We start from the raw sequence: 69,535 nt of genomic DNA on the forward strand, positions 1-69,535 counted from the left end.
TCTCTATGATCTTTTTTATTCTGACATACAATTCCGTCAAGTGAACACATGAAGTGTGTCACATTTGGTACACATAAAGTATGGATCCTTCCGCGACAATCAGACCAAGTAATACATGCATGCTTCAGCCGAGGATGAAGTTTGTCTCAACCGTTCAAGACAGGAAGGTGTTTCCAGTTGGTCCGATGAGCCTGAGTTGATGCACCGTACCTGTACGCGTTTAGAGAACGGAGGCCTGATATTGATACTTCTTGTCAGCAAGGGTGCAGAGGTCACGAACGGCCAACAGCAACCAGGGAAGCCGCTTCTTCTGGTCGAGGTTTACATAGTTTCATCTGAGTGTCCCGAGCTTGGTGAATAAGCTGAGTACAGAGTTAGTTGGTAGTCTGCCTCGTGGACCATCGTTGCACTCTCGGCGCATTAGGTTCGGTGACCAAAAACGGTTGGTCTTGGGTGATACCTGATAGTCGATCTAGGGAACAAGCGCCTCATCGGACTGCATGTCCTCCTGGTTTCAGAGCGATGTGAGGTTGTCCTAGCAGCCGGTAAGCGGCGTAGGGTTTCTCGCTGGTGAGGGGGGGTCATCTTCGAAGATTGTAACTGGAAGCATCTGCCATCAGTGGAGACTTCCATTTGAAACCCGAACCCTCGATTGTGTTCATCGCATGGTCTTCGTACTGAGCCGTGCATGGGACTCGGCAGACGGGTTGCAGCCGTTTCCTTTGGCCCAGCAGAAGCTCTGTCACCCGGAACATGATTATTATCGCCGTGTTGGACTGTGAGTAAGGGGCCAGGCTTCCTGGGGTCTGGCCAGCCCAGTATTTTGGACGCTATTTTTCGCCGGTCTCTGCCGGTTAAAATTAGGGGATCATTGGGAGAAGGCAGTAGGGCATTGCTAGATCTCTGTGATCTTAAAGTCACCGCAAGCTGAGCAACTCTCTCGCCGAGTCGCACTGCAGAGGAGATGGGGCCAGATTGGGATGTCGTTCAGCTGCCTCCCGGTGGTTGAGGTGAGTTCGAGAAGGGCCAGAAGTAAATGGTGTCTAACGACCGGTACGATCGAGGCTTGCTGGGGTATGGCGAACAACCAAGACGGAGGACACTGGACAGTGAGGTGGGAATCTAGAGAGCGGCGAAACTGAGTCGGATGAGGAGACAGTGGCTGCTGAGGCAGATGGCGTCGCAGCGTCTTGACACTGATAGTACTTACTTGGTTGAGAGGGTCTTCTCTCTGGGTTGTGCGGGTAATCTAGCGACCAACTCCAGGATGACACTGCCAGGTTCCACCGGGTAGGGGCCTACGATCATCGATATCACCCACTTCGCGCGATGTTGGTATGTAGTTTTGTTTATGCCGTTCCTACTCCAACAAAAGGCATTTCGAGCGGATTGTGACCAGCCTCAAAATGTCGCCACCAAAGGTTCTAATAGACTATGGCTGCGAGATTATCGTGGCCAATCTCCTCCACTTGGGCAAGTTTTGCTTCCAGTTCTATTTTGTGAGACCATGCCCCGTTGCAAGCGATGGCTGGTCTGCCTCGCCATCTGCCCACTGCCGCGTTCTCTCCAGCGGGACGCCGATTTCCCCGCCGGGCTTCCGGCCCCTCGCGCCTCCCCCTCGTCCCGGTCAGGGGCCCGGCATGGGAGCACAGGAGGATGCTGGTTGCTGTATGGGTGTTGTGGTGGTGCTTTCGGCCAGCTCGGCGGGTGCAGCCGATCACTCGTCTGTGGTCAGGAGCCGGCAGCGATGGCGCGATCCCAGGAGGCCGATCGCACCACCCCTCTGTCCCGATGGCGTGCTCCCCAGGGACCCATCGCCATACAAATACCCCCCAAGCCGCGCCCGAAAGCCTCCATCCCTCGCCGAACACCCCCACCGTGCCCGGATGTGCAGGTCAGCAGCAGCCAGCCCATGTCCATCCTCTGCAGCAACTGACCGATTCGAGCACAGACTGCTCATCTTCAAGGGCGAGCCCATCGGCCTGTCCCACCTCATCACCAAGCCCTCCCAGTCAGCCCCACATCCCTCCAGAGCCTCTCCGCCACACTGCTCATTGCCCTTTCTCTGCCTGTTGCAGCTCGATTATCAACCAGGCCTTCGACTGCCGTCTGCGCTTAGGTCAGCCGCCCCGCGGTCCCCCTCATGGACATCCACCCCGCTGACCCCCCTGTTTGCTATAGATGCGAGACCGGTCAACGCCGACGGATTCGGCGTAGGTCCGCCCGTCTTTCTCCCTCCGCATCCAGCCAGCAGCTGATCGTCGGCGCCCTTGTCCAGGCTGGTACGACGCCGAGCGCGCCGACGCCGTGCCTTGCGTCTTCCAAGCCATCACCCCCGCCTGGTGTCCGTCCCCCACAATCCCTCCTCTCACCCCGCAAAACACTCACGTCTGTGTGGCTTTTTTTTTGGGGGGGGACAGCGAACCGAAATCTGCATCGGCTGGCCGAGAAGATCCGCTCTCCGCTCGTCTTGTGGGTCTTCTCATACATATGCTCCAACAAAGGCTTGATTGCCGGATGCTGAGATCTTGTCGGGTTGCCTCAGTGCCCATGTCCGGGCCAGCACGACGGGAGCGCTGAGCGAAGAGAACTGCCATCCATGGGTAAGCGTATCCGTCCCACTGTTGATGATCGCGGGCGCGGAGAGACGGCGCTGATCGTCCACTCCCCAGACCTACGGCTCCTTGCTCTGGATGCACAACGGTGAACACACTCTCCCTCCTCCGCCCGCCCCCCCAGCACCCCTCATGCTGATCACGCGGCTCGTGCGCTCTTCCACAGGCAATATCTCCGGCTTCGCTAAGATCAAACGCCAGCTGCAGAACGAACTCTCCGAAGAATTCTTCCATTTCCCCCAAGGTCAGTCATGAGCGACCGCGAGCAGGGCGCGGAACGAGCTGCACTAAATCGCGGCGTGCTTTTGTCTTGTGGGGAGGGCAGGGAGCACGGACTCGGAGTGGGCGTTTGCGCTGTTCCTGAACGAGCTGAGCAAGGCATGTCCTTGGACCTTAGTTAAGACGCAGCGGGAGCTGATGACTTGAGGGGTGTGGGGGGTCGCAGATCGCGGATCCGAAGGCGGCCAGGTTTGGCTGCGAGCAGCTGAAAGCAACGATGCTCTTGACGCTGGCGAAGCTCAAGAGATGGTGGATGGAGGCGGGGGAGGCCGAGCCGAGCCGGATGAACTTCGCCCTCACCGACGGCCACACCGTCGTCGCCACCAGGTACGTCACCAGTCTCGTCGAGGACGCCGCCAGCCTCTTCTTCGCCACCGGCTCCGCCTTCCAGCCCGCCTATAAGCCGCCCCGCCGCCCCGCCACCCCCTCTCCCCCCGCCTTTCTCGCAGACGCACATCTCCCAAGACCCGCCGAACAGTATCGCATGGTCCGTTTTCTCCCATATTGCTGTATATATGCCCATGCTCATCACAGCCTCTGCTCGGCTCGTTCGGGCAGCAAAAGACCGACAGGAGAGAGAAGATCGTCCTGATCGCCTCCGAGCCGCTGACGTTCGAGAAGACGGACTGGCTGGAGATCCCGTGCCAGACGCTGGTCCTCGTCACGCCCAAGGTGCGTCCCCCGCGATCTCGCCCGGAGAGCTGGCTCATGCGGGGATGGGCTGTACATATAGGCTGACGGCTCGAGCGGCTCTGTGCGGCTCGCTTTCGAGACAGATGAACGTCCTGCAGTTCCCGATCATCGACGAGTTCGTCAACAACGTGTACAAGACTGTCGGCCGCTCGCGCTCCTCTTGACCGTCCCTCTCTGATCCCCGGCGCTTCATCTCCACGCCTGTGTGCCCCCTCCTCTCACCCGCATTCGCACGCGCTTTTCTGGCGTATCTTGCTTGATTCGCGCTGCGTTCCCCTCGGTCGGGCTTTCGCCCCAGACCGACCATGTTGTATCCGGACACTCATAGTTGAATATAATCTTCGTGGCTTGTCAAAATTACCCTCGGAGAAAAGGATGCGAGAAGGGGGGGGGGCTATCCTGAAGAGACCAAGGATTGGACCAAGGAGCATAGAGACAGCGGTGGGCAGATACGTTACCCATCTGGGTAACGCTGCCCGTAACGTAACTAATTACGTTACGTTATCGCCTAGTTACAGATAACTGGGGGAGCGAGTACGTTACCCAATTCAAATATGGGGGTAACGCAGGACCAGTTACGATAACGGGTATCGTAACTGTACTACTTATTCGTTATCCAGTGCCTTGAACAATGTGATATACACAGTGAACAAACAGCTGACGTTTCACATGTTACGTCACCTGGACGTTTCAAAAGAGGCTCACTTGACGTTTCAAAAGAGGCTCACTTGACGTTTCAAAAGAGGCTCACTTGACGTTTCAAATGAGGCCCATTTGACGTTCACATAGATTTTCTCCCCCGGTCAGATCCCCCGATAACCCCCATACATACCCCCGAAGGTCCTGATAACCCCCGATGTGCTCCCAGAAACCCCCGTAAAGCCCCGAAGCACCGGATTCTGCCCCCCGGCCTTCTTTCTGCAACCCGCACCTCTGCATTGAATCTTTCCATCTTTTATTCGTGAAAACAGAGACACAACAATTACGCATGCGTTATCATAAGAATCAACAAAAAAGATACATGCAACAAGCGCAAGATATCAGCTTGAAATGTGAGCGCATCCGGCGAAATGTCGGGCTTATAAGTTATGTGCGCGTTTAACAGTAGATATATATTTATTGCATAGGAAATAAAAAGCTTGGACCCGAGCGCTTTTTGAAATTTTGGCTTCCCCAAGAGGTGGTTTTAGAATCCAATTTTGAATTCGCCCAAAATTCAAACTCAGCTTGGAAAGTTCATGAAACGTCAGAGGAATAAGAGCAATTCTGATTTCTAATAATTATTGAGTTGGGGTATCACACTCTGAGATGATCTGATTGGCCCGGTCGTGAACAGCTCGAGCAATGAATTCCTTGGCCTTGGCTAAGTTCTGGAACGCCGTCCGTCTGTTCTATCGCCCGCCACAGTCCTGTCAGTTCTCGCGATGGGTCATGCCGAGGGTGATTTCTATGTACTGCTGGTTAACAAGGCTCTGGATCACGCAGGCCGTGCCGGGCTCGAAGCGGCGCTGCTCGTCCGTCTGCAGCCACAGGTTCATCTTCTCCTCCAGCGCATCCAGCTTCTCCGGCGGCGTCTTCCAGCCGAACTGCACCGTCGCATTCTCGAACTGGTTCGAGCTCCGGCGCAGGTTGATGATGAACTTCTGGCCCAGCAGCGAGTTCGGCGCAAACCACTCAGCAGGCCCATCCACTTCACCACCAGCACCTTGTCCATGATCACCCGGTCCCCCGTGTCGTAGGGATGGGTGCAGAAGACCATGATGATCGCATCAAACACGTTGCCCGCAGTCTCCTTGAAGATAAACGCCGCCGCGATGCCCACGGTGTACACTGAGGCGAGCGCCTTGGAGTAGTCGATCCCGACGATCGACAGTGCAATGAACACGAACACGATCCCCGCCATGGCCATCATGATCCGGTCCAGTCGGCCGATCGCATGGCCGACGTCCTGGAGCGAGTTGGCCAGTGCCCGGCGCTCCTTGTAGGCCCGGAAGATCTCGTTCTTCACCTCCATCCGACTGATGTTCCCGCTCCCGGCCGAGTCGAAGATCGAGAAGGCCTCCTTGGCAAGCTCGTGCGTCGGGAAGGCCGGGTAGAAGTCCGAGGGCACCAGGTAGGTCCGGGCCGAGTCCGGCTTGAAGCCGAAGTAGATCTTCCAGGCCAGTTTCCGGGCCTCCGCGGGGTTGTTGACGTCCAGATTGAGCCCGGACTTCTTGCCGACGACCCACACCGGATCCTTCATCGCCGCGCGGGCGATCTTGGCTGCCGAGGCGCGGCCAGCGCGGCAAGCGTTGTCTGCGAGTTGCGGCGCATCAGGCGTGAGGATCGCTTGTTTTGCTGGTGGTGGAAGGGCAGATCCTTCTGGTACTCGGTATTGAACCGGTCCGTCTCGTGCATCTGGGCTTCGTAATCCACCTTCTCCTTGTCGCCCATCTGCTGCTAGGGCTCCCGGTTGCGTGACTACCATCTGCTCTTCTTGGCCATCGCCGGCTCTTGGGCCGCCTTCTTGCCCGCGAGCCCTTTCATCGTCAGGATCGCCCCAGACGGCCGGCGACTGTTGGGTGCCAGCGGGAAAGATTTGCGCTTCGGACGGCAATCTTTCAAGGCATCGATCACTGCGAAGGTTCGGGTGATTTTCTGAATCCGATCCGCGTAGGCCACTTGATGGAAATTCATACTCTGTGAAAGTACATCAGTTGCACAGCGTATGTTTGTGTGTTCGTGTTTGGAAGCTTACGATGGTTAGCAGCAGTAGTTTTTCCAGGGACAGGATGAGCATGAAGAAGAACAGCAGTTCGACGATGATGTGGATAGTTTCGGTGTATGGGGCGCGGTAGTGGCCGGTCTCGGTGAGGGCGTAGAGGTGATAGATGCCATTGAAGATGACTTCCCAGGAGCCCCAGCTGGAAACCAAGGTGATTTGGGATGAGATGATGATAGTCTGCTGGACAGGTGGGGGGGGGGGGGGGGGGGGGGGGGGTTGTTGCTTACCACATGGCCGAGTAAAAGATCACTTTGATCCACGGCTTGGCGGTCGACGCGGGCCTTGATCGTCTTGTTCACCTCTCCCCACACCACGCCAACCAACAGAACGATTGCCTACAAGCAGACATGTAACAGGATGAGTGCGCTGGGCTATCAAGGGAGACGGGAGGCCTGGGGGACGTACGCGGGGGATGAGCTCGGTGAGGAAGTTGAGGACCCAGCTGGCGAGGATGTTGTAGGCTGCCCAGAACAGGCAGGTAGATGAAGCGCGTGTTGTGCGCTTCTGGGCTGTCCCCGGACTGGTAGTACCCCTTGAACCTATGGGAAAACCGGTTAGTGGTGGGTTGTTCTGCTATGGATGATGGTGGAGACTGACCTGTGACAAGGGGCGGGATGATGCAGAGCAGGCTCAAGAGGATGTTTCCGATAAACGTGGTGATCAAGACTATATGAGCAGATTTCAGTGTCTTGTATATACAAGTGTGTGTGTTTTTGTTGAGTGACTGACGCTTGACGATGCTGTAGGGAGAGAGTCGGCGGGAGAGGGTGCGGCGCGAGGCTCTCTGGTGAAGATGAGAGGCTGCTATTGGTGAGAGTCGAATTGACAGATTGCTTTGTCTGTTCTCATCGTCGGAGATGTCGTGAAGCTCCTGCGGAGATGTTCTTGCTGGGCCATTGCTCAACCCCAAACGCAGGGTGTCGCAGGCTCTGCTATGTCAATCGAAGAATACACACTCCTCGAGTTCTGCAATCTCATTCCCAGCTTCCAACGGTGGGCATCTCAACTCTACGTATTTACTCATTAAGTTTGACTCTTGGTTGCAACAATAAAAAACAAGTGTTTATTTATGTCTGTACCGCTCCTGATTCCTGACATTGCCCATTGAAATTGGGAAAAATCACCCGTTTGTTTTTGTATGAGTGAACGGGCAAAGAAGGATGGTGTTTTTGTGATTCGATCTTAAAATCACATATCAGGGTGATATAACATAGACGATAGCCTCGCTTTGGAGCAAGAAGAAGGGGAAAAATCTATCCCATTTACGTTCTTCATCCGAGTGGTGAATGCCGAGATACAATCGGTAGCCACGAGGAACATAATCTTGCTAGACAAAACATTTATGTATGCTTTTGTTCCCGGTCATCATGAGGTGTTGACTCCCCTAGATGACCGGGACAGTCTCAGACCGGCCGAAAAGAGGTGAGACTCCTCGATGACCGCTACAGATTCACTGTATGGCACAAGCGCCCTGTAGTGCTCAACTGTATCCCTGCACGACCCCTGCCATGCCTGCTCAAAGGGGATACAGGACCGATCCAGCTCTCCTGTTACACTTTCCCCCCTGCCCAAACGAATCCTTGTGAAACTGATTATTCATCTCATCCACGTTGACAACTCATCGTCTCTTCATTCATCTCATCCCTCATCGCATCTTCAATCGACTCATTCCAACTTTTCCAATCATGATCAACCCCAAATTGCCCATGACCACTGAACCATCCTCCCCCACATATGCAGCTGTACTTGTTTCTGGAAATCCAACCAGAACAACCATCTCCCATCCGAACACAGCTGCCAACCAATCGCTCAGAAAACCCGCAGCTAAAGATGTAACACCTGCGCAGACAAGCGATTTATCTTCTGCTCAGTCAACACCTTCGTTGATGCCTGCAAAACCAATGGGAACTCCAGCCATCATTTCAGCTGGTCAAAAGAAAGGTTGTCACCCTGATCCGCCACCAGGTCAGTCAACCCACCGTCTTGCCAAGCCTCTGGGCAACCAATCAGCTGTTTGTTATCTGGCTGATCCCCAATTCTTTCGCACCTTTTCTATTGACCAACAAAGGATCTGGCAGTAGATTGGACTATTCCGCTGTAGTTAAGGGTGGTAAACAAAACAAATGTCACCCTTCCCATCTTGCATCGGGTCAGTTGACCCCTCATTTCACCGGGCCTCTGGGCAAACAATCAGCTGTTTTTCATCTGGCTCATCTCCAATCCCCCTTTAGCACCTTTGCCATTGACCAACAAAGGGTCCGGTGTGGAACTCCTAAAAGATCAGGAAAGAGCTGTGAGGGGAAATAGTCAACTACACTACTAATAACGTAGAATAGGCTACAGGTGCTGGTGAGGCTGCCCTCTTGACTAATGCTGATGGAGAGAGGGTTACACTAAGAAAAAGAAAAGGGTGTGGCTGATGATTCTCTTTGACTTAGATGACTTTAACACTTTATGAGTTTGAGGTTATCAATCCTACTGAGTGAGAGAGGAGAAGTGAGATGGGGAAAAAAGCAGAAGCTCTTGGGGAATCACTCTGAGATGGGTAATGAGGTATATGCTGGGGGATATATTTCTATGGTGATGAAAGTGTATCTAAGTGTGATGAAAAGGGTGCTACAGAGGGGATTTAGTAGAAAGTGCATATAAGGGTGATGTTTAAAAGGTGCTACAGAGGGGATGTAGTAGAAAGTGCATGATGGGGATACAACATCTAGAGGGGTGTTTATATATGTGAGAAGTACTACAGGGGGGTGATACATGATGAGCACATAGTAACAAATATCTGAAGATGAGCAGTAATGATGAAGGCGCAATGACCAAAGAGTGTACATGAAAGGTAACTATGTAGAAGATGAAATAATGATGAGCATTTGATAATAACTACAAGAGCTATGAAGGAATGTACTGCTGATATCATATGAAGAGAAAAATGAGTAATGAAGTTATGTAAGATCTGCAGTCCTATGTAGCTATGATACTAATGAATGATGTATGTAATAATGCTAAGGATATGTATGAAGAAAATACCTGCCAAAACTATACATGCCAATAACTGCTGATCCATTTGGAAATCCTAGGTGAAATGAGTGGGTGACTAGGGGTAAAATGGGGTGTAGAATCTGAATATGAAGTAATAATGAGGTATTTATGAAGGGTTTAGGTGATATGAGGGTGATAGTATGAACAGGAACAGGGTTACCACACCGGGAGTCAATTAGACTTGGGTGTGGTTAATTATTATAACACATCAGCAGGTGATCTTTCAAACTTGTGCTCATACTGTGTAGCTTCTGACCTATTAACTGACTTAGTACTTTGGATTGCTTTGATCTAGACACCCCTGATGTCACTCTGCGACGCTCTTCTCGTCTTGCTGCCATGGCCTTGCGGAACGTACATGATATCCGGACTCCTCCGACAAGTACTCGCGCAGATGGACATGAGTCTGATACACCCAGCTCAGATGGAGAAACATCCTACCAATCATCGTCTCTGTCAAACTCCCCCGGTGGTGTCACAGACAATCAAGTCCCTCTGGCCGAGCCAGCTAAGCAAATCAAAAAGCGAAAGGGCAAAAAACCTACGTTTGTGCCATGTTCGGTTTCTGATATCTTTCTGATTAGTTGACACGCACAACCTGACATGTTTGCGCATTCTTTCCCTCCAAACCTAAATTCTGTCTACTTTGGTGCTCATTCCATTTCTATTGCTTTGGGAATCACAATTACTATTCCTTCACATTCAACTTGAGCAAATGAACTCGCTCATATTGAACATGATTGTATGTGTAGTTTGAATGCCCATCAGCGACAGAAAAGGAATAAGTATCTTTGTAACCGAAGGAAGGCTAAGCGGTGTGGTGCTCCATTCCAAACCATAAGTAGTATTTTATTGCTTTCTTTTACATATATTCATCATTACATTGAACATTTCCCCATAAACCTTCACAAATACCTCTTTATTATTGCATATTCAGATTCTACATCAAATTTCACATATAGTCCCTCACACATAGTATACCCTTATCTTCAATGGTTCAATAGTTATAGAGGATATAAGACTTACAGATAATCTACAGTCTTCATTAGTTACAATACTCAATTCATTAGTAACTTACTGGAATCATTACAGTACATCCCTTTTACATAATTACTTTCACATACTAAACCTTTTACATACATTCTTCATTATGTACTATGGCTATTGTACACATTACATCATTAGATCTATGCTTACCTCTTTCAGTAGTGCTCATCATTACAAGTAGTTACTATGTTCTCATCACTTTTCCCCATTAGTACATTCTTTTATTCCCATAACCAGCATTCCCTTTTCAGCATTGCTCATCATTACATACTGTTACTATGTTCACATCACTCTTCCTCATTTGTACAACCTTCATTCTCATAGCCAGAACTCTTCATTGTCTGTGCTCATCCCTCCTTACTATAAGAATTGTCTTCCCCCCCCTCACTTGTACCTCATGCAGAGAAATATATACAGAATTTATAGATAATTTTGGATACAGAAATTATAAGTTCCCCACTCTCATCAATCCTCCATCTCTCTTACCCTCAGTAGTCAGTAGTTAAAGCTCATAGTACTAGCTCCTAAGATCAAGCAGAAATCAGCCACACCTTTTCTTCTTTTTTCTTAGTGTTACTCTCATCCCCTCAGCATTAGTCAGGAAGGCAGCCTCATCAGCACCCTTGCATAGCTTACATTAGTACTAGTGTTGCTATCCATTTACCTTCCAAGCTCTATTCTCCCCTTTGAGTAGTTCCACAAGTGGTGTCCCAACAGTGGCCTTTCTATACTTCAGATATCTTCAGCTCTAGTAACACTTTTACCATCAGCTACATACTACTTCACCTACACTCCTCATACTCCTCTCTTTACAAATCAACTCCCTGCTTTTAGAATCAACTTCAACCAACAGTAACACTATCAGCACCTTCATTATCAATCTTCAGATTCAGATTCAACTTACCTGTTTCAATCATGTCTGCCCAAGGATCTCCCAACGCCAATGTTGCCCCCAGTCTTTACCCTCCAGTGGATCCTTCCAGTAATGCTACAGTTCAGGACTCCACCACTTCCAACACTGGTCAGACTCAGGTTCCTCTCAATGGTCCAGGTCACCAATCTTCTTCTACTGGTCCAGGTCCTCAGGCTCCTTCCAATGCTCCAGATCCACAGGGTTCTTCTATTCCACAGGCCAACTCCAGTTCTTGCAGACCTCCTCCTAGACCTCAGACTTCCAGTGCTCCTAGATTCACAGGATACAGGGATACCAATCAGCCATCAGATGATTCAGAGGATTTAAATGTTCCACCACCCCGCTTTTCCAGATTCCAGTGCCAAAGGGATCATTCAACTCACTCTACCAGGTCCAACACCCACTTCTTGAACAGAGAACCAGCCATGCCAAGGTACCAGGATCCAGTCAGCAGAGGAGTTAAGATCAAACCCATGGACAAAGAGCTCTTCTTTGATGGAACCAACATGCCTGTGGAGAAATTCATTAGAAGGTATGAAAGTGCTGGAAGAGATGATGGTGCTAACTCTAAGGAACTGGCTGGACAAATCATTGCTTTTATCAAAGGATTGGACCTAAAGGATGAAGTGGAAGACATGTCAGGCCATGAAAACTTGGATTGGGAAACCCTGAAGAAACAGCTACTCACCAGGTTTGGAACTTCTCAGCCATTGGTCAGATATACCAGGGAGGATCTCAGGAAACTAGTCTACAAATCAGCTCAGGATGGAGGAATCAGCACTTTGGAAACCTTCAACACATTCAGGAACAAGTTTGAAACCATCACTCACTATTTGGTAAGAATGGGGTACAGTACTAGCCTGGAGGAATTCAGACACCTTCTTTTGGAAACTCTTCACAAGGACCTGGATCAAAGAGTTACTAGGAGCTTGATGAGGGACAATCAAATGCTAGCCTCAAAGGATGGAGGTGATATCTTGCCAGACAATGAAACTCTTCTTACCTATATTCACCAGGAAGTTTACTCAAGATCAGTGGTCAACAGAAGGACTGAATGGAGGGCAGAAGAGAAATTCACTTTGGACAACTCACCTAGGACCTCCAAACCTACACCTGCTACTCAGGGAACTGCTCCTACTGCTTCCATTTCTCTGGACAAACAAGTGGAACTCCTTACCAAACAACTTGCATCTCTCACTGCTGGCAAAGGACTACCTCCCCACATGGACAAACCTGCTAGGACCTGGCCATTCAAATGCTATTATTGTCATCAGGAAACCCATGGAACCAACAGCTGCTCTCAACTTGCCCAGGACATGTCTAGTGGTGCTGTTATCAAGGACGGAAGAGATTACAGACTTCCAGACAAATCAGTTATTCCCTGGATTCCAAGCAGACCAATCAGAACCCCAGTGGAAGAGTACTCTAAAACTAAGCTCACATCTTCTTTTGGCCAACTAGAGGAGGACCCAGTCTATTATCAAGCCCATAGTTATGAAGCAGACCTTGGAAAGAGGACTAGAAACAACTCTAAGGATCAGGATGAAGAGGAATCAGCCAAGGCAGACAAAAGGATCAGGAAGGAGAAACAGGACCTAATGGACATGGATACAGAGGACTTACTTCACATGAAACAGCCCCCTACTCCTAGTGCTTCCAAATCCCCTACTTCAAAAGGCTCCCCTCAAGTCAGATTCCAGGATAAGGACAAGGATTCAACTACTGCACCTAAGGACAAACCAATTAAGAAAACCTATTTGGAGAAGACTTTGGCCAAGGAGTACCCAGGAATTGAAGAGGAAGTGGCTAGTAGGATGTTGACTGCAGGAAAGATGGAGTTGGCTTTTGGAGAAATCTTTGCTATATCACCAGGAGTTACTGACTGTATTAGGAAGAAGATAACCAACAGAAGGGTCCCATTGGATGGTGTCAAATCAGCAAACTTCACAGACATGGAGGATGGAGAAGAACCAGCACAGGAGCAACCCACTACTCACTACTCCTGCCCCCTTGGATACATCACCATCACTATTGGAGGAGAGAAACATCAAGCACTCTTGGATACTGGTTCTATGGTCAACATTATTCCTGAAACTCTTGCACATAAACTTGGATTGGTACTCACTGCTAAATCTATGAAGCTCAAAGGAATTGGAGGCCACCTTACTGATATACCTGGAATTGCTGAAGATGTGGAGGTAACCATTGGGAAAGTAGTTAGGACAGTTCATTTCTGGGTAGCCAAAGGACCAGTTCAGATGATTATTGGAAAGCCTTTCTTGATGGATGTCTCAGCTAACATCAACTACAATGGAGCCAGAGGAGAAGCACTTTCAATCATGGATTCAGCTGGTCAGACTTTTTTGGTTCCAATCATACTCCCCAGTAATCAGAAGTGGGAAACCAGCATACCTTCCAATTCTGGACTGTTAAATTTTTTAGATTGAGACCAGGTTTCCAGTTCCCCTCTCTTACAACTGCAACCCTGGAAAACAACCAAAAGCAACAAACTGTAGTCACTCATTCAGCAAAATATAAATCAACTCTAAAAAAAATAAAACCAGTAAACCAACCAATGCCATTATCTCTCAATCCCCCATTGTCAAGGCCACCACTCTCAAGAGATCCTTACCTCACTCCTTTAAGCCCTTTTCCTCCACCATTCACTCCTACCTCCAAGATTACTCAAGAAAGGCTGGACCTCATCAATTTTGGACCTCCTGGATGGCTTTCTCCTCAAGAATATCTCCTGCTGGTATGGGTAATTGTGATTAGACAAGGTGCTTTGGCTTTTGTAGAAACAGAAAGAGGCCTTCTTAAACACACCTATGGACAGCCTTATATTATTCCAGTCATTCCTCATGAACCTTGGCAACAGAAACCAATTCCAATCCCTGCACCCATCAAAGACCAGGTTATAGAATTGGTAAGGGAAAGACTCAGCACTGGCCTCTATGAACAATCCTTTTCCAGTTATTCCAGCCCTATATTTTGTGTAAAGAAGCAGGATGGTAAGCTCAGAATTGTACATGACCTTCAGAAACTCAACAAAGTCACCATTAAGGACGCTGGACTACCACCAAAGACAGAGGAACTCATTGAATCATTCACTGGAAGGGCTTGCTATGGACTAGGTGATATTATGGGAGGATATGATGAAAGAGAATTAGCTCCAGAATCCAGACCTTTGACCACCTTTGAAACACCCCTTGGAAGATTTCAACTTACCAGATTACCCCAAGGAGCCACCAATTCAGTTGCAGTTTACCAGGCCCAAATGATGTGGATACTCCAGGATGAATTACCTCAACATATGGGAATCTTTGTGGATGATGGAGGTATAAAAGGACCAACCTCTGACTACAATGAAGAAACTCTAAAGGACAACCCCCAGATCAGAAGATTTATCTATGAATATGCCATTACTCTGGAAAGGATTCTTTTCAGGATTGAAGAAGCTGGACTCACCATCTCTGGGAAGAAATTTGCTTGCTGTGTACCTGCTCTGGATCTGGTAGGCCATGTGGTTTGTAAGGAAGGCAGAAGGATATCCATCAAGAAGCTCAACAAAATTGAAACCTGGCCAACTCCCACCACTCCTTCAGATGTCAGAGGATTCCTAGGTATCTGTGTATATGTTAGAATGTTCATTAAAAATTACTCAACCATTACTGCTCCACTCAGAAGACTCACCAGGAAGGACTCCTCTTGGGATTGGACTGAAGATTGCCAGGATGCCTTTGAGGACCTTAAAAGGATTGTTGGAACTGATATCACCCTGAAGAAATTGGACTATGGACCTAATGCTGGCTTAATCAAACTCTCAGTGGACTCCAGTGTTATTGCTGCAGGTGCTGTTCTTACTCAACAGGATTCTGATGGATTGGATAGGCCTGTGTTATATGAGTCAGTAGTCTTTTCAACCAGGGAATCAAAATACTCACAATCCAAATTAGAACTCTGTGGTGTTGCCAAGATCCTCAAGAAACTTAAAACCAAACTGTGGGGCCAACATTTTCAACTCAGAGTGGATGCCCAGTGCCTTATTGGAATGATCAACAACCCTTCACTTCCCAATGCCCCTATGAACAGATGGATTGGATTTATTCAGTTATTCTCCTATGACCTTGTTCACACTCCTGGAAAAACTTTCACCTTACCTGATGGACTTTCAAGAAGACCCCCTGATTCTGATGAAGATGACTGTCCTAGCTTTGATGAAGATGAAACCTGGATCAAACCTCACCCTGGATTTGGAACTAAACATTCTACTTTTGGCCTGCTTCTGGGGACATCAGCTAAGTTGGGGGAGGGGGTAAGTAACTTGCAGCAAGGAATTTGGAAGCACCTCCAGGAATACCTTTCAACCATGAACAAACCTCCAGGATGCAGCAGCCTGGAATTCAAGAAAATTTTGCACAAATCAGCCAACTTCTTCCTTTCCAATGGAGTCTTGCACAGGATCAACAAACCATTCTCCCAGATAGTAGTCACCTCCTCTTCAGCTCAGAATTCCATCCTCAATTCCCTTCATGAATCCTTAGGCCACAGAGGTATTGCTGAAACCTACAGAAGAATTAAACTCAGATTTTGGTGGCCAGGTCTCAAGAGAGGTGTTACCAAGTGGGTCCAGTCTTGTGAAGCTTGCCAGAAGAGGAGTTCAAAATTGCCAATGGAACCCAAGAAACCTACAGGAGCAGCAACCATCTTTGGAAGAGTCAGTTTGGACACAGTTCACATCAAAGCTGGCAAATGGAAATACCTGGTAATTGCAAGAGATGACCTTTCTGGATGGGTAGAAGCAGTTGGACTAGAAAAGATTCAAGCAAAGAAAATCTCCCAGTGGTTCTTGGACAACTGGATCTACAGATATGGAGCCCCTTGGTCAGTCACAGTGGATGGAGGCTCTGAATTTGGACAACAATTTCAAAAATCCCTTCTGGAATCTGGAATCAAAATCAAAGTCACCACCCCTTATTATCCTGAAGCAAATGGTATGGTAGAAAGAGGACATCAGGCAATTAAGGATACCTTGGTCAAGCTCTGTGGAAAGGAAGGCAAGAAATGGAGGAATTATTTACCTTTGGTTTTATTTGCAGACAGAATTTCCACCAAAAGATCAACTGGATACTCACCTTATGAACTAGTTCTTGGACAGCCCCCCATCTTACCCATTGACCTAGAATTGGAAACCTTCTTTGGAGTGGATTGGTCAAAGGTAGAATCAACTCAGGATCTTCTATTGGCTAGGACTCAGCAGCTTGAAAACAGGGATACCATCTTGCAGCAAGCACACCAGCAGCTTATGGATTCCAGGAAGAACTCTGTGGACTATTGGAACAAGAAGAAAACATCAAGGCAGCCACTAAAGAAAGGTCAATTAGTAGTAGTGTATAATAAATCTTTGGACTCTCAGTTTGGCAAGCTCTTTGAAAATAAATGGAATGGCCCTTACAGAATCAAAGCTCAAAACCCAGGAGGATCTTACATCTTGGAAGAATTGGATGGCACAGAATTAGCCAGAAGGTTTGCTGCAACTCATGTCAAGGAATACCACTCCAGGTAAAAACAAATAAGGAATAATCAATTCATTTCTTTCCTCTTTTCTCTTTCTCATCTTCTTACACAATAACATAATAACAAAATAAAATCAAATCTATAAAACAAATCAGAAATAAATCAATATAAATCAGTCTCAAAACACTCTCAAATAAAATAACTAAATATAAAAATCAAAAGCTCACCTCTTCTTCTTTTATCACTACATCACCCTCTTCCATTTCACTTTCCTCCTTCTCCTTCTCTTTTCCCTTCTCCTTATCTAAAAAAAATAAAAAATAAAAATAAAAAGACATCAAAAGAAAATTAAAGCATAACATTAGTAAAAATCCTCAATAAAGAATAAAAATAGAACTTACCCTCAGCTCTTATCCTCTCCATTTCTGCTTCTACCCTCCAACCATCTTCCTCCTCTTCCACTTGGTCCCTCATCCTTAATAATTCCAGGGCATTCCTCTCCTCAGTTTCCTCTATCATGGCATCTATTATGGAATGAGTATCCATCTAAAAATCAAAATAGAAACAGGGAAAAATATCAGTATTATAATCAATCTTCTTTCTTTTCAAATTCTTATTCATATACATACGAAATCCATTCGACATACGTGTGTAAAAGCGTCGTGGAACCGGCTATACAATTTAAGGCGTGCGTTTCGTGCGGCAACCGGGTTGTCGAGGTCTTCACGAGCAAAGGCGAGGAGTCCTTGTTGGATATAGTGACGCAAGGCATCGACTTCTTCAGGTTTAAAAGAATCTCTCATACCGGCGTTGTACGCGTGAATGTTGTCGACGAACGAGTGCGCTCTACGAATAGAAAAGGGTATTTCGTAAGAGGGGCTAATGACGGCCTCTTCGTCAAGCTGCAAAGATGATATGGACGTGTTTGAAGAATAATCTAATGAGTTATCGAGGTTTTCTTTCGGCGAAGAAGGCGTGGAAGTGGCGCTGGAGGCAAACATTACGGATATTGAATGCGATAACGGAACTTTTCCGTTGGCCGACGACCAGGGGCCTTATAGATACTCATTTTTTCTTCATTTTATGACGTCACTATGGACGCCTTCACCGCTCAGAATCGTGTGGCGCGGATTCTCTTTCATTTTCTTAATGTTGACTCTGGTGTTCGACCCAGTTTAATTAAATTCTTGGAACGCTTTCACGTCATTCTTTTCGCCTATAACTTTTTTCAATCGATTGGCCAGCTTCAGGAGTCTAATTGGACAGCTCCTTGGCGTTACCTTAAGAGTATTTCATCATGTATTCATCTCCCTTCAACTCCTATACGATGGAAACCGCGGAAAATCATGATAAAGCTTTAATCGGTCGGCCGGCTTCAAATTTAATTGATCATTACAGTCTTCATAAATGCGATCTTGCCTTTCATTTGAACTCGGTTCTGGACGATTCTATCGAGCCGTTTAGAAGTTATAACCCCTCAAAGTTTCCCTAGGATTTACGCGGCCCTGCGGGTGCCATTCATTAAACGTTTACGGCGACCTATCGGCCGAAAGGAATCTCAATATCAATCTATTCTAGTTTCATCTCCTCCTTCTTGCCTTTCAAATGATCTCGTAATTAGAAAATTTCATCGACGGGTTTTTGAGTTATATCTGGAGGAAGTGGTCTCTTAATCTGCACGGCTTTACTACTACGCGCGCCCGCGGGTCTTGCTTGGATCTTTAACCGGCCCTACACAATCGATACTCAACCCTTAAAAATAACCAGTATATACCATTTTAATCTGCAGAATCGCCTCTTTCGAATGAACTTGGTTTCAAGAATTTTCATCGAGCCGTTCCGGAGATACAGGTCGATCAATTTCTATTTTTCTTTTCGTCATTCCGCACGCGCGCCTCCCGCTTGGAGCCCCCGCTCAGACAACTGGACCCCTCTTTCGACAGCACGCGCGCATGGACACATGTTCAATTCCTCATCTGTACAAAATTTAACGCTTTTTTCGTGGTGGACATGGGGAAATTAAAAGGAGTGAAGTACTCAAGAATAATTCAGGGAGAGAGGGGGGAGAAGAAAACGATCATCATGGAAAAGGAATTCATTCTGGAATCATCACTCATTTTTATCCATCCATCAATCCATCCATCCATCAATATTCCTTACCATCTAATATCAATTATGGATCATCAATCAATTCAATCATCCATCAATCAATCCATCCATCCATCATTATTCCTTACCATCCCATAGCAATTACTGGACATCCAACCACCACAATATTGGAACTTCATCATCTTCACCCTGTATTCTAGGAATTATTCAATCAGCAATCCAATCACTCATTCATTCATCATTATAATCAATTTCTTCCAACACATTGCAGCTCAGAAACCACCCAACTTGAGCAAGAATATTCTTTGGACAGCTTATCAACCTCTCTGGACTTCAAATTCTCTTCACTGAACTTTACATTATATACTCAGAAACTCAGAAATCCAGTCATTCAATTCCAAATCATTCACACCCTTCAGAAATTACAATTATCAACCCCATCAATCAATCAATCATCATCAATCATTGCATTCTTCCTTAGCCTCAGTTAGGCGGGAAAATTATTCTTCAGAGTGAAATTTAGTCTAATATGTGTCTGTCTCAAGGATATTGCCTTCAGCAGAGTTAGATCTTCTTAAACATTCAACCCTCATTGATAATTGGACCTTCTTTTGGATACTGGACTCTTTGGATTGGATACTGGACTATGGATACTCTGGATACATAGGACTATTGGACTTTGGATTGGACTTGCATACCTTGGACGCAGATATACTGGATTTGGTTTATACTTGGATTCTAATTGGCTTTGGACACTGGACTCTGGATTTGGACTGCTACTCAGGACTTTGGATTTCACCTTTTGGAGGAAGAACACTGGACTTTGGACTTTGGACTCTTGGACTCAACATTCTTCAACTCTTTCTGGATCACTCTTCTCTTTGGTGCATTGCCTGGGGACAGACAATAAGTTGGGGGAGGATGTGGTGCTCCATTCCAAACCATAAGTAGTATTTTATTGCTTTCTTTTACATATATTCATCATTACATTGAACATTTCCCCATAAACCTTCACAAATACCTTATTATTATTGCATATTCAGATTCTACATCAAATTTCACATATAGTCCCTCACACATAGTATACCCTTATCTTCAATGGTTCAATAGTTATAGAGGATATAAGACTTACAGATAATCTACAGTCTTCATTAGTTACAATACTCAATTCATTAGTAACTTACTGGAATCATTACAGTACATCCCTTTTACATAATTACTTTCACATACTAAACCTTTTACATACATTCTTCATTATGTACTATGGCTATTGTACACATTACATCATTAGATCTGTGCTTACCTCTTTCAGTAGTGCTCATCATTACAAGTAGTTACTATGTTCTCATCACTTTTCCCCATTAGTACATTCTTTTATTCCCATAACCAGCATTCCCTTTTCAGCATTGCTCATCATTACATACTGTTACTATGTTCACATCACTCTTCCTCATTTGTACAACCTTCATTCTCATAGCCAGAACTCTTCATTGTCTGTGCTCATCCCTCCTTACTATAAGAATTGTCTTCCCCCCCCTCACTTGTACCTCATGCAGAGAAATATATACAGAATTTATAGATAATTTTGGATACAGAAATTATAAGTTCCCCACTCTCATCAATCCTCCATCTCTCTTACCCTCAGTAGTCAGTAGTTAAAGCTCATAGTACTAGCTCCTAAGATCAAGCAGAAATCAGCCACACCTTTTCTTCTTTTTTCTTAGTGTTACTCTCATCCCCTCAGCATTAGTCAGGAAGGCAGCCTCATCAGCACCCTTGCATAGCTTACATTAGTACTAGTGTTGCTATCCATTTACCTTCCAAGCTCTATTCTCCCCTTTGAGTAGTTCCACAGCGGGTGAAGAATAGTTTGGATTTCTTTACATCAGCTGCACCTCCGCCAGGCTCCCAGATTATCACCAGGAAGATGAGGCCTATCGATCTTTTTCCTGCTGTAACCAAAGATTTCCGTCAGAGATTCGCTGAATACAAGCTTCTCATGGATGAATATAAAGCGGACCCAGAGAATAATCCAAAACCACCACAGGTCTTTGCGCGTAATCCTACCAAAGAGGAAAACAAATCAGCGTTGGAAATTGTCGAAAAAACTCTCTATACAATCGATTCGAATTATAATAAAATATACGATGAAGGAGACAATCAAATGGTTGCTCTAGTCGAGTTCATTCCATTAAGCGATTTATCACCATCCGAATGGGACGACTACGATTTCCTATGCCTCTTTCTACATCAGTGCAAGGAATTCATCTCACCCGTCGCCTCCAAATCACAAAAATGTCAAGGTATAATGTGGGCGCTTGGCTGGCGCAAGGGCTATGATGGCTTGGAGATCCTGGGTATATACCGTCATCAAGCAGCAATCAATAAAAATCCCGATGGATTCCGGAATCTCATGCAGGAAGGATCGGCTCGAGATGGGCAAATACTCTGGAAAACTTTCCACAGTTTTGGAGACGTGGCCGTGGAGAAGAATCAAGCTTACATGAAGCGCTTCAACATACCTTCAATAGCTGATAACAACTTTCCAGAAAATCCAGAAGACAAATCCCCCTTTGGATTTGCCTCGAATCTAGCTTTCTCTTTGCATGGATTTTACAATCACCACCATACGGATGATGAGGATTTATCGGATCTTCCCCTCGCCTTTGCTCTAATTATCCCAACTTCAAGAATCACCGTTAGAATTGCAACGGCAGCTCAAGGCTACGATGTGGAAAATGGCCAGTTTATCTTTAGGGATATCCAGCTAGCTCTCAAATTCAAGCCCGATTATATTTGTAGGTTGATTTTTTGAGCACAGGAATATGTTCATGGCACTTTATGTCCACTTGAACCTAGTTATTTTACAAAGTTAGGTATGTCTGCACAAGTTGCAACAAAAACTAGTAATGCCTGTAAAAACTATCTCAATGGTATCTATGATGACGATACAGATAAATATTTTGGTGGTCTTGAAGACCTTTTAAGTTCTTAACATCAGTAGGATTAGTTCAATTTTGTAGTTACTTTCCAATCCTTTTCTGTTTACCAACAAATGCAAATCTTTACCCCTGTCTCACACAAATTTCTCTGAAAACGTTGTTGTTTACCAGGGTCTAGAGGTACTTTGACTTGCAACTGTAATTTCTGACACTGCAAATAGGTGGGTACCGTTGCATATATATATTGGGGAGAGGAAGTAACAGAAAAATCATAAAACACAGAAGTCAATGCCGATATTTCTTCAGTACCACAGATAAGGGAGAAGGAGTGTGCATATAGGTGTGCCAACCGATTTAAAGAGCAAGAAACAGGATAAGAAAAAAAAAATGGGAGGATTCATAATAATACAAATTCAGTGGGCTCTTAGCAAGAAAAAGTGGGCGGTTTTGTAAGTCATAATCCTTCTACAAAATCAGCATCCATCTCTTCATCGTCCTCAGGGTTAGAATATTCATCATCATCAATGAAAGTCTCATCGTATAAGTCGCCTGATTCCCCCTCCAGCAAGAATTCCTCCTCAGATATGTCGGGGCTGGCATCGGCAAGATCGATTCCCTCCTCATCATCTTCCTCGCCACCATAAAGCTCAGAATCGCCTCCAACCATGTCATTTTCCAGGTTGTTGTCCATGAGACCATAGGATGCAAGGACACCATCAAGGTACTTGCGGGTGAAAGATCGATCGGTAAGTTTCTCATCAGGGAACTGACTTTTCTTCGGGAGGAGGGATAGGCTGGCATCAGGTAGAAAGGCCACACTCTCAAGATTTGGAATTAGTTGTTGCTGTGATGGGGTGAGTTCTTCAAACCAATGTGGGCAGTAGAAGTCGATGGGAAATCCTTTCGGCGGGGCAGAATAGCGGGAAGGGCAGGGCTCTTTGGGGAGCAGTCTGACACGGCGACGGGAAGCTGAAGATCTTGGGTCATTCTGGGCCGCCTTGATCATAACTTGATCCAAGCGTCGGATGAATCTGCTGCATTCTTAGATCGGTAGGGGAGAGTCTTGATGACAAATATGTTCTTTGTCTTGTGCCGTTCATCATCGCTATGTGCTTTGATCTCTTTCAGGACTTTCTGGTAGCGCTCAGGGTATTGGTTGGCTACTGCAAATTCGTATCGCGCTTTGCACAACTACGGTACCAATACATTAGAAATGTGCCTTGTGAGCTCAATGAAAAATTACAACTTACACGGCTTCGATTTTGCTGGATGACTTTCATCGAGGCATCCAACTTGTTTTTTCCAGCAGATTGAATTTCCTTCTTGTATTGGTTGGCAGAGTGAAAAAACACAAAATGATCGAATGCCTTGATGAGGCACCTGACATTGTCGATTTCGGCTAGGTTGATGTTCATATAGTTGTATGCTCCTGCAGCGGCAATTTGGCGGAAAGTAGCAATGGCACTGATTCGGCAGGCTGAGTTGTACAAGGAATCGGAATTTTCTTCAAGATTTGGACTCCACACTCGCAGGCCAAAATGAACCAAGGCACTTTTGATATAGCAGACATAGGAATCACTCAAGTGGCCGACCGATTTTGCCGCTTTGCTTTGACCCAAGCGGATGCCACGTCCAAACTGGATGTCGCGGCGAGGAATTAGATCAGGAGGTGAGCTGGCTTGTGCCACCGTTTCAATTTCTTCAACCGTGCTGAAGGCAGAGTAGAATTCGGTGAGAAGTTCGGAAGAAGGCCCTTTGGGCACGGAATCTTGCTCAAGCAGGCCCCAAAGGATTTTGATATGGACGTAGAGGGCAGCCTGAATACAAAAATTAAATTCAAATCAGCAATTGGAGAATTGAATTAGCAGTAGACCCTTGGCGTACTTTGACAGTGGCAAAGGTCTTTGGGTAATCTGTGCTTTGCATCTGGCTAGGATTTTGCTTGGGAGTGGGGGTTGAAGTTGAAGCAGGTTGTGCAGGAGCTGATTTGGCGCAAGAGGTACGTTTATTTTTGTTCATTTTGTTGGAAGATCTAACAGATTTGTTGGACGGGTTTCTGGAGGTAGCTACGGATGGAAGACCTGCAGAAGGGAAATGAAGGGTGGGGTTATTGAGCCGAGTACTTTCAATCTGGAGTTCTAAGTTTTCTATGGTAGCGTTTAACTGGGCAATAAGAGCTTGGTTTTGTTGATTCTGCCTGTGTACAATACTGTGGAAATGTTGAGAAAGCCCGTCGCCAATAGTTAAGCCAATGTTGGTTGGAACTTGTGCTTTGTCTTGATTCTCTTGGTTATATAAAACAAGAGATTGAGGAACTTGGGAATCTGATAACGGATTCATAGTAGATACGAGCTAGGAATCACAGGACTTGTGTTTGGCAGAGAGAACTCACAGAGATCAGGTCAGGCAGCTATGTAAAGAAGGTCTTGTTTGAGGGCAATTGTTGCGCTCAGTAGGAGAGGTTTTATTGACAAACCTCATGATCTCATTTCCAAGTTCCTCCCCTTGCCTTTGCTGCACTGTGACACCAAACTCAAGGATTCAATTAGGATCAGGCAGGTCACAGGAACATTTCTCATGCTTTCTCTTTTCTTTTCTACGGCTAAAATAAGAATGAGGATGATTAATAAATAAGTAAGAATGACAGACATGCATATGAATACGACGAGAGGCCCAGCATTTCAGTTTAGTTTTTGTACATAAAAAAGGAGCACCACTGCCGTTTCTCATGCTTGCGCTTTTCTATTCCTATAAAAATAGAAGGTAGAACAAGAACTCCACACTGGTTTGATACAAGGGGCATTAACACATTGTGTATCTCCTTCCTTGGCAGAAAAATATGAAATGCTTTGTTGTTCATTGAGCGTTCAAGTTTCATTTCTGTACATAAAAAAGGAGCACCACTGCCGTTTCTCATGCTTGCACTTTTCTAGTCCTATCAAAATAGAGGGTAGAACAAGAACACTGCACTGCTTTGATATTAGGGGTGTACACATAAGGTGTATTTCAAAAATGTTCTTCAAACATTACTATGAGCTCATAAGAATGACCAACATACATCGGTAGAAATAGAAAAGATCAAGCATGAGAAATGAAAGCGGTGCTCCTTCCTTTGTGGAAAAATGTGAAATGCTTTGCTGTTGATTGAGCGTGGCCTACTAATCATGGGAAGTGTACTTGTAGCTTGCACACTCGATTTTGGTGATGATGTATGTGTTAAAATGTGAGAGAGGATGAGAAATAGGTATGGTGTGATGAGAGAGAGAATTAGAAATAGTTACGGTGTGATGAGAGATAGAATGAGAAATAGGTACGGTGTGACTCAAATCTAGTGCTATCTATCAAAACTCCCTCTTTGTACTTACCCCAAACCTGAAATCTTCAGTAAAATAACATGTATAACCGAGCTGAAGATCAAAACCTCACCTTTTCCAAGATGCACCAGGCAATCAGGGAAGATGACCTCTGGTTGGCTGCTTGGCTGATGCAAAAAATTGTCCAGAAACCGTACAAACTTACCAAAGATCAAACCAAATTGCTTGAAGCGGAACAGATCCACCGATTCAACCTAGCCCATACAGCATTTCTAGCATTGATATCAACCGCACAAAATGATGCCCAAGAAGACTTCAACAACTGGTTCCAAAAAGGATCAACTTTTGAATCCATCGAACAAGCCAGTTGGAAAAAACACTCAGACGGGCCAGAGATCTTGAAGCTACGCAAGGCAATCAAAGCGTATGCTCGCGCCGCAGGCTACCTCACCAAAATCATATCAATGTCAAACCAACCTACTATGAAAGCAACTGAAGCAATAGAAATGGAGGAAAACGAAGCGATTGAAATGGAGGCCATGGGGTCAGCTCCAAGTGCCAAAACTATGGAATGGTTAGTTGTTTGTATCATAATGTATTGTTTTGATAAGTTTCCACACACTGACTTCTGGCACCTCTGATCGAAGTGCCAAGTTGGAAGATGAAGAGTGGATCATCATCCGACAAGAGGAGGCACAAAAGGGTGGTTATTATGGCTTACAGTGGTCGACTGTCAAATAGAAATACTTTATCAGTTATGGCCTTGATTCCTTCCCCCATCACCCCCTTTTGCGACTCAACATGCTGCTTTTGGTAGTTCTCTGCATTCCTTGCTGGCTAGTTGGCCCAGTTCATCCCCATTATGACATCTTGTTATTCTACCTGAACCCAGTCAATCATTCTGGCACCTGTTGTAATCTGAAAAGGGGAAAGCAACAAAAGGGCAGATATTTAGAAAAAGTGTTACAGTTGAGGCAAAAGACCACCAGCCATTGGTGGTTGGTTGAGTGTTTTAAGGCTGTGTGGCAGTCTGAGTTTTACAGGATATTCTCTCTAATCTTGATTGTTTCCCAATTGAAAAGCAATGACTCCTGCACGACCCCTGCCACCCCTGCTTCAAAGGGGATTGTATTGGACCGATCTGGCCATCCTGTTACACTTTCCCCCCACATATGCAGTTGTATTTGTTTCTGGAAATCCAAACAGAGTAACCATCTCCCATGCGAACACTGCCAACCAATCGCTCAGAAAACCCTCAGCTAAAGATCTAACACCTGCGCAGACCAGCGATTTATCTTCTGCTCAGTCAACACATTCGTTGATGCCTGAAAAACCAATGGCGACTCCAGAAATCATTTCATCCGGTCGACAGAAGCATGGTCAGTTCACCCTTAATATCCAACATCAGCCCCTCATCTTGGGCGACCAATCAGCTGTTTCAATTCTCTTTAGCACCTTTGCTGTTGACCAACAAAGGATCTGGGAGGTGATTTTTTAAACTTGCGGCAAACTTTGTACTATATGACCTATTAACTGACTCATTACTCCCGTGAATTGCTTTGATATACCCATCAATTCTAATCAAGTGACTATTCCTCATACGGTGGAGCACCAATATTCTTTAGCCCCTTTGCAATCATGGAAGGATCCCAGCCCCTCCCCCCAGATCCATCTCCAGCAGGCCATGCAGGCCGAGCTCGTCGACGGAGCCGGAAGGGCCGTCAAGCTCAAGGAGCTCATCGACCGGGACTTCAAGACCCTCATCATCTTCATCCGCCACTTCCAGTCAGTCTTGCCCCCCCCCCCCCCCTCTACCACCCCCATAGACCATCTCTTGACCTCTCTCTGCGTAAGACAGGTCGGGCTATTCGCAGCGCTACATCGAGCGGCTCTCCAAGATCGCCAACGGCGAGCTTGTGCCCGCACCCGCCCACAGACAGAACCCGCAGGATGTGTCGAGCCTCTCGAAGCGCTCGGCCTTGGCCGACGGCCAGGACGAGCGGCAGGCCGGCCATTGGATCCGGGCCAACGGGGTCAAGGTGGTCGTGATTGGGAACGGGAACTACCAGCTGATTGACAGCTACCGCAGTGGGTCTCTCCCCTCAGCCGCCCCCATCAATGCCCAAGACTGATGGTGTTCAATCATAGCCATCTTGAACTGCCCCTTCCCGATCTACACCGACCTGTCCAAAGACCAGAAAGTGTACAAGCTGCTGGGCATGCAGAAGCTCAAAGACGTCAAGCTGCTCCAGCAGGCCCCGCAGCAGCAGCACCCGCCGGCCAGCTTCCATATCCATCCGCTCGCCTATCCCGCCCTGCCCGGCGGCGCGAAGATAGCCAGCATGTGGTATTGCCTCAAAGAATGTATGTACATTAAATCAAGGAGTGCGCTGGCAGGGTCATGAGTTTGATACACCCAGATTGATGCAGAAACATCCTACTGATCATCGTATCTCTTAAGATTTGGTGATGTCACAGATAATCTAATCCCTCTGGCCAAGCCACTAAGCAAATCAAAAAGTAAAAGCGCAAAAAACTTACGTTTGTGCTGTATTCTGTTTCCGATATCTTTCTGATTATTTGATAAACACATCCTGACATGTTCACGTATTCTTTCCCTCCAAACCTAAATTCCGTCTACTTTGGTCCAGGATCATTCCATTTCTGTTGCTCTGGGAAATGCAATTACTATTCCTTCACATTCAACTTGAGCAAATCACCTCGCTCATATTGAATGTGATTGTATGTGTAGTTTGAATGACCATCAGCAACAGAAATGGAATAACGATCAGAGTAACTGAAGTAAGGCTAGGGGGATGAAGAATAGTTTGGATTTCTCTACATTGGCTGCACATTCAGCAGGCTCCATTTCAGGTCAATTTGGATTTTAATTTGATTTGTGCTTTTTTATTGATTCTAACTAAAGTTCATCACCGCTGATATCAAGAATAGGAGTGCGTAATACATGTGTAAGAATGATACCATTTGAAGGAATGTTAAATGTATGTGGGCTAAGTTTCCTATATGCTGCTAAACATTGAATGCTGCTACTTTGAACCAGATGAAGCACATTTGGCTGTATTCTCCCAACAACAGCCTTGTGAAGATACAAATAATGCCGGAAAACACGGTTGAGGGAATCTGTTTGCTTGGGGAAAGTATTCACAATATTCTCCAGAAGCACAGCGGTCCGGTTATCTCCTTTGGGATGCTGGTAAGCAAATATCTCCTTAACCAACCCATAGCAAGTCTTGTTTTTGACCTTGTACATCACGCAGTTGTTTGGAGGCTTGACAGAAATACTGAGATCATCGTTACAATCCAGTGTGAACATGGGTGTAGAATTCTGATGAAGAATCAGCAAGTTTGGTGGATGAGGTAGTTCATGTTGATGGCGGATATTTGTATTATCTTTTTTCAACAATTCCAAGAGCCGTTTGTAGTTTTTGCTGCTCAAGTCCACACGGTGTGGTCTTGCTTTTTTTGGAACCGTAGTGTCATTCAGTAGCTCTTCCATTTCCTTGCACATCATCAGTTGTTGCATCTGAATGCCCCGTCTCATCATGGTTCCTCCAATTTTGACTGCACATAAGTTAAACATCAGAATTGAAAACTATGATTTGATCATCCTTGTTATTCAACTCACCTATATTGTTATTCGTGTTGATCTTCTGAAGATAACCAATCAATCTCTCACCAGAAAACTCGGATATACCAATGAGAGGCCCCCACCTCATCATCTGCTGAGGGATATGTAGCGCATAATGGTGATTTGGCAACACCTTTAAACCAGGAAATATTGTGCGAGACGTAGAGGAGTACTTTTGGTAGTTTTTTTCAAAACGAGAACAGTGGTGTTGCTTGAAGCTGCTTGAGCTCACTATGTGAGTACATTGGACTAACAGACCAGAGTTATGAATGACTTTGGCCCGATTTGATTCTGGATCTAGGTTGTTGACATCGTCAACAAACACATCCATTAAGACTAATGGAACCACAAAAGCAAACAGAGTGTACCACTGGGATGCCTTCAATCGACCAGCCTTTGCTTCTCCTAAGTTTGTTGGTAAGGCATCAATGACAGATGGTAGGACTATGTCGTTTGCATACTTTCGGAAAAGATTCATGTCTTCATGGCTGAATAAGTGCCCTTCCGGTCCATTCCCAAAATCAATATCTTCATCATCCTCTCCATCACTAGGTTCTGCTTCCGTATAACTATAACCATGGTTTGAAGACTTGCCAGTTGTTGAATAATCCAATCGCCGAACAACTGATCGTGATTGACTAGACCGTGCCTTGCGCTTCTTGGTATCGTTTGAAGGACACCACTTGAAACCCCACCTGAACCGAAAATGGTGTTGAAGGACACCCTCAAGCCAATTGTGCATGACACCAAGTACCACACCATTAGCAGGATGTCTATATGTCAGGCGGTTTAATTCTGACCATCTGGCACCGTTTTTTTGGAGTAAGTCTTTTTGCTGGCTGGCTGATTTTGCATTCTTGTAAAGCTCTGCAGACCGTAAGATATGTTCTTTGCTGTTGGCAGCTCCGATTGCTAGTTCGTCTATGTCTGAAATTTTGGCATCACACCAGATGCAAAAGCGAGTCGCATTATGGCTTGCAAATCCACATACTTTATCATTGGCTGGGACATCGCCAGTTACAGCCAAGAGTTTAACTTTTACAAGGCGGCCTTCCGGGAACTGGTGGGTTGAAATTTCAATTCCATCTTCCAAGTCAAGGAGTTTGTCAACCAGAGGCTTCAGAATGTGGTTGATTGTGTCGATATCAGGAGATTCAGGGCCTGGAGTAATTCCAGCAAGAAATATGTGGCTTTTCTTGATTCAAAGAGTTGGTGGTAAGTTCAGGCACGAAAGAGTAATTATTCCCAACGATTTCATTGATCCAGCCTTCTTGTTACCAGCAGGATTGAACCAATCGGTAAAGGATGAAAGTACTAGATTGAGCTGATTAGAATGTGGACGCTCCTTCCATTCAAGATTTTTCCAAGCGCTGCCTTGCTGGACATCTGAGATTCAATCATTTTCCAATTGAATCCTCTGGGCCCAGTCGTTAATAGATGTTTCAAAAGATGAAGTTTTTAGGATCCATTCAAGCCATGATTTCAATGACTGTGTAATATACAAGCAATGTGGTATTGCAACTGTCTGAAGAGGCAAACTTGATTTTATTCGTCGGGATTGGCCAGGAATGTCCGGTCGCATTAGCTTGTTGATAAACAAGGGGTTGTCGCAGGCATCTGAAGTTCGGAACTGCTGGTAACTACAATTTGCTGGTACATCGGATGTTGGATACAAGCTGAAACATTCTTGGCAGCAAACTGTCTTGATGAGATTGACTTCACAACCAGCGGCTTTGATTAATGTTCGTGGGTCAATAGGAATATCATCAACGGTTTTCTGTGCATCAGGTGTTTGAAGAGCTTGCTGGATAATAGCCAGGAGCATTTGATGTGCAATCCGACACTTATTTAGACTAAGATTGCAAAAGATGTTGAGCCACGAGGTAAAAAGAAGTATGAAAACTGTAGTGAAAAACAATCACTGGTCAGTTCAGATCTTCAAAAAATGATCCAAATCAAAAAGAGTGATAAACAGGAACAACATACTCAGAAGCTTCTGATTACTTTCCACTTCTTCAACTTCTGAAAGCTCTGAAGGGGAAGGGATAGCTTCAGCGGACAATGGAGTACAAGGTTGAGGCAAAGGTTCAAGAGTTAAAAGCGACAATCTCCTTTGCGACTCAGCCATCCGATGCTTGAGGTGATTACGAGACGATATATATTTTCCGTTTTCTGGGTTTTCAGTTATACATACTGAACATTTACAGACCTCCATGATGGGATTAATGCTTGGTTCTGTGTTCTGTATGCAGTGGCAGTCCGTTGATGGCGATTTGGCTCACTTGGTCCATGTAGAGACAGTGTCAGAATAAACATCCCCCCGGCTGAGGGCTGGTCAGATAAGTATGTAACCAGAGCAATTACCTAACAATGAAACATTTTGACGCGAGCCCACAGTTGTGGGAAAACATATCCTATAGTATTCTCAATGGACTTCACCTTTCCAAAGGCAAAACGTTGGCAGTGTCCTCTGTAAAGTTTGCAATTGGTTTTGTGAGCACCCCAAGCGCCCTTCCTGATTCTGATGATACAGGTGGAAGAAACAAGAATTGAAGGAAGGGCTGTGATAACAGGAATGCACCGCGACTGCAGACGCAGGGCACAACAGGCATCCTCGACTGTGAGAACTTAGCCAAGGCCAAGGAATTCATTGCTTGAACTGTTCACGACCGGGCCGATCGGATCATCTTTCCTGATTAACAAATTGACTCAGAGTGTGACACCCCAACTCAATGATTATTAGAAATTAGAATTGCTCTTATTCCAGCTATGAGAAAACACAAGATGAAGAAACAAAAAAAAATGCCAAAGTAAACCAGAAACATATTGGGCAAGTGTAATCATTGGTCCAGGTGATGTTGCAGTTACATGAAAGAATGATACATGAGCACCAAGGATTACAATATGAAGGCGCAACATTCCGCGGGGATGGGGAGGCAGATCGGCTGGTGCGTCGGTCTGCCGCGCTCACTACTCCACCCAGCCACCGTGGCAATGACCCGGACCACATTCTGCGCCGTCATTCCACTCAAGGAAGCTCTTGCTGTTAGGTTCACCGCTGCCCAGACGGAACACTTCTTTGAGGCGCAGAGTGACTAGTAAATGGCTTGGAGAGCAATGGTTCTGGCTGAAGGTTGATACCGTTTCCTTTGAGGATGCAGAACTGGGTGGACCAACAGCAGTCAATATGGCATTTTGGCGGAGGTAGAAGGCAGGAAACACGCCAAAAGGACTGACCATCAAATTCATCTGATGTTTCATGAACTTTGCGAGCTGAGTTTGGATTTTGGGCAAATTCAAAGTTGGATTCTAAAACCACCTCTTGGGGAAGCCAAATTGGGTCCAAGCTTTTTATTTCCTATACAATAAATATTTATCTACTGTCAAACGCGCACATAAGCCCGACGATTCGCCGGATGCGCTCACATTTCAAGCTGATATCTTGTGCTTGTTGCATGTATCTTTTTCGTTGATTCTTATGATAACGCATGTGTAATTGTTGTGTCTCTGTTTTCACGAATAAAAGATGGAAAGATTCAATGCAGAGGTGCGGGTTGCAGAAAGGAGACCGCCGGGCAGAATCCGGTGCTTCGGGGCTTTACGGGGGTTTCTGGGAGCACATCGGGGGTCATCAGGACCTTCGGGGGTATGTATGGGGGTTATCGGGGGATCTGACCGGGGGAGAAAATCTATGTGAACGTCAAATGGGCCTCATTTGAAACGTCAAGTGAGCCTCTTTTGAAGCGTCAAGTGAGCCTCTTTTGAAACGTCCAGGTGACGTAACATGTGAAACGTCAGCTGTTTGTTCACTGTGATAGTCGAGTCAGCAGGGGTCAGTCTGGTGCCTGCTGCCTCTGCTGCGCTCCGCGCGTTCCATTCCCCGCTTTGTCGCTCATTAATCAAGGTTTTTTGGACCCCGGTTCCCACCAGGACCATAAAAGCGCTCTATTTTAAGTTACGGGTATCGTAACGCGCCAAATTTAAGTTACGGGTGCAGTAATCACCACACCGGTACGTGATTGGGGCTGTGAAAACTGGCATAGGAAATTTAGTTACAGTACGTTACTTTACTTGCATAGTGGGGTTACGTTATCCAAAACGAAGCAAATTGGATATTCAAAAAAGTTACGGTATCCAAAATGACCACCGTGACGTATCTGCCCACCGCTGATAGAGACAACTAGAGAGCCCCCTTGCAAGATCCAAAGGGGGCCTAGATTGAATGAAAGTAGACAGGAAGGAGACGGACAGTACACATCACACTTGTAATGGAGAAGACACATCCCACTTGAGATGGAAAGATATCCCACTTGGGATGGAAAGCCATCTCACTTGAGATGGAACATAAAATAGACATCACACAGAGTGATGTAAGGTTTTTAAACAGAGATGAGAGACTGTGAGCGGACAAGAGGCTCAGAATTCTGACATGGATGTCCCTATCAGGTGTCCTTGTGCCGGCAGAGAACGTCGCCCATTGATCTCCGGCTCGGGGCTTTAGTTTGCTGTGATGTAAATCATTGTCGTGTAAAACTTGGCAATTAGGAAGAAGAAAACAAGTGAGGAATTCTCCAGCAACATTCCTATCCAACAAATGTATTTCTGTAGAAGAATATTGTTCGAGAAGAGAAAGGCTAAGAGGAGAAGGGTGAAAATGGCAAGGTTCTGGTAAGGACAGTGAGATAAACAATAAATATAGAAGATCAAGACAGATTAGTGATAGGTATGTTTGGAAGTTTTTGCATCGTAATTTTCTGCTAAGCTTATACAATGGAAGGGCTAGGGCGTAAACGTGTAACTTTGCGATAGTTGTAGCGAGGCATGGGAAGTGGTAAATGAAACGGGACCCCATTGGGCATCGAAAGGTTTCCACCGTACGGCAAGGAGTCGCCAGTTAGGGCGGAAAGGCTTTCCAGGCTTGCGGAGCTTATGCTATCATTGAAGCTGTCGTCCATATCCAAGTCTTCGTAGATTCGAAGATCAACTTGCTCTATGAGCTTTTGAAGTTCCGTGGAAGCCTCCGCCGGACTCATCTTGCAGGATCTTGGCTCGGGAGGGGAGCGTATCGCTCCTGTGCCATAGGGGCTGAATCGCAGCGGCGCAGAATGGGGGGCCATGGCGGCTCTCGGAGGAAGCAGATTCCCGGTGAGGAGCACCCTAGGTACAAATGTCAGGTGCTCTGGACAGCTGGGGATTCGATCAACTAGACATTTTGATAGTGATTCAAGTTCAGCCTCAGGTCTAATGAGCAATCAAGAAACGATTTAATATGATAAAACTAACGTTGTGCTCCACCCCATGTGGGGGGGCTTGCATAGCCTCCCTTGACAGAAACGTTAACCTCGTCGTGATATCTGTGGACTGATTTTGGGTCGTGGGTAGGCGATAAAACGGGCAGCCCAAAGTCGAATTCTTCACAAAAGGCCGAATGAGGAGTTGTACCAATCGTATAGCCACTGTTTGTTGGGCTTGATAGTTCAATTTTCTGGAGTGGGATGCTCTTCTCCGGAGAGGAGATCTCCTTTGGCATAGGTGAATCGGAGACATGCGGTAGAGAAAGTGTTCCGGCACGACCTGGATTCAGAAGTTCAACAAATGGAAGTGTTAATCTTTGCAATTGTTGCAGCGGCAACCAGCAGCTTGTTGATAATAGAAATTAACATACGCCGGGTTCTCTTTTTGTGACAGGTCCAAATGGATATTCCCGTCAAAATTGAAATGCAGATGATAGCTGCGGCGATAGCAATGAGTGTCATTTGAGGAAGAGCGCGGGTAGCGCCCGTCTCTTGCTGGTATTTTTGGGGGTAGGTGGCATCCTGCATCGTGTCCATATTTTGGTTGGTACCCATTTTCTGGGTGGGAATTGTGATAGTAACAACGTCGCTGTAAATCAAGGAAGAATTTGTCAATAAGGAGATGGATTTCAATTGATTCAGTTATATGACGATGAGACCGACTGGATGATGTCCACTTTAGACAGTGGGTTGAGTGCCATCGATGATGGAGTGACGGTCTGCTCAATCTTGCCGACAGGAATCACTATCGGCTGCGGTGCAGTCGTAGGTTGAGGCGCCGGGGCATTGGTGCTATACGTTTGCTGCACATAGCTGACCGGTGAGCTAATGGCTGAAGATGATGCCTGCGGTGCAACCGATGCCGAAACGGGGGAAGGGGTAGCTGGAGAGGTAGTGACAGTTGCATCTGGATGGTCAGATACTGGCTGGACGGAGCTGACGCTTTTCGGAACTGGAGTAGCAGCTGGAGCAAGGGGGGTTTTTGAACTATCCATGAATGCTGATTTCCGGATGAATAAAAGGAATTAAACGCGGCTGTGGATGATAAGGATTGATGATAATTGATGGTAAGGATTGATTATAAGGAGTGATGATAAGGAGTGATGTGACGGATTGATGAGAAGGAGTGATGATAAGGAGTGATAATGAGAATAGTGATGGTAAGGAGTGATGGAAAGAAAGTGTGTATTAAAATCCTAGGAAGCGTTTCAAGGTCACAGAAGAGTAGTGCTTTGGTTGGATGATAGCAAGCAAGAGAGGCAGGACAATTGTTAATGACTCAAAACGGATGAGGACAAGGATAGAGAAGGGCAAATCTGGTCATGGATGGCTCGATATTTATAGCCAAAAGAGCCAAGAGGCCAATCAGCAGGCTGGATTCCGTTACACTCAAAGTGGGCTGGTGGCCCTGATGAGAGTCAATGCAGCACATGGATGGCTGTCTGGTGGGCAGGTTTTGCCAGCCTTCCCCCGGTGCGAGATGACCAGCATGGTCTGGATAAAACCACTCTTGCCTGGTCTCTATCACAATCCTCCCTCAACAAATATACCCGCCTCCTCAGTCGGTCCCTTGGGCCTCTCCGATGTGGGCAGGTCGATGCGAAAGATTGACGACCTTCCACCGCGGGTGAAATTTTCATTATGCGCGTTGTCGATGTCAAAGGATATCGTCCGGACGGCTGTAGTATGTTTTGGGTGGCAGCTGTCGATGGTGCTATCCAAAAAGCATCATTGATGCGATGTAAACATCATGTCGATTGTAGGATTCACTGGATGGCACAGTACAGTCACTGGTCGACAGCAGCATTACTTGTGTTGAGTGATTAGCGACTGCAAACGTTCAAGGGGGCATGCCCAGTACAGCTTCCGGTTCTAATGAGCTTCGCGAAACCAACGCCGCTTCCCTGAGAGCAATCTTTCGCAATGTGCTTGATGGCGATGGTTTTTGTCGACATGGTAACGATTTGGAATCTCATCAGCGATGATGATGGGATTTGAGACATGAGATTTTGTTCGAAGGCACGTTTTCAAAACCCTGAAAAACATGGCAGATCATACTATGATGTCCTGGGCCATGGAAGGCTGCCGCAGACCGCGCGCTCTGGCGCATGCTTTTGATTTCGATACAACTGCACCATTTATAAAGGAGAATGATCAGTGAAACATTCAACCACTTGGGATCTTCAAAACAAGATTGCGCAGAGTCATGATGCTTAACACTCGGAAATATCCTGCCAACAGATAGGTTGGAAAGAATAAGCATATCCAAAAATCTCTAAGCCCTCCCTCAGAAAAATTCAAGAGATCAGGTGTCAAGGGGTCCCATCATCTCCCATGCTAGCAAATTTTGGTGACCTCAATACCACACACCACCACCATGGCAGAAGATGAACTTCAGATTAGCATCATGATATCTGTTTTTCACTACATACTTCAATTTCTAGTAACCACAAAACGTGGGATTAACAGCAATAAATTCAAGTCCTCAATCAGCCAGCTACTAGATGGAGTGGCTGGGGATGGGTGATATCAATGGTGGGCTGATGTGATGTGTTACAGTATTTGGGCCCAAACAAGTAACACAATTGTTCAAAATATGTTTTCATATATGAAAAACAAAACTCCTGGCTTGGTAGATATACCGGGGTTATGAAAGCGCATTAATTCAATGAATCCTTTTTCTGTTTTCATCACTTGAAATATCTATAGATGTGTGGGAAAAATTTCACATATTGGGTAATTATATATTTTGTACTTATTGATGCTGTAAGCATCACATCCTTTGATGTAAAATGTGATTTTATTTTGAAATGAGCTGGTTTCACTCACTAGCTATCTCCTTGATGTTATTTTCTCATTACAGGATGAATAATTGCTAACTCACCTACCATAACCAACCTGAGATCAGGCAGGTTGCAGAAAACTGGGTGATGCAAATGTTTTGGGGAACTTTTGGATTTTTTTCACAAGAGAGTTGGAAGTTGGGGAAAAGTTTGGGGAATCCCAGATTATTCAGGGGTTTTGCATCACTTCAGACAATAGCTTTTTAAAGATTTCACCTGATATCCTGGTGTTACATGGGCACTCGGCTGTGTGGTGATATATGTGTCAAATGTACACGCATGTGATGGTGTGACACATTCTTGCAGCTAGCCCCTCACAGAATGCCCACCCAAGTCAAACCAGATTAAAATCATGATTTAAGAAAAATTGGTATCTTGTTGGCAAGGCTAAGATCCCCATATTATACCTTGTCCCAAGGGTTAGGGGAACAAGTTGTGGGGGCAGTGGTGAGTACTCTCTTGAGTAACACACTTCTTTTTTACTTCTGTGCACCCTAAAAAGAAAACACAAATAAGAAGGTTTCAGATGGTTTCAGATTAAACTACAGGGTATGGGTTTAAACAGAAGTCAGAAATTATAATGCTCAAAACATTTTGATCTTTGGTGAGAATTGGGGATCAAGTAAACCTTATCACCAAGTTTGCCTTTGTTTCAGCATAGGTATGGCATGCATATACATATACATTCCACAATAAATTGGGTATGATTCCAGTTAAGATCAGGTTTGAGTATGGCTTAAAGTACAGTTGTATTATAACACATCAGCCAAATTTCAAACCAACATCTTACAAGGGTCTAATCAAACCTCTGCATGAGTTGAAAGATGTCACTTGTAAGCCCGTGCTGAGAAAACTCCTGTGGTAATATTGTGTTTTGTAGAATGCTTGGACGGATGGTCCTGTTGCTGTGCACAAATCAGGACATTCCGTAATTCCATTTTTTGTTTTTGCCTTGCATTGTGAAATAAATATCATCATGATCTATTTCACTTTGGTACAGGCGGGCTCCGTATGGCAAAATGATGGAGATTAAACTGGGGCTGTGCCAGACAACCCCATAACTATAGCACTCAACTTCACTCTTGAAGTCCACCATTAAGCAAAACACAATATGTAAAAAACCTCCTCAACAAGTGAGTGAGAGGGATTGTGAAAAAGTGCCCACCAAATTCCTTAATTCTCTCAGCCCACAGGGTCCACACACATAGCCCATAAGTCCCTCCCTCCATTTGGCGCAATGCAAATTGTTTTATCACTCCAAGGGTAGGAGGGAGGTAAATGTTAAGTTAGCAATTTCCTGGTATTTAATTTTGAAAATTGCTCTGCTATAATTGTATTTGTCTTGATCAGAACAAAACAGCTATTGGTCACTGAAACTGATCAATTTGGATTGAACCAGAGGAATTCCCCTCTGCTTGATTTAGAAGGCCACTCTAAATCATGTTTGCTGGTGAAAACTTGACCTCAATCAACTTTGACCACCAATGTGCACCGGAGAACTTCCTGTTGGCTAAAATGCTTGATCTGGAGGGAAAGGCTAAACCTCATTCAGTAAGATACTGGCTGGTGAAAATCAATTGAGATGGGGCTTTTACCAGCAAAAATGGCTTAGCGGCTCCATCTAAATCAAGCCTGTCAGGCGAGGCAAATGTAGAAGATGATTAAGTACATCTGTTTTTTCGAAGAGGCCATGAAGCTTGCGGTCCCGCAGTTATGTACTTCTTGGGTCGGCAGGAAGGTTGTATGAAGTTGGTCGGCAGGTGGTCCTGTGTCCGTCACCGTCTTGAGTTTGAGTTTTGTTTCCCCATCGATCGATCTGGATCCGATCAATGATCGGCAAAGCGGAGAATTCCCAGTGGGACAAAGTCAAACGCGTGTAAATATGGATTTATCTCCAGCCAGAACTCGCCGTGTATGTCCATACTTAGCAGCCAAGCCTCTCTTGTCGTCATCGGTCTGCTCCGTTCTTTCACGTGCCCCTCTCCTTCCCGCTGCCCTCCAGTACAACAGCAACTCACCATCGAGCTACAATAGTCTGCCTTAACCCTCGGTCTGTCCAGCTATCTGTTCCCGTAACTGTTTAAGAGTCCATCTCAACCAACACTATATCCAAAAATGGTGCGTGCATCCTTGCTTGAAGCTTCAACGCTATGTGGCTGTTAACAGGATCCTTTTTGATCTTGTAGCCCGGTTTGAAAGTCGCAGTCTTGGGTGCAGCCGGTGGTTAGTGTCTTGGCTGGCTACTGACTTGCCCATGTATGCTCCAAGCTTAAATTCTCTTCAACCGCGAATACTGCTCACAGGCATCGGTCAGCCATTATCTTTGTTGCTCAAGGTATGTGAATATAGAATCTTCTCCTATGATCGGCAGTGATCAAGAGCCTGACTGGATTGACCATCTTCTCCAGCAAAACCCCCACATCACCGAATTGGCTTTGTTCGATGTCGTCCCCGTCGTAAAAGGAGTGGCTGTTGACGTGAGTTGTTGAGAGGAGCAGAACTGTTCATGGTCTAAGCTGTAGCTTCATAACCTAAGCTGAAGTCCCCTTTAAATATGTGTCTACCTAGATCTCCCACATCAACACCCCCAGCACTGTGACTGGTCACATACCTGCGGAAGAGGGTCTAGCCAAAGCTCTCAAAGGTTCCGACTTGGTCGTTATTCCTGCCGGTGTCCCCAGAAAACCCGGCATGACCAGAGATGATCTTTTCAAGGTAAGCGACTTTTTCGATATATCAGAAGCTGTCTGTATTTGTAGCTCTCTGTCTGAAAGATATGTTTATTTCTCCTCCAGATCAACGCAGGAATCGTACGCGACCTTGCTACTTCTATGGCCCAGAACTGTCCCAAGGCATGTATCTTGGTAATCTCAAACCCGGTCAACTCTACTGTGCCAATTGTGGCAGAGGTATTCAAGAAGGCCGGTGTCTTTGACCCTAAAAAGTGAGCCTTTGAAAAGACGGATGGATTTTTATCAGATCACTATACATAAGGGATTTTTATTGACTCTGCTTCCGATGATCTATCCAGATTGTTCGGTGTTACAACTCTTGATGTCGTTCGGGCCTCCACATTCGTTGCCCAAGTCGTTGGTCAACCCGAAAAAGCCCACGAATACAAAATCCCGGTCATCGGTGGTCATTCCGGTGTCACCATCTTACCCCTCCTCTCTCAGTCGAAACCATCACTGCCTCAATCAGTAATGTCGGACAAGAGCAAGATTGAAGAACTCGTCAAGCGAATCCAATTTGGTGGCGATGAAGTCGTCGCAGCCAAGGATGGTGCCGGGAGTGCCACTTTGAGCATGGCTTATGCCGGATTCAGATTCGCCGAGAGCATCATCAAAGCTAGGCTCGGTCAATCGGGTGTGGTCGAGATGGGCTACATCTATGTGGCAGATGATAAGCATATCTCAGCTCACACCGATGGCCTTGAGTACTTCTCGGTTCCCATCGAATTAGGGGTTAGTAAGACAAAGAAGTATAAAAACTCGGCTCGTAAAGCTTGAAAGAAATTAACAATCAATATCCCATACTTCTATCCAGGCCGAAGGTGTTAGTAAACTACTACCGATCGGGGACATCAATGACCACGAAAAGGAAATGCTCAAGGCATGCGTTTCTGAACTTAAAGAAAGCATCACGAAGGTAAAAACTCTCCCCAACTCTTTCTTGTTCAATTTCCTCGGTCATTTTAAGCTGACTGCTTTTGTTTCATCCATCAGGGTTCGAGCTTTGTAAACAAATTGTAAAAAATAAGTGGACTGTTATATATCAGGCGGCTGAAAGAGTGTAGAAAGCCTGGGCTGTGCTGGCTATGTTGTGTTGTTTTGTGGGACTTATCGTGTCTCTTGTGTTGCCAGAAATGCAAAAATAACCTTGGTAGGCGAAAAGACTATCGAAGTTTTACTCCCGTTTTCTAGCAGTGACCAAAGGTTGTGCCTGAAGTGCTAATCTTGCCAGACAATCAAGATTTGCTGGTACATAGCACCTGTAAAAAAGGAAGGATGGTGTGATTTGATTACCAAAAGAAAGATGTCAATTGAAAATGTCCAACAAGAACTATGCAGAAGTTTTGATATGAACCACAAGTAATGTGTGGCCCAGCTGTAAAATCAACATCATTGCTTAAAAAGCCCAAGGGGGGACAGAATGAACAAATGTGGTTTTCAAAATTACATGTCACTGTTTACATAAAATCATAAAGCCAATTTTGGCTGGGAGATGTCAGCATGCATAAAAGGTATAGTGACATCTCCCAGCCAAAATTGCAATTTATGATTTTTTGTAAAAAAATCTTGTGCAATTTGGAATACCATAAAAAAACTAGGTACAAGGTTGGAGAACAGCAGTCACAGCTTCCAGGATGAGTAGAGAGTTAGGTTTGCATTGAGCAATCTCCGCGGTATTTTCCATAACAGGTTGGGTTTGTCATTGTCACTGCAAACCTGAACCCAGACTACATCAGCAAAACTGGTTTGTGCCTCCTTGAAACTAGCACGGCCGTGTTCGCCAGCATAATTAAGCCACATTTCCTCTCCTATTCTGCATCCCCATCGTGCATCTTGATCACCACCCTCGAAACTGACAAGTGTGTGTCGACTCGCACCGACTTGGTGCGACGAAGAGTGTGGCAGTTGATGACCTGCAAGCATCAAAGAAGAAGTAATGTACGTCTGATGAATAAATGACATTGTACTACGGAATTAAATGGTAATGCTTTCTTTTGTTTATTCCGGATGGAGTTACAATACATTGGCGAAAAGAAAAGCAAAAAAAGGGGGTGTAGACAGGCCCCAAGAATTGGAGATAAGATGATCACAGTGTTTACACGTCTTTGCAAACAATCAGAACCAAAGAGTCACATTTTTCAAGCCAAATAGCCTTCGATGCTTTCGCCGATTTCCAGCTCGATCCTTTTGACGACCTTCTTAGCCGCCTGGTCGATTCCACCATGAGGTTCTTCCAGGGCCTCGATCAGACAACCGCCGATAGTTTCGGGGACGAAAGGCACTAGAGCAGCTCCGATTTCTTTCCAGATTTCCTCCAAAACTTCCAAGCTGATTAGTTTGACGTTGATGGCTTGCTCTTCGTCATCATCTTTAGCTTTGATCTCTTGTAAGATTCCGGAATTCAAAACCTTCAAAAGCGTGTCGTGGTTTGAAACCTTGTGAGCCAACTGCCCAATAAGCGATTTCACGCGACTAGAATATTCTTGATGAGTCGTAAATGTAGACCCGAGTTTTATCTGGCTAGTGACGGGCATAACGATTCTGGTCAAGGCGGTAGCGCTCCAAAAGCCTACAGAAAAAAAAAAAGATTTATTTCAACCCTGAATCGCAACACCTCGGAGAATCATAAGACATACATACCTTCTGTATCATGTTTAAGCGTCTGCTCCAACGTTGAGGTGACGGACATCCAAAGCTCAAAGTCAGATTGCTTGGCTTCGACAAATCCGTTCAATATTGTAACAGTGTGGCTGATGAGATGCGTAAAGTAGGGCACAGCCAAAGTCTAAAGAGCCCAGGCGTTAATCAGTAAGATGAAGAACAGCCAGATGCACCAAAAATATTCACCTGCAGGTGGCCAAGAAGTGCGCCAAAGACTTTGTAGAGCGCAATACATCTGGGAACACTAGGTTGATTTTCGTCGGTCGTTAGGTCGATTGTTGCCCAATCGATGAATCGGAACAACAATGGTTTGAGAGTCTCATCATTGATTTTCAAAACCAGAGCTAAGAAAGCCGAAGAAGCGCGTGATTCAATTTTGATAATATCTTCTTGCGAAATAGTTTGATGATTTTGTCGGCGAACATCGAAGGCCTGTAATAGGAAGTCGAATGTCGCCTTGCTCTCCTTGATAACTTCCGGTACTTTGGCGTATTTGATGGCTCGAATCAGAATTTCCAGCAGTGTCAGGGCAACCTGGAGTCCGAGACATTTTCAGAACGCTGATTGGAATCGATGGGGTATGAAGAAAAACAGAAACGACTTACGTTGCTCGAGCCTTCCAAGTTTGACCAATAAGCGCTGACAACAGGCCCCAAATTGTGGAGAGGAACTGTCTTCGTCAAGCAACGAATCAGTGAGACTTGCTTGGCATCTACAGCGTTTTGCAGACCAGGTTTGCTCGTAACAGGGGTCGTGATCAGTCGGAGAATCATCGGCATGTGTGGCGTGAGGAATGATGGCAATGCCTTCACGGTAACTTCCACCAAGCCGAAAGCAAGTGCGCGAAGTTCCACGCCCGCAGTGCCACTTTCTGAACTGTGCGATTTTTGCACCAATTCGACGCACATGTTGATGGTTTTCCCAACATTGGGTATCAATCGAGAACCGAGTAATCGGCTGAAATAAAAAAAAGAAGTACAAATTTAGTTCCGCGTTGCCTCTCGACAATGTGCTCAGAGAATGAAAACCAGGCGAACCAGAGTTTTACTAGGGCGGACAAAGCCGCTGCTGCAACTCTCGCGTCATCGCTGCTCGGTGGTATTGACAACAAGGAGTCGTAGGCCTTGCTGAGTAAGGATTGCTCGGAGGCTGTCGCATTCACAGCCATTTCTCCAAGAGTTTCGATCGCATGCAGTAAGGGTACCTTTGACTCTTCGGGGGAAATAGCGAAGCCGCCTCGAATGCGGGTCGTACAAATCTTGATGGCTTCGATGACACACATCTCGATCTCAGGTCTCTGGGAAGCTTTAACGGATGACAAACGGGCCCGTAGGATGTCCAAGGCAAAGAACATCAACTAGAAAAAAAAAGGTTTAGTTGCCCGCCAGTTGCTTTCAGTGTGGATTGCTCATACCTTGCTGTCATGATCCTGGAGTGTGGGAAGCATCGCGGAGGCGAAGAATTCCAAGGAGACCAGCTTCGCGGCTCGCAGTGCAATGTCACGAGCGTCTTGGATGTGCTCACTTCCAGTCGACTCTGGTTTGGATTGACTAAGCTCTAATATTTGCATCATCAAGAATGATAAGACCTGATCGCTATCTGAATTATTTGCTGATCGGGATGAATCCAACTTGGACTTCAGTGATTTAGAGGCCAGCGCCTCGCTCATGAACTTCATGAGTGCCTGAACACGATTCACGTTCAGGTTCTGGCTTCCGTCATCAATGATCTGATCGCCGTCGCGATCGACTTCAGCTTCTTGGCTAAAATAAAGTGATTGCTTGTCAGTCTATAGTTACCTCCGGTCCTGATTGTAAGACTTACGATCTGGCTGGCAGAATACCAGACTCTCCTGGGGAACTTAGTCCAAGCAGAATTTCTACTTCGGCCACAATATGTGCCATTGCCTGAAGGTTGCAATGTTAAAATTATTGAGTCATCAATACCAATGTCAAAATAAGAATGCACTAACCGCGACGCCAAGCGCGCCTGGGAAAGACGACCAGATTGAGAGAGGTAGCTCGAAGTTTGACACATCATTGGCCTCGTCGATGTTGGCATCGATCATCAGAATCAGTAGAGCCCCTAAGAATTGGTAATCGCCTAGAACCTCGATTAATCGCACAAAGAGTCTCGTCCGTCGGTGCTTGGGGATATGATTTCTTGCCCCAACAAACATGAGGAGCAATTCACGTAGGCCTATCGGAGCACGTCACTTGAGCTCAGGAACTGGTCCAGTTTTTGTACTTCAGAATGAAAATGCTTACTCAAAACAACGTCAACCCGAGAGCTTCCGGAGCTGCTGGAGGCTTTTACCATCGGTGGAATCAAAGCTTGGATGGCCTATTTCCATAGGGAAGTACATGTGAGTACAGCGTAAAAAACCCCAACAGGACAACTGCCGGGACGTACCTTGTCAACCACTCTAGCACTGAATGCATCGTCACGCTGAATCACATGAGCTCCGACAAACGTGAATATTGGCATCATACTTTGGCAGGTGAGCTCAGGACACAGACGAGCCAAATCGGCCAGCAGAAGGATTATTTTGTGAGAAATGTGTGGATCCAACGAAACTTCGAATCCGATCATTAGCGTCTTACTTTTGGCATCAGAGACAGTTGAAATAGAAAATAAAAACCCATGTACTTCTCATGTAGTCCACGATGCAAGATAAAGGTAAGCCATCGGATTCAAATTCGGCTTCCTGTATTTGGAGTTGACATTAGTTAACATGTACAGCGGCAATGGCAAGGGAGCAGAGATTGAATGACGTACATTCAAGGCGGGGGCGACAATCGCCAAGTACGAGATAAGCAGCTGAGCAGAGAAATGAATGTCTACTTCATGGGTAGTATGCGTAGCCAATAGGGTTGCCAAGGTATGTAAGAATGCCGCAAACAATCGGAAAGTGTGGTCGAGTTTTTCCACGGAGACTGTTTCTAGTAAGGTTGTCAACTCTGAAAGATCGGGTGCCCCACCGGTGGCTTGACCGACGGAACTGATTTTTTGAAGAATGGTTAATGGTTGTCATCGGCAAGTAAAGAAAGCATCAAGGGCAGACATACCCTTTGCCGGTCTTTGTCCTCTTATGCGACCGAGCATTGTTTGGGGAAATCTCTTGGGAGATTGCCGACAAAGCCGTGATAAAAGACTCGGTGTCCAACGGCAAAGAGCGAAGAGAAGCTACGTAGAAGCCAAGATCATCCTGAAAAAGAAAATTGATTTGACAAGTGTCAAGGACCCGAATCAAAACATGCACGGCTCTCCCTCATGGGACGGGTCCGCTGAACTTACTCGGGAAGATATCGCCAATGCCAAAATTTTGCGTAAAATAATTTGCTTCTGTGAAGCTGATAAAGCGACAAACAAGCCAGTTTGCAACTTATTCGTAGCAGCCCCGCGGATGGCGACTTGAGCATCTGAAGTGGGATTTTTTTTTTGCCATTCAGCATATGATCTTGTATTTTTCATAATCAATGAGATTCAAACGGCAAACGGCTTACTATTGGTTGGAGAGCAGCATAGGGCACATACGAGCGCATCGAAAGCAGTAGAATCTTTCCCAGATGTAAAGGCTTTGCCAGGATAGTCGTATGTTTGGAACAAAAGCTCGGCGTACTCAGCCAAAGCGTCCTTGGACAGTTGATTGTCCGTGATTGAGTTCGCCGCCCCGGAGGACGTCTGATCAATCAGAGCAGCAGCCGATTTGATTCGAAGCGGGTCGTTTACATGACTCATACATTTCAGCAGGTTGACGCGTCCCTCAAAATCGCTCCAACAATCGAGAACTTTCATGAGAAAGCAACTGATTCTATGCCTCAAGCCTTCAGGTTGCCGTTTGCGATTTGACGCGTCGGTGGGCGAGTCCTCCAAGTTTTGAAGTATCGACCTCATTTGACTTAATCCATCACACAAGATCTCCGTACTCGACTGGTGCAGGAGAGCGACCAACTGGGTGGAGTCCGGGATTGAAATGTATTGAAGGTCGGCGCTGGCTCGATCGCCGTAGAACCGATCATAAGCATAAATAAATTGCTCCGGAGACAGACCCGAAGTGTTCTTGGTCAAGTCGATCAAATTCAAATAGGTTTTGAGAGCAGTAGTCAGTGAGAGGGCGGCTGCGCGGACAGGTTTACTGGGATCAATAAGCGCAATCATCACACTGGGAATGAGGAGCTGGTAATCAACGGGTGCAGGCTTGGCGGCGTTCTGGCAGTCGGTCGTGACAGATTTGATCTCTACTTCGGCATCGAGCAGAGCCGCGATACGAAATGATTCGTTGAAGAGTGATGAAGTCCAGATTCTGGCGAGGAAGGTCAGCCATTCTTGTTTTAGCATCAGTGGTAGCGCTCCCGAAACCCTTCTTGCCAGTGAGTCTTGAGTAGTATGCGAACTCGGATGTGCGAAACAGTAAAGCTTGAAGCAAAAGCTTGCGACATCTAAAGGTTGCGAAAGTATCGAAGCGGAAGAAACGACTTTAGAGGTACCCGGCTCAAACCAGCAGTATTCACGATGCTTCAGTTTATCAGCTACAGTAGCAGCCTTGGCCAGAGTTGAGGCGGTGAGTCGGCTGAAGAGTTTTTCTGAGCTTGTTTTCGAGTAAAACGTTTCCAATATGGAGCGATCAGCTTCGGAGTCCCCCATGTCTATGTTCACCCATCGGTTAAAGCCGCCTGAATCGGTTTGGGTAGTCATATAATCAATCAGGGTGTTCATCAGCACCCCTACGGCGCCTCCTGGCAAGCGATCGACAATTCTCCACAACAAAAGCAAGGGTACTAGTCTGGTCGTTGGGGACTGAAGTTTGCTATCTTTTGTCAGCTTTTGAAGCAAGCCGAGGACGGCAGAATCGCCCCGTTTCAAAATGTTCCGGCCAATGCCATCCAATAGACTTTCGTTAGCGGTGGTCCTCGATTCAGGGCTATCTTCGGGAACCGCAGCTGGCCACACTCCTTCGAGAATGGTTCCGTTCCAGACGTCTTTTTCGCCATGATGCGCCCAAAAAACCGAGGTTGATTTAGAACTACTTTTGGTCCAAAACAACCTCATCAGAATGATTTCCTCAGAAATACGGGTTGCCATCTCGGGATACTGATGCAAAAAAGGTCCCATGAGAAATGAAAGCCAGTTTTTTAGAGTGGGTCGAGGTGTTTGATGACAACATAGAATTGAGGAAGCGGCGTTCATGATGTCGTTGGTTTTGATGGTCTTGAGCAAAGCCTGTGGGCAAGAGAGTAGGAGCTCTGATGTGGCCGGGTCAGGATCACTGAGAGTGGTTTTGAGGGCCGAAGTCAACAGATGTGTGGAGCTGTCCACGTTATCGAAAGCATTGGCCTCCAGCTGTTCCATGATCGCCTTGAGCGAATTCTGCCTGACAATAGCACTCGAGCTACTGAGCCCAACCAGTGATGGGTCACATTGTTCGGTCGTGAGTGGAAGATCGCCCGAGAGAAGGCGGAGGATCCTTGGAATTGATTCCTTGGCATCTCCCTCGTTCGTAGAAAGATGGTTTTGCGCGACCTGCTCGACAAGGTTGGGGTGGCGTTGAAACAGGATGCCGAGAGGGCGTAGCACAGCTCGATGAGGTACTTCCATTGGAAGTATCACGGAAAGCGTTTCCATTATCAAAGTCTCAATGAGTCCGGTTGGAAGATTAAAATTTTGGGCAAGTTTTACAAGAAGCTCCTCGGCCACAACTCCGTTCTTCATAGCGCTTTTCGCTAGTCCTTGAACCAAACTCTTCCAGAAAGCTGATACGTCGTAAGCTTGACACATGGACGATAACAATTCTTCGACTTTGAAAACTCTAGATAAGGAGTGACACGACTTGCTGGTTAATCGGATTTCGCCTTCTTCAGTGTGATTTTGAAAGAGAACTATCAAGGTTTGTATCATGGCCTCATCATGTTCTCTCCAAGCTGGGTTACTCAAAACCGAGGGGTCGACGGAGTCTGTACTTGGGTGACCTTCAATTACGTATTTGACAAGATTTTGGATTACTGCCCGTGGCAAAGAGGATAAACGAGCTAAGGCGGATATAATGATGAGATGGGTGAGTCGTGCGTCAAGTTGGCTGCTTTGAACTCCATCGACCAAGACCGGGAGAAGGGTGACGAGGATTGGTTGAGGAATAGCTTGTTGTGTAGCGAGTTGCGGAGATAGACCTTTGAATAATCCCAGGAATATGTGAAGATGGAACCCTAGAAGTGCTTGGTGCGGTGGTCGATATTTAGTAACTGATGACAAGATTCCGGTTGCGTATCGAAGGAATTCTGGCGAGGCGATCATGGCATCAATCAGATGTCTTTGAGGTAAACCAGTGCGTGACTTTTGGACTGAGCGAAGAAATTGAAAATGCGGATGAGAGTCGAGGCGGATGATGTTGAGCATGGCCAAAAATTGAGCGGTGTCGTAGTATGGCAAGAAGATAGACAGTAAAATTGGTACATCGAACTCGTGAATTCTAATCAGAGTGGGAACGGGTTAGTTTATAATGCGCAACTGGTGTCGGATGTTGAGCACAGTTTACATACCGGAATCGTCTGACGAGCCACTCGAGTACGTGTGCGCTAGGTTTGCTCAAGAGATAAGGCGATAAGCGAACCAGGAATTCTTCAATCGTCGTGCTCAATTGTTTAGCCTCATGAGGTTCCAAGAGAGTTCGGTCGATGCGTTTTGTGGACTCTCCAAAGAGGGGTTGGTTGAATTTTTGAAAGAGATTGTCGTAGATGAGGATTTGTTGGAAGCCGTCGACGCCGATCTGGTGGACTTGATCTATTGTTAGCTTGGCAGCCTGCGAGGGCGAGTAAATGTAGGAGTCTCGGCGGCCCAGGTTCTTGAGTCTCCCCGTGTCGGGATTGGATTGGGCGAGTGTGGCGAGTTGGCTTTTGAGTGAAGCCATTCTGACGATTATTCGGGCGCGACCTGCTTGGAAACGCCGGCTACTAGAGCTTTGCGTTGGGTCAGTCGATCAACTTGATGAGAGGTTGGAGTGCATACAACTGTAGCTTAACCTTAACCCGTCGTCCTCCCCAGGCCGCTCGACTTGTGGGTGCCGAGGACCAGATGAATGAATACATGCATATGCCAGCAACCAGTATGGGCTTTGTACCCAATTGGGCTCTCTATATTCATCCCTGGTCCGGTGGTGTAGTTGGTTATCACACTCGCTTCACACGGAGCCGCGAGAGGTCATGAGTTCGAGCCTCGTCCGGATCATTTCTTTTCGCACATTCAACAATGGTGGTGCTGCTTTTTTGGCCGAGGGATTCTGCATAATTACCCAAGGCCCAGTTTAGTTGGCCATCGTTGTATTTTTATGAGTGAGAAATTCAGCGCTAATTGGATTGTACATGCTTATGTAGATTTCATTATTGAGAACCCTCATGAGGCAGGGTTCTTCACTTGCTTAATCCGCTCCGCTTCTTCATATTGAGGCTCTCTTTTGACCTGCATTCTCATGTGGAAGAATTGGATAACAAACTACAGTGCACCAATTGATTTTTGGTTCTTCTTGGATTTGTTATACTCTTCACACTTGCTTGGTACACTCTGAGTCTCAGCATAAATACCCGTCTCTTTTTTTAAGAATTCAAGGTCCGATCAAGGCCGCAATTGATGTAGGACTGTTGATTGTCGCGCAGTTATACTGGCAGCAAATTTCACAACAGTAGAGTTCAACCCGCAATTCGACGATCAAGATTGGATTTAGAACCAAATAGGAAATATGCGCATAATGCTATGCCAGATTGGATAGATCGTCCGTACTTTATCATCCCAACAGTTTTAAATTTTACCAAAGACGGTTTGACCATTTAAGATAGTAGCCACCACTTTAACATTCAAGATTTGATCCGAGATCTGATCTCTAGATTTCGTAGAATCGAACAGGTTTTGATTGATGATGACAAAATCGGCCAATCTTCCAACCCGTAAACTTCCGATCTGGTTCTCAGTAAAGCCAGCAAAACTAGCATGAATTGTGAATCCATCAATAATTTCTTGAAGGTTTTCAATCCTTTCTGACGGATACCATCCTTCAGTGCCATCAATCTGACTGGGAACCGGTTTCCTTCTGGTAAATGCGGCATGTATTCCCATGAATGGAGATACAGCTGAAACTGGGAAGTCTGATCCCAGAGCTAAAGTGACGTTTTTTCTGGAGGATCGCAGGGTAAAAAGGAACAAATAAGAACCGTGTACAACAGTGACGCCAATGATAAGATTCTTTATCTTCAGTTGCATCAGGCCGAAGAGCTTACTTCAAAAGACTGTTCCATGCATAAGCCCCAAGGATTCTTTCACTTCCCAGTCGAGCCTCGGCGTAATCCATGTCAGCAATCGCTGCTGAGAGATTTCGAATTTCAGCATCAGAAATAAGGACGCGCATCCCAAACCTATATTTCATGAATCAAGGAGACTGACCATGGGTGGGCTGAACGCTAGCTATAATACCCATTTTCCCGATCCTTTCTATATCAGCATGTCGAAGGATTTGGGCATGTTCAATCCTGAGTCGGGGAAAGTTGAATGGGCGCGGTGAGTGAGCAGAGCTATTGAGGTTGCTCAAGACCTTTTCATATGAGTCGATCACCAGCGTATTGGCTCGGTCTCCAATCGCATGCGAGTTCACCTGAAACCCTGCATCGACCCAACGTTGGATAAGCGGAAGGAAAGTCTCCTCAGGAGCGCGCAAAATGCCTCGGGATAACTTCATGTCTGGAAATCATTTAATATCAAACCATTAACATTTAGTGGATCAGATGGAGTTGTGCTGGTTTGTAAATAAGAAGCTTCTCAACCTGAATAAGGCTCCCAAAGTGCTGCTCCCCAAGAGCCTAATGCACCATCCACGAACAACTTGACGCTCCTACAGGTAGAATTTGAAGAGGTTATCAAGGTGAGGCGGAAGATGAGGCGATTAGCATTGCTCACCGAAGGTTGAATTTGTTGCCACTGATTTTTTCGACCTGATCTCCGCAATATGTGTATCCACAGTTAACCATACCTGTGACCCTCACGGGTAACTTATCTTGAGCATCAAGTCTTTTGTAAAATTCTATCGTTTCTAGGTCTGTGGCAGCATCGTTCACAGTGGTCAATCCGAGAGACAGCATCTCTTTCGCTGTTGACTCAAGATATTTTAAGCGGTCTTCATCTGTCCTCTTAGGTATATTTTCATCTGTTTGGATGAAGTTGCATGGATACGGCGTGAGTGGGATTTTTCGATCGGGTCAGCAGGTCAAGACACCGACCAATCAAATCCATAGCATTATCGACAAAGACGCCAGTCGGATGACCATCCGGGTCCCGGACGACTTCGCCGCCCTCCACGTCCAAGGGAGGATTTTTAGCAAGTACCGAATCGAGAATAGCATCCGAGACCCAATAAGCGTGATAGTCTATTCTTCTCAAGACGATCTTCTTTCCCTGAAGTTTTGGGTTACTAGATAGTGCAGCCTGCGACCCACACCCTAGATGTCAACGCTAACGTTCGATAGAACCGGCCTATCACCTTCGAATCCGATCGACGGGTGGGCGCAGGTTATACATAGACTTACCGCTGTAGGAAACTGCTTGCCCTCAAACAATGTCTGATCCCACCCGCTCCCACGAATGATTTGATCCGGATTACCAGACTCCAAGTCTATGTGACTAATGATACGATCAATTACGGCTGTGACCTCGTCGAGGCCCGAATGGCAAAACGTGGAATCCGATTCCGAAACATCATTCATTGAAATCGAAATTATGCGTGGAAGATGTCGTGTGCAAATGAGAAAACATATCAGGAGTGAGCCATGCTTGTAAACTTGAAAAACCAGAATGCCAACCAAACCTCACATCGAACCGATTCGCAACCCACTAGATCAACCCCTACTAATCCTTCTCCGTACTCGAGAGGGTGTGCATGAGCATCAATCAATCCTACAAGACATGGAATCGGTACGGGGTCGCGTCAGCCAGGTACTGGATTGTGTTTCGGATTGCATGTCGTAAACTAATACCCTCGCCAACTACAGTTGGAAGGACGGAAGGAAGGAATACGTATACGGACCCGGAAGTACGGAGATTTCGCCATCCAGCGTATTTATCGTAAGTTGACCAACCTTGATCGAGCGGCTATAACTGAGCCACGATTTGATACGATGAAACCAGCGCAAGTGAGCTTGGGAGTTTTCAAGATCCACCCTCTTGCCTACAAAGCTAATCCTATCACCCTGGATGGCGATACACTCGGCGAAGGGACTGTCAGGCGTCGAAGTATAGATTGTACCTCCGGTGACACAAACAGCATTCGTACTGGGCAGGGCTGGCTGGACATGATACGCAAGATAGGCAAGTAGGAAAGGGGTGATGATACAGGCCACACTTTTCCATCCAACAACACAGCGTTCGACAGTGATCGTCGGCCTCCTCGTCGGATCCTTGAAGCTCTTGCCGCGTTTCGTGCTGAGCTTCTGTAAGTTTTGGACCGGACCAGTAGTTGTAGATGACATGACCACGAAATCAATAAAGCCGCGCTGGATGGGTCACAACCTGTCACAACTTCCATCAGCGTTTGATTTCAATTTTCGACTGTCCCCTACGCAAGAACCCCGTTGGCAGTTGCCGCCCGAGCAAAGCTCATCAGAAGCTGGGTAATTGGGCAAGATAGCCTTGCCGTGTGAAGCAGCACCCCTCAACCGCAGGGAGAGTGACTTAATCAGCTTGAGCCTGCAAGGTGGTCCGATCCAAATTACCATCTTATCTTAGCCCCGAACAGAACTGAACCCCCGGGACTTTTTCTTGCCATCTTCCCACCACACGGTCATTGGGAGGACTCAAACCCTCTCGATGACCGGTCTGGCCGGTCATCTCAAGGACTCAAGGTGCTCGATGACCAGCGTTTGTACACTACTGGTCATCGAGATGAATCAAGCTTCTTGATGACCGGCCTGACCGGTCATTGACAGAAATCAAGCTCCTCAATGACCAGTCTGGACGGTCGTTCTGGATGACCAGTACAAACTGGTCATCAAGAATGAGGACTCAAATTCTCTTGATGTGATCCGTCATCTCGAGGACTCAAGTCGCTTGATGACCAGTACAAACTGGCCATCAAGATGACACAAGCTTCTTAATGACCGCGATAACCCAAGATCCTCTCCCGATGCCCGGTACAAAACGGTCAGCGAGAGGACTTAAGCTGCTCAATGACCAGTACAAACTGGTCGTCGAGATGAATCAAAGCTTCTCAATGCCTGGTTTGTACTGGCCATCAAGTGTACAAACTAGTGGTGAGTGTTCTCAGCACAGTCTTAGGTGCAAACTCCCGGTCTCAATGGCAAGTGCGGCGAGCTTCCACGAGGTGGTGCAATTGTGGGCCTTGATGGCACCTCGGGACCCCGGCCGCAATGGAATTTTATGAGATAAAAGCACGCCCATTTCCTGGGAGTGATTCCTGGTTCCAATTTCCTGTTCTTGAGCATTTGGGGGGACTCAAACTCCAGGTCCCAGGAAATTTTTTTTGGCGGGGGAAATTTTTCCTGGAAAGTCCGACCTGGAAGACTTCCTGGAGGTGGTTTGAAACCCCCTAATATTTAGGGCCTGTAAGAGCATCCTTACCGGTCGAGCTATGTTGGCGCGAGTTTTGACTCGCAGCTGTTGCAAACTAAGTTAGCGACAGCGATTCAGCCGTATCGGTTCGGCTTGCGCGGGGTGGAGCTGAGTGGTGGGCGCGGGAAATGGCAGTTAGCTTCGAGCTAACCGTCACTAAATGTAGTGACGGTTAGCTGAAATTCAAGCTTCTCACTAATTTAGCTTGGGCTTAGCTACACCCGGTGTGGTTGAGATTGGTGGCTAAACTAGCTAATTTCGAGCTAAACTAGTCACCGGTAAGGATGCTCTAACATAGAGCATGAAAATTGAAATTTTCCAAATTTATTTGCCTCAAAATTTCTTGGGACAAAAACTGAGCCGGGCCAAAATGTAGACTTGAGCCCAAATGTGAAAAATTTAAACATTTGAACCCTCCACTATGTAGTTTTCAATTTTTGTGTACAGGGCAAAAAAAGTTGAAATTTTTCAAAATTGAGGCCCGTGGTACAGGCCCTTAAATAATTTTGGGTTTTGGATACATGGGGAAATCGGGGTTTTCCCAATTGGACCCGGTTTTTAGACCAAGCCTAGCAGCTCAATCACACCTGTGCTGCTTCATCTACCATGGCCAACTCAAACGCCAGCAAAATACATAGGGAGTTGAAAAATCGACTCCCATAAATTAATTTATTGACTCCCAAAACGTGTTTATGTTGTGGGGACCGTCTCACGAGGTCCAGACAGGGTCTGTGGGACCAAATTTTGACCCGCGCGAATTTTGGGAGTCGGAAAATTAATTCTGCTATCCAGAATGGGAGTTGGAATTTTAATTTCACAAAAAATGCCAAAAAATAAAGAAAAATTTATACCTCCTCACTGAGGCGCCCAAAGCCCCCCAAAATTTTACAGCAGTCAGAAAGTGCTCTTAAGAGCACATGGTGAGCTGCACGGCAGTATCACACCCCAGGAAATGGGTGTGCTACTGTGGGTCTAATTTTGGGGATTTCCTACTAAGGAAATCCGCCAAAGCATTAGCTATGTGCCCCAAAGCCCCCCAAAGTTTTACAGTGCGCAGAAATACTGCTGAAAAGAACCTTGTGAGCTTCTTGGAAGTAGCACACCCCAGGCAAGTTACGTGCAACTGGGGGTCTACTTTGGCGGATTTCCTACTAAGGATATCCGCCAGAACCAGCTACTGTGCTGAAAAGTGCACCAAATTTTGGATCATCAAGTTAAATAATCTGTACTAGAACATTCAGCTGCAAGGCAGTAACCCACCAACAGAAATAATTTTGAGTCAGCTGGGGCTTTTGGTCATACCTACAATGTGGTGAACAAGAGAGATCCCTGTGTAGAAATGTCAGGACCTCCGCTGCTCCAAGATGTTTCCCGGGTAAAGTCAGGTGATCTGGGAAACTCAGCTCCGCTCCGCAAGTACGTGTAGGGGCACAATGATCAAAGAGCGAGTAAACTAACGTATACATAACCGCAAAGACACATAGAAAAGCCGCAATAAACCATAAAATCCGCCATAAAGTACACAAAAGACAAACTCTGCAAGTCAAAACGACTCCGCCGCAAGTGGTAAAATCTCCGCCGTAAGGAATCTGTACCAGAGTAACAAGAATAACAAGAATAACCAGAATTCATGAAGAAAAACAAACATGAGATGATGGATTGGTGAAACTCTCCCCCCCCCCTCCGCACAAAAAGGAAAACAATGTGAGAAAGAAAACCATCCTCCTCCGCCCGCCCCTCACGCATGCCATCCGCCAAGCCCCGCTCCCACAACCACACACGTCATCCGCCCATTCCGCTCTCACGCGGATCTTCTGTCAACATCGCCGCACGTCATCACCCTCCATCAGACTCCTCTCGCCTTAGCTTACTCGCCCCTGTCTAGCCTTCAATTCCAGGATCCCACACGCCGCCTCCACCCCAGCTATGCCCGCTGATGTAGCCCGCTTTGGCTGCCACGGCTTCCCCCAGTCACAGCCTATACTATCCAGTCCGTGCCGGCCTGCTTAAGTTGAGTCCAGCTCCGCCGCCACCGCGCCATGGACATAGCCCCGCGCTCTGCCTCGTGGACATATTCCGCACTGTGCCGCTCCGCGCCAGCCTTGCGGAATACGCAGCCTGCAACCTCCGCGAACCCGTGCGGACACTTCGGGTCCCCGACCCGGTTTTTAGCATCACAACAAATAATTGCCTCTGTTATATTTATTAGTCCCTCCACTGCAGTTATTGGTCCCTCTGCCACAGTAATTTGTGCCTATGCCACAGTAATTTGTCCCTATGCCACAGTTAGTAGTCCCTCTGCCAAATTGAATAGTGCCTCTGACACAGTTATTAGTCCCTTCGCCACAGTTATTAGTCCCCCCGCCACATTTATTAGTCCCTCAACCACAGTTAATAGTGTGTCTGCCACAGATATTAGTCCCTCTGCCACATTTAATAGGCAGAGGGACTAATAGTTGGTGGAGGGACCAATAACTGTGGCAGGGGGACTGATAACTGTGGCAGAGGGACTAATAACTGTGTCAGAGGCACTATTCAATTTGGTGGAGGGACTACTAACTGTGGCAGAGGGACAAATGACTGTGGCAGAGGGACCAATAACTGTGGCAGAGGGACTAATAACCACCAGGGGGGATTTGGTGGCACTCTCTGGAGAGTTCCAAGCTGTAATATCTGTTGGGAAGTCTGCCATATGTAACCAATGTCCTTATGCGTAACTCAGTCATGATTCAGCCAGATGTTTGTGTGCAACTTAAACTATTCCAAACTGTATTTAATGTTGTGACATCTGGTGATTTAACCTCAAACCAGGAGGCTGTGGCACTCTAGAGAGTTCCAGACCATAATTTCTTTCTGGAACCCTCAAAGACTTCATCTGTTGCAGCAATGATCTAGAATTAGATTAACATAGAACTGGTACAGCAAGTTCAGAACCAGCACCTTCTTGCGCCACAAAATCTCAGTAGTGAGAAATTTTTGCAGGTCATGGAGATCCTGGGCTGGAGAGGTCTCAAATTCAACCAGCTTCAGCACAAGGGTGACATTGAGGTGTTTGATTTGGTTTTTTAAATTCTCCTGGTGCCAGCAATGGGTAGTTATGTTACGTTACATTATTCACGTAATTTGGGTAACGTAACTACCCTCGTTACCCGCAGCTTCCCGTTACGTTATTTGTAACGGGGTCTTTGCATGCCTTGCGCGTAACGTAACGGGCTCTTTTTTTGAGGTCGTTACTGCGCGTTATCCACCAGATAACGCGTAACGGTCCAAAATTGGCCGTTATCGGGCGTTATATGGCGCTCCGCAGGCGCCAGTAACGTAACAAACACCAATATTTTTCTGTCACGTTCCAGTGGTACCGTAACGCACTGCCGTTACGAATAACGGTAACGATAACGGCTGAAAAATCGTTACGTTACCGTTATTGGCAACATAACTACCCACCGTTGCTGGTGCCTAGAAGGAGCTGCATTTAATGCCTGCTCTCCACGGTCCAAAGCCATTTCATGAGTGTGGCTCTGGGTCTCAGGTGCAGTTGCTTAATTTTCAGCCTTCCACAGTGTCCAAATACTCAGTCTTGATGCTTGACTTTTTTTTCCTCAAATTGGTTTTTCACTCTTTCATATTTCTTTTCACTACTCTCTGTGCAAGGGAGACTTTGAGTGGAGTTCCAGGAAATAAAATTTAGCCTTTCTGTGAGTTTATTCTAGTAGATTTGAAGAAAAGAGCTCTGATAGAGGAGTGTTGATAGTGGGTTTTTTTTTATTGTTACCTCTAGATCTGATTGGTGCAAAGTCAATGTACTTTTGTCTTGAAAAATCTAGAATGATCAGAACCATTGGCCATCTCTTGAAAGGAACTGTCCTGCCAATCAAATCACAAGAATACCATTTTTGAGAGTCATGCTCCGGTGAGGCAGGAAAATTGTGAAGCTGTGGAACAGTCATTTGTTGGAGTTGGTAGTCTCACCAGCTCATGAGAATGGTCTCCCCATTCTGCAATCCAAGTGTTATATGTACATACAATGTATTACCTTTGTGATTACACATTCATGTGTGTAGGGAGTGCACATCTCAATGGCTGGTACAACCCATCCATTGAGGGGAGTACCCACTCCCTTTGATGGCAGTACAGCCCAGCAAAGGGAGTGTGAAATCCTCTTGATGGCTGGATTTTACCGCCAATCGAAGGGAGTACACATTCCCTTTGACAGCCAGGTTGTATATACTGGACATCAAAGGGTGTATTTACTCCCTTTGATGGCAGGCACAACCCAAACATTGAGATAAGCTCACACTCCGTTTGTTGGCTGGGCTGTACCGGCCATTGAAGGTAGTGGGTGCTGCTCGTGATGGCTGGTTTGTACCAGCCATTGAAGGGTGCACATACCCCCTTCGATGCCTGGTACAACTCTGCTGTCAAAGGGAGTGGGTACCCTCTTGATGGCTGGGTTGTACAAGCCATTAATGGGCACCCTGCCTTCAATTTCTGGGACAACCCCAACCTGGCTGACGGACTTGAAGGGAGGCTCCCTGCAATAGCCAAGTTCGGCGATGAGGCTATAACATGCTTCTCGCCTCACTGCAAATTTTGGTTGTCTCAAGATAGAGACAGATGTCATCTGGTCCAGCAAAATGTTTGGCCAAATATTGTGGCGGCAAATTGCACAGTTTGGCCCCCATTTTAATTTTATGGACATTGATAAATTCATGCCATTGAATTATGGGGGCACACCCACACCCTTTAAAAAAAGGGTGACTGATCTGCCTGAAAGAAACCTGCGCAAAGTGTCAATTGGCACCATTTTATCTCACACATTTTATATCTGCTGTCCTGCCCACCTCTTCCTCCCTCATAAACTTAGAGTTGTAACAGGAGGTGTCTTTTTCCAAAATTACAATCTACATGATATTTGACTGTTTTGAGTCAATAAAAATTGATTATTTTCACTTTGCAATACTCAGCAGAAGGTCTCTGTTACACGCATGAGGCTCCCTGTAGACTTGAGTCTGGCAGACACTTGGACAACACCCACATAGTCCAAATAAAGAAGGTGCAATCATTAAGAACAGCAAAAAATCTTTGGTTTTGAGCTGGATGTGACCACAAGAATAGATGGAAAGCTGAAAGTTTCTTCTACACTATTTCCCAGATAAGGAAAACAAATGCATCATACTCCCAGCAGGTCTCATGATGAGTTACACATGAGAGTAGAAATGGGTTGCAGCTGAACTTATCACTGACATATGACTGACATCAGACAACATGACTGACAGAATTATGGCTTGGCAATCTCTGGAGAGTGCCACCAAATCCCCCCTGGTGAACTATGGTGGAGGCAATTAGTAGTAGATATGACCAAAAGCCCCAGCTGACCCAAAATTATTTCTGTTGGTGGGCTACCGCCTTGCAGCTAAATGTTTTAGTACAGATTACTTAACTTGATGATCCAAAATTTGGTGCACTTTGCAGCACAGTAGCTGGTTCTGGTGGATATCCTTAGTAGGAAATCCGCCAAATTAGACCCCCAGTTGCACGTGACTTGCCTGGGGTGTGCTACTGCCAAGAAGCTCACAAGGTTCTTTTCAGCGGTATTTCTGCGCACTGTAAAACATTGGGGGGCTTTGGGGCACATAGCTAATGCTTTGGCGGATTTCCTTAGTAGGAAATCCCCAAAATTAGACCCACAGTAGCACACCCATTTCCTGGGGTGTGCTACTGCCGTGCAGCTCACCATGTGCTCTTAAGAGCATTTTCTGACTGCTGTAAATTTTTGGGGGGCTTTGGGCGCCTCAGTGAGGAGGTATAAATTTTTCTTTATTTTTTGGCATTTTTTGTGAAATTAAAATTCTGACTCCCATTCTGGATAGCGAAATTAATTTTCCGACTCCCAAAATCTGCGCGGGTAAAAATTTGGTCCCGCAGACCCTGTCTGGACGTCGTAAGACGGTCCCTGCAATGTAAACACGTTTTGGGAGTCGATAAATTAATTTATGGGAGTCGATTTTTCAACTCCCAATACATATTGTGTTGTGAAAAAAGCTTGGACAATTTTCCAAAATCAGACCTGCACCGGAAAGTTCAAAAGCTACAATTTTGGGGTCAGGGAGGCACTGGTAGCTGGATATGAGTAGAATCTGTGAGTGAACCCCATTTTTGGCGTACATCAAGTGAAGTTGGTGTTTTTGTGATGGAGGGGGGGATTACCCAAATGTCCAAGAATTATTCATCTTCTTACCATTCAAAACTTGCAAGGGAACACCTGTACATAGACCGCACCTTAATCACTTAACCTGTGCGCAGTTGTCAAGTAAATGTTTTTCCTGGCCAAAACCATTTTGGATTGCTACCACACCTGGACTGCTACCTACTGTCGTGATTGTACTGCTGCCCAATCAAGCACCAGCAAGGACAGGATACAGTTGCAAGTTTCAAGCTTCCTCTCATTCCAAACTTGCAAGGGACAAAAACTGCGGTTGACACCTCGGGGAAGCATTAGATGAAATAAACAGAGGAATGTTTCCGTTCAGGTCTCATTTCCTTGACCTACTAATTTATTTTCCAAAAAGAGATACAGAGGTTTGGTTAACACCAATGAATATTTCCCTACTTTTATTCCTTCTAGCCCTTTCCAAGGTTCACTGGATCCTGGCAGGCAGTTCTAAAGTCCTCATCAATCTAGACCCATCAAACAGCTTAAATGAAGCCGTTGAGGGGCAAAGGCAGTCCATCATGGGAGGAACTCACCCGCAAACCTCATCCCCATTATTGCTCTTTCCCACTTCAACAAGTTCTCAATTGGAGGAAAGTGGTAATGTTCCACCTTCAGAACACCCGCAGATAGCTCCACCAGAGGTATTGAGTCGTTCAAGTAAGTGAACTTCCACTTTATATTTCTCGCAAAGGCTGGAGAATGAAAAAAAATGTAACTGATTCCTGATGAATCTTCCCATCACAGGTCGTGCCCTTTCTGATGATTCTATAGCAGGCCGCAAGAGGCTATCAATTTGGCAGTTGGTTTCTCAGGGAGAAGAAGACTCTAACTTCCCCCAGCATGTTTCAAAAAAACTAGCTTCTGATCTAGGTTTATCCTTGGGTCCTTTCGGACAGAGAGAGTCACAACTTTCTCTGAGTTCATCGGAGTATACATCAGAGAAACAGCAAGATAATGGTAAATAAGTTTGATCAAGCTGCTATAAGCATACCACAGAACGCAGCACTATCTAACACCATATGTCATTGTTATGCTCAAGTTGCTGTCCCCAGTCATTTTGCGCAGAGAGAACCCCAACTCTCTCTTGGTCCATCGGAGCATACATCAGGGAAACAGCAAGAAGATAATGGTAATTAATTTTGAGAAAGCCCCTATAAGCATAGCACAGAATGCAGCACCATCTAGCACCATAAATAATTTTTTACACAGAAGTTGATACCCAAGGCCTTCCCGGACAGAGAGAGATCCAACTTTCTATGATTCCATCAGAATAGACATTGGAGAAGCAGCATGATAATGGTAAATAATTTTGATAAAGCCGCAATATTACGGTTACCACTGAATGCAGCACTCGCTAATACCATACACATTATTTTTGCACAAGTTGATGTCCCAAACAAGCTCCAAGAAGTGGATAGCATGATGGAAAATAAAGGCCAGAAATCTCCGGGTGAGGATAGATATGGAAATCTGACTGAATCTAGCCCTATGAACACAGAAAAAGCAGTCAGAGAATATGAGCTAGAAGGCGTTAATGCAGCTTTCTGGGCTTGGGTTTGGGTAATTTGGGAACATGTTGGACAATCTGCAACTTCAGAAGTAGAAACCTACCTCAAACCACACATGGCGGATTTGAAATCTTGGTTTTTTCCTAAAGATAAATCATATCCGAATCCCCAAACAGAAAAAATGGGAGAAAACTCTGGTAGTGACTGTCAAAACAATCAGATCAACATATTTGCTTCTTTTTTGTGGGCCGTGCATATTAGGGTGCTTGAGATTCTTGTTGTTCAACAACCCAGTCTTGCTCAAGAACCCAATCGCATTACAAATCCCAGTAAGTATTATTGGGAAGAACAGAGTGGCTTGATCACGTGGTTTTTTTTGTTTATGAAGCTGTTCAACAATCCTGAAGCAATTACATCATTGAATGACCCAGAAAGTTACGAGTCTTTGATTGTCAAAAAGGGCAGGGTGGTGTGTGAAAAGGTCTTGAAAGCTATTCATTCCAAGCCAGGTTCAGAAAACTGCTACCAGACCTTTTTTCCGGCATATTCAAGAAAGTATTTATTTTCTTTGGAGGGTGACTTACTTATTAGTGACGCGGTTGTACACCTCATTGGCTTTTACTACAAAAACACAAACTTCAAAAAATGGAATTACGCTTTTAAAGGACAGGACATGGATTTGGTTGTCAAATTGGAAGACCTGGGAACAGCTTGAACAGACAGGCCAGAGTGGTTTTTCCCACCTGAATTGAATCTGATACCCTGGAAGAATGACTGCACTCAAGAATTCCCATTGTTTGGCCCAAATGATCTGATGAGCCCTTGCTATAACTTCATGGAATTCATCCAGCCAATTCCTCCTCCCAAACCAAAGTGTCAGCTGTGGAAGATAGGCAATAATGAGCAATTCCACATGTCCAAAATTTGTCTTGTGAATAGTGTACCGGAATTTCACAAAAGGTTAAAAATAATTGCAAGTTCAAATCTATGGGGAACAACACAATTGATGCCAGAAATGGAGCCTGATTCTAGATCAATTAGACCTACAGAAAGCTGGCTTTCCTGCTATTGGGATTATGCCTTAAATATAGAAAATAAAAAAATTAGACCCATTGGGTTGTCATATCCTGAAATCAAAACAAGATTGCTCCTGCTGTTTGAATTCATTTGGGAACTCAATGGAAAAGTCCTTCAACTCATGGGTGCAGAAATGCATGAAGAACCATTCTTAAAGGAGCAGAAAATGATGCAACTATATTTTGAATTCCTCATGAATAGAAAAGAGGCAGAAAATTTTCACCCAGAAAGTCTTCCTAAAGACCACAGTTGTGCAGTGAATTTTTTCAAGAGATATCTCCAATATGATGTGATGACATCTGTTTTGCTTACAGATCTTGAGAAAATGATTAATCAATTAGAACATTCAACCAACCTCAATACAAGCTTGTATAAAAAATGTATCTTTGCAAGACAGGAGTGCGTCTGATTGGAACATACCACAAAAATGTTAATTTTGAAAAATGGAAAAAAAAAATCATTTCAGATTTGTTCTTTCTATTTTTGGTTCAGAATTTAAGCTCTCCACAAAATTGCAATTTTTATGCAAGAAATTTAGGCCCCGTTTGGCACCGATATAATTATAGGTGATATAATTGCTGACTAATTCAATAAAAAATACAAAATTCAACATAAAGCCTCCAGATTTTTTTTGTAGGCAACCTAAAGTGCTGGTCTCTTCAACTGTGAACCCAGAATCAACTTATCCAGCCATCTTCAGCATCATAATACCATTATATCACTTCATATTGGTCAAAAGTGATATAATGGTATTATGGTGCTGAAGATGGCTGAATCAGTTGAATCTGATTTCAAAGTTGAAGAGACCAGCACTTTAGGTTGCCTACAAAAAAAATTTGGAGGCTTTATGTTGAATTTTCTATTTTTTATTGAATTAATCAGCAATTATATCACCTATAATTATATTGGTGCCAAACGGGGCCTTAACCCCTCAACTGAAATCATGTCAACTACTTCCATGGAAAGAACCAATGAAAACAAAAACATCCAACAAGCCAATCCTAACATCAACCAATAGTTTTTCATTCCACCCAGCAAATTGATGGAAACAATTCACAATGCTTGTGTTTTACTAAATTGATTCTTTCACCTAAGCTCACCTGCATTTCAAAGAGGGGGCTCTGGTTTGATGATGACTTGTTTCCTTCAGTCTTTACAGTTTATTTTGATTCTCAAAGCCACATAAAACTGAAAATCATGTATCCTCTGGGCTCTGGCACTATATCACTTAATTTCCCTTCAGAGACTATATGTTTTCATGTGAATGTTAAGAAAGCAACTCGGAGTCAAACTATATATTATTTCATGTTTCAAAATGCCCTATCCTCTCTTTCATCTGTCACGCTTCAATCATTTTTCTCATAGATCCTTTTGTTCTCACATATTTTGGTATTCCACCTACAAGACTTCCTGAAGTTCTGAACCTACAAAACACATTTTTTAACTCCTTATCATCGAGATCGGTGTTGTACAATCTTCCATGAACGACAGAGACAAACCATTTGAAGAGACTGCTGTAGATGTATTTTGTCACGGAATCTCGTACACTGATCGCAGCGGCGGCGCTCAAGGAGGTGACGATCTTTTCGGACCGAGTGATGATTTGCTTTTTGATGGTCCATTTTTTGAATTCGCCAAGTTCGATCTCAAGCAAATTACATGCTAGAACCAGACTGGGATCATCGTCGTTCAGCGAGGCATCTGTCCGGGCAGCATTGATTTCGATGTTTCCAAGATGAAGCAAGGCGGCCAATAGCTTGAAGATGGCCCATTGCTGCGTCATCCCAATACCGACTGTACTGAGGGCTTCTTGAGTCAATCCGAATTCTATTTATCATCGACACTAGCAATCTTTTCCGCACTCGGTCCACCCTGGTTAAGATAATGGAACTTGCTGATCGAGTCTAGACCAAGCTGTTTTCGCTCCGCTTGTGGTGTGCCAGCAATCAGCTGATAAAAGATGTGGTAGTTTCGTTCGGTTTCAGGCTGGTAAACTAGACGTGATCGCTCCAGTAGATACATTCGAATCTTTGCTCCCACAATATTTTGCTCGTTGTCAAAAAGGATTTCTATGTACTTTCCGAATCGGGACGAGTTGTCATTTCGAGCGGTTTTGGCATTCCCGAAAGCTTCCATGATTGGATTTGCGGCTAGAATTTGTTCTTCAACCTCTGTCATACCCGATCCCTCTGCTCCCTGGGGATTGGGAAGAAAACATGTTAAGTTTAAACTCGGACTTTGAGTTAAACTTTATGCATATGGGTATGCATAAAAGTACATGACGATCAATCGGAACTCCGCTCCCGAAACCTTCGGACGACCAACTTTCAGATCTTAGGCCCCGTTTGGCACCTACCTCACCTCACTGACAATCACCAGCACAACTTGCTCGGCAATCCAAGCGACGAGACCAACACGAACACTGACACTGACACCGAATCAGATTCTAGCATATCGACGAATTCTTCCAACGCCAACACTTTGCTGCGACTGCAAGTAATCCGACCCGTCTTCATTCATGTTGACATCGGATTGACTTGAGCTTTGAGTTTCTGACCGGGAGGCGGACTGACTTTGAGATGCCGGACCAATAGCTTCTTGTAAAAGAGAAGGGTGAAGATTCTGAGGAAGTTGTCTGGTTGGGGTGGATTGTTGTTCAGATTGCTGCAATACGGCCGGAGTGGTACCAGTACCAGCAGACGGGACAAGCGGGTGAGGACCGAAAGCTGCAGGGTTATTCGAACTCCATGGATTGAATGACGGCATGCTGAGTTGGTGAGGCAAGTTGATCGAGTTGTGTAGTGTAGGTGGCAGATGAAAACCGTGTAAGTGGGTGGGTGTTGTGTACAGGAGGGTGCCGATATGACTCCAAATACACCCCCAGGGGTACTATATGGGAAATGGCGGGGATCATGAGGAGTCATGAGCCAAGCGGTGATGACCCTCATCACTTTCCAAATCTGCCAAACATGTGAATGATATGATATGGGCCTTGGTAAGGCCCGGTTATGAAAAAGGGGTGGTTATTACATAACATCATGGGTGCCAAACGGGGCCTTATCTCTCAACTCGCCAACAACTTTATCCTTCCCCTTTCCGTTTATTCCTTCTTCCTCATCACACATCCGATCCAATCCTATCGCTCAACCATTATCATTAACTCCAAAAATACTCAAAGACAATCTCCTTCGGACTTGTTCGAACAAATCAAAGATCAACTCAACCATCGACAACTCTAAGCTTAAGGAAGAGCTAGATCCAGTCTCCGGGCAGGTAGTTGATTCATAACTCAATTATAATCTTATTTGTTCTTATGTATTGACATCATTCTTAACTGTTGTTTCAGGCTGGTTTGTTGTGATATTTCCTTGTGCTTTCGGTCATCAATTGTTGTCCTTGTTCAAGATTTTTAGATTCGTTCTTGTTCTTTCTTTTAGGTATTTCTTTTATGTTATCTTATCTTTACATTCATAAAACATATCTAACCATTGTTTCTTATATCTTTACAAGTGTATTACTTTTTATTGAGTTCTTTACTATACTGTTTCAATAAAGTAATTGACCTACCATTTTCACAAAACAATGGATCAGATACTTGCAAGGTCAATCCCACTTGTGAAACTCAGTCTACAGAAAGCATCAGGTCACCTTCTTTTTCCCAGGCCAATCGGGATCATCGACCGTGGCAAAATATCTCATAATATATTTTGCTGAAACCGTTTTCCCCGCACCGGACTCGCCGGAGACAATAACAGTTTTGTCGCGTCGATCGCGAATCATACATCAATACGCATCCTCAGCAATAGCGAAAAGATGTGGCTCCAATTCTCCTTTCTTCCTTCCAGCATATGCTTGAACAATATTGGATGAATAGGGTGGGACAGCAATAAACGGATTGACGGCATCAAGTACCATTCAAGAATAGGTATAAATCTGACGGGCCGTCGTGTAACGTGTCCGGATAGTATGCAGAACTGAATAGATGAGATTGAGAAGCATGTCAGCCTAACAAGCGTTCAATAAACCTAAACGAAGATTAACAAACACAAAGGAAAACAGACTGACCCGCCGGTTCATTTAGGTAGGACAAGTTTGTCAAATATTTGGTTGCTTCGAGAAGTGGAGGGTTCCTCAGAGGTGGCAGATCTGCACCTCTTGTTTTTTGGACCTGGTCGGTGGTTGTTGTGACTTGTCTTTCCTAGAAAATTGACCAGTAGAAAAACAACATCCGAGCTCAATATTTTGCCATGGACCAAGGCTTTCAATGGAGGTATGTAGCTCGAGTATTTTGTGTGGTACAATCTGGGGCGTTCATGAGAAGTAGGTGTAGTTTTGTGTGGCTGATGTCGTATGATCAAGTCAAGTCGTATGAGGAGCTGTATCGGAGTCACACGGAGGCGTGGTTTTGAATTATCGCACGTCGATAATTTGATTGATGATGATGATGGTTGTTTGATCGTCGCCTCGTTGTGGTCACCCCTGGCTCCTGTTCGGTGCCGCGACCACGATGAACGATCTTTGACGGCCCTTCTCCGCGAGCTCAGCAACTCGCCGGGACAAGTGATCACAATGCAATAAAAATAAAACTTTAGAGCCAATTTTAAGGCCTTTACAGACAATTTTTAAAAAAATGAAGAGCACCCACTGATTGCCAGGGGACACCTAATCCTGTACATCCTGCCATATTTTTAAAAAGTTGTTGATAAAGGCCTTAGAATTGACTCTAAAGTTTTATTTTTATCCTATTGTGAACCCCCCTATTAGGGGGTTTCACAATAAGAATACCCGGGAAAGAGTTTGAGTGAACTCGAGTACTCCTTACTTGTGCTGCGCAGAAGCTGCGCACCTTAAAATTTATGACCCAAGAAATCTGCGCGAGTATTCCTTGGGTGATGGAAACATTCCCGGGTGCTTGTGACTTGCCCTACTCACCCACCTCCCGAATTCCTCTCAAGTCCCAGCCATGCGCAAGATCAGCAAACGTCAAGCAATCATCCGTGATCTCTTCATGATTCACGTTCTCCTCCATTTTGAAGAGACCAACAACCTCATCAACAATGCGCTTAACATCCCCTCAATCCCAACCCTTGGTACAATGCTTTACCCAAACAATGCCTCGGGGAGATTAGTGATTGATATGCTGTTTGAGGACGAGGCCAAAGTTGGAAATATTTTGGAATCGGTCCTCTCGCAACGCTACTTGAACGAACGACTCCCCGCAAGAACTCACAATGAGTTTGACTTGGGCCGGCTCTTTGACATGCGACCTGCTGATTTCAAACAATCCGTCCAAACAACAAAAAGTGGCTTCGTCTGGCTCCTCAACCAAATCATCAACAACGCAGTATTCCACAATAACAGCCGTCGACCCCAGCTTCCCATACCGCACCAGTTGGCCTTGACACTAGAGCGCCTCGGATCAAACGGAAACGGAGCTTTGGTTGGAAGATTTGCTCAAAATCTGTCCGTTGCACACGGAACTGTCGTCAAAGTGAGTCGGAGAGTCATCAGGGCAATCAATAGCCTTGACTCCGAGTTTATTGTGTGGCCGGATTGTAATCGGCGACTGGAAATATCAGAAGTTATGAAAGAAGAAGGGTTCAAAGGTTGCATCGGATTTGTAGATGGCGCAACAATACCTTTGTACCAACGGCCGGGACTTGATGGCGAGGTCTACTGGGATCGTAAAAAATGATATTCAATAAACTGCCAGATTATATGCGACTGCGACAAGTTTATTACCTCTTTTCTGACCGGTTGGCCTGGATCATGCAGGGACAGCTTTGTGTTTCAGAAAATGTCTGTTCACACCGATCCAGAACAGCATTTTGATGCAGGTGAGCTTCTTTGTTAAGATTGGTTATGAAAGTGGTTGCTAAGATTGGCGCAAATCATGTAGGACAGTACCTTCTGGCGGACACGGCGTACAATTTAACAATGACATGCATCCCAGGGTACAAAGCACCGGCGGCACACAATCCAGTAAACTCAGATTTCAATTATTGCCTGGCTAAGTCTTGAGTGCAAAACAAACATACAATCGGAATACTAAAGGGCCGATGGGCGTCTCTCCAGCAACTTCGCCTTGGACTTTGGAAAAAAAAGACATGAAAGAGATAGTACAATGGATCAATGTCTGCATTGTTCTACACAACATGCTTGCGCGGCTTGGGGATGCCTGGGACGAGCTCTGCGCGAACAAAGATAACATTCCAGACTCGGCAACCGCGGGCCCTCCTGACTCGGCCAGTGCTGCCAATCACCAAAATTTGGTCCAGCGCAAGTGCCTCAATCACCACCGTGCCATTGGGACCATCCCAAATAGGCTTTAGCTTTATATCTTGTTATCTTGATTGCTTTTTTTTAAGTAATTCATTGAATTTCTCTTTACGCTTGTAGACCATTTTCATGAGACAACAGTAATTTTTAACCAAGATAAAAAAGAGAGTTGTTTGTTTATTTAAGCTATTTGAAGTGTGAGAACCAAATACCGTAGTGAACGCACAAGATGAGCAACAGAAAAGGAGTACAAGATCACGCTCCATAAATCATACGCATCAATGACTCAATCTCGGATATTGTCTTGCCGTCAGCAAGCCATTCCTGTACAGCCTTTTTTTGCTCGTTTCTTTCTTTTGCTTCTTCTTGAAATCGTGAATGTTTGAGAGCAAATTGTTTGCTTTGCAATTTGTGATTGTTGTCCGCCTCGCGACGCTGCTGT

At 45.5% G+C, this 69,535-nt stretch overlaps 14 protein-coding genes across 14 annotated transcripts; 7 read left to right on the forward strand and 7 right to left on the reverse strand.

Moving 5' to 3' along the window:
- Window positions 1-1,043: 1,043 nt before the first annotated feature.
- PtA15_11A562 (uncharacterized protein) lies at window positions 1,044-1,308 on the reverse strand (the record flags this gene model as incomplete). The annotated part of the gene is made up of 2 exons (XM_053161483.1): window positions 1,044-1,122; window positions 1,211-1,308. 2 exons carry the CDS (start codon window positions 1,306-1,308, stop codon window positions 1,044-1,046), a joined length of 177 nt encoding a protein of 58 aa, XP_053025425.1.
- Window positions 1,309-1,406: 98 nt separating this feature from the next.
- On the forward strand, window positions 1,407-3,751 carry PtA15_11A563 (uncharacterized protein; the record flags this gene model as incomplete). Its single annotated transcript, XM_053161484.1, has 12 exons — window positions 1,407-2,011; window positions 2,079-2,119; window positions 2,182-2,217; window positions 2,279-2,344; window positions 2,421-2,472; window positions 2,546-2,603; window positions 2,673-2,703; window positions 2,782-2,859; window positions 2,941-2,993; window positions 3,061-3,381; window positions 3,453-3,566; window positions 3,671-3,751. The coding sequence occupies 12 exons, from the start codon at window positions 1,407-1,409 to the stop codon at window positions 3,749-3,751; spliced, it is 1,536 nt and encodes a 511-aa protein (XP_053025426.1).
- A 1,370-nt stretch (window positions 3,752-5,121) lies between these two features.
- Window positions 5,122-7,671, reverse strand: PtA15_11A564 (uncharacterized protein; the record flags this gene model as incomplete). The annotated part of the gene is made up of 7 exons (XM_053161485.1): window positions 5,122-6,266; window positions 6,325-6,490; window positions 6,579-6,686; window positions 6,757-6,890; window positions 6,949-7,017; window positions 7,081-7,135; window positions 7,618-7,671. The coding sequence occupies 7 exons, from the start codon at window positions 7,669-7,671 to the stop codon at window positions 5,122-5,124; spliced, it is 1,731 nt and encodes a 576-aa protein (XP_053025427.1).
- Window positions 7,672-8,036: 365 nt separating this feature from the next.
- PtA15_11A565 (uncharacterized protein) lies at window positions 8,037-21,974 on the forward strand (the record flags this gene model as incomplete). Its single annotated transcript, XM_053161486.1, has 4 exons — window positions 8,037-8,316; window positions 8,420-8,500; window positions 20,869-21,777; window positions 21,856-21,974. 4 exons carry the CDS (start codon window positions 8,037-8,039, stop codon window positions 21,972-21,974), a joined length of 1,389 nt encoding a protein of 462 aa, XP_053025428.1.
- A 401-nt stretch (window positions 21,975-22,375) lies between these two features.
- PtA15_11A566 (uncharacterized protein) lies at window positions 22,376-23,940 on the reverse strand (the record flags this gene model as incomplete). The annotated part of the gene is made up of 4 exons (XM_053161487.1): window positions 22,376-22,871; window positions 22,931-23,112; window positions 23,172-23,738; window positions 23,806-23,940. The coding sequence occupies 4 exons, from the start codon at window positions 23,938-23,940 to the stop codon at window positions 22,376-22,378; spliced, it is 1,380 nt and encodes a 459-aa protein (XP_053025429.1).
- Window positions 23,941-25,357: 1,417 nt separating this feature from the next.
- PtA15_11A567 (uncharacterized protein) lies at window positions 25,358-25,976 on the forward strand (the record flags this gene model as incomplete). The annotated part of the gene is made up of 2 exons (XM_053161488.1): window positions 25,358-25,809; window positions 25,883-25,976. The coding sequence occupies 2 exons, from the start codon at window positions 25,358-25,360 to the stop codon at window positions 25,974-25,976; spliced, it is 546 nt and encodes a 181-aa protein (XP_053025430.1).
- A 343-nt stretch (window positions 25,977-26,319) lies between these two features.
- PtA15_11A568 (uncharacterized protein) lies at window positions 26,320-26,824 on the forward strand (the record flags this gene model as incomplete). The annotated part of the gene is made up of 2 exons (XM_053161489.1): window positions 26,320-26,721; window positions 26,822-26,824. 2 exons carry the CDS (start codon window positions 26,320-26,322, stop codon window positions 26,822-26,824), a joined length of 405 nt encoding a protein of 134 aa, XP_053025431.1.
- Window positions 26,825-26,919: 95 nt separating this feature from the next.
- Window positions 26,920-27,722, forward strand: PtA15_11A569 (uncharacterized protein; the record flags this gene model as incomplete). The annotated part of the gene is made up of 4 exons (XM_053161490.1): window positions 26,920-27,020; window positions 27,094-27,323; window positions 27,384-27,599; window positions 27,697-27,722. 4 exons carry the CDS (start codon window positions 26,920-26,922, stop codon window positions 27,720-27,722), a joined length of 573 nt encoding a protein of 190 aa, XP_053025432.1.
- A 5,925-nt stretch (window positions 27,723-33,647) lies between these two features.
- Window positions 33,648-35,173, reverse strand: PtA15_11A570 (uncharacterized protein; the record flags this gene model as incomplete). The annotated part of the gene is made up of 4 exons (XM_053161492.1): window positions 33,648-34,087; window positions 34,168-34,458; window positions 34,550-34,767; window positions 34,842-35,173. The coding sequence occupies 4 exons, from the start codon at window positions 35,171-35,173 to the stop codon at window positions 33,648-33,650; spliced, it is 1,281 nt and encodes a 426-aa protein (XP_053025433.1).
- A 3,963-nt stretch (window positions 35,174-39,136) lies between these two features.
- Window positions 39,137-40,773, forward strand: PtA15_11A571 (uncharacterized protein; the record flags this gene model as incomplete). Its single annotated transcript, XM_053161493.1, has 9 exons — window positions 39,137-39,139; window positions 39,208-39,244; window positions 39,325-39,356; window positions 39,430-39,498; window positions 39,590-39,736; window positions 39,817-39,965; window positions 40,053-40,485; window positions 40,568-40,669; window positions 40,747-40,773. The coding sequence occupies 9 exons, from the start codon at window positions 39,137-39,139 to the stop codon at window positions 40,771-40,773; spliced, it is 999 nt and encodes a 332-aa protein (XP_053025434.1).
- A 1,118-nt stretch (window positions 40,774-41,891) lies between these two features.
- PtA15_11A572 (uncharacterized protein) lies at window positions 41,892-49,318 on the reverse strand (the record flags this gene model as incomplete). The annotated part of the gene is made up of 16 exons (XM_053161494.1): window positions 41,892-42,322; window positions 42,394-42,538; window positions 42,601-42,948; window positions 43,020-43,371; window positions 43,452-43,771; window positions 43,829-44,177; window positions 44,239-44,321; window positions 44,387-44,613; window positions 44,682-44,757; window positions 44,827-44,990; window positions 45,064-45,121; window positions 45,193-45,415; window positions 45,483-45,622; window positions 45,712-45,836; window positions 45,921-48,880; window positions 48,951-49,318. The coding sequence occupies 16 exons, from the start codon at window positions 49,316-49,318 to the stop codon at window positions 41,892-41,894; spliced, it is 6,369 nt and encodes a 2,122-aa protein (XP_053025435.1).
- An 884-nt stretch (window positions 49,319-50,202) lies between these two features.
- PtA15_11A573 (uncharacterized protein) lies at window positions 50,203-52,916 on the reverse strand (the record flags this gene model as incomplete). The annotated part of the gene is made up of 9 exons (XM_053161495.1): window positions 50,203-50,575; window positions 50,679-50,760; window positions 50,842-51,135; window positions 51,219-51,286; window positions 51,352-51,598; window positions 51,672-51,876; window positions 51,978-52,093; window positions 52,261-52,344; window positions 52,475-52,916. 9 exons carry the CDS (start codon window positions 52,914-52,916, stop codon window positions 50,203-50,205), a joined length of 1,911 nt encoding a protein of 636 aa, XP_053025436.1.
- Window positions 52,917-60,609: 7,693 nt separating this feature from the next.
- PtA15_11A574 (uncharacterized protein) lies at window positions 60,610-62,452 on the forward strand (the record flags this gene model as incomplete). The annotated part of the gene is made up of 4 exons (XM_053161496.1): window positions 60,610-60,886; window positions 60,974-61,186; window positions 61,269-61,358; window positions 61,578-62,452. The coding sequence occupies 4 exons, from the start codon at window positions 60,610-60,612 to the stop codon at window positions 62,450-62,452; spliced, it is 1,455 nt and encodes a 484-aa protein (XP_053025437.1).
- A 1,701-nt stretch (window positions 62,453-64,153) lies between these two features.
- On the reverse strand, window positions 64,154-65,580 carry PtA15_11A575 (uncharacterized protein; the record flags this gene model as incomplete). Its single annotated transcript, XM_053161497.1, has 3 exons — window positions 64,154-64,641; window positions 64,677-65,010; window positions 65,287-65,580. 3 exons carry the CDS (start codon window positions 65,578-65,580, stop codon window positions 64,154-64,156), a joined length of 1,116 nt encoding a protein of 371 aa, XP_053025438.1.
- Between the last annotated feature and the right edge of the window lie 3,955 nt (window positions 65,581-69,535).

Source organism: Puccinia triticina, chromosome 11A (assembly GCF_026914185.1).
Source record: "Puccinia triticina chromosome 11A, complete sequence".
NCBI classification, from domain to species: domain Eukaryota; kingdom Fungi; phylum Basidiomycota; class Pucciniomycetes; order Pucciniales; family Pucciniaceae; genus Puccinia; species Puccinia triticina.